A 70,803-nucleotide genomic window follows, 5' to 3' on the forward strand; every position below is an offset into this window, starting at 1 on the left:
GCGGAAGAACAACTCATATTCGCCTTGTCATAGGGCGCCGAGCACAACCTGATGACCTATGAGGCGTACGATATCAACGGCTACACATTCTACACCGAGGACAAGGATATGAAGAGCGATGGTTATCAGAACTCCAGGGTAACGATGGAATCCTACACCGGTAAGGACAAGGACAGATACTACGGAAGGATCGAGGAGATCTGGGAGCTGAGCTATGCTGGAGAGAAGGTGCCGATGTTCCGTGTCAGATGGGCCAAGAGCGTCCTAAAAGAAGACCGATATTTCACCACCATGGTTATACCCGAAGCCAAATCCAAGACTGCGGGCGCAAACGTCACCGTGAAAAATGAGCCATGGGTACTGGCTTCCCAAGTGGACCAATGCTTCTTCATTACCGACCCGCCAAAGCCCAGTCGTGTTGTCGTGAGGAGAGGCAAAAGGAAGATCATCGGAATGGATGGAGTAGCCAATGAGCAAGACTTCGACAAGTACGGCGACCCAAAGATCGAACATGACAACAAGTAGCAGCACACACCACAAGAAGAAGCAGGACCACCCTACCTAAAGGACGTCTGTTCCACAGAAGAACTCCATTTGCGAAAAAGAAGGGCAAGAAGATTGTGAACAGATAGCTAGCTAAGATCAATTGTATTTAATCGTAGTCTTCATTTCTCGATTGTATTTCATGGGCACTTTTTGATATCATGAATATTTTTAAATTTCATGGACACTTTTTGAAATCAAGAGGACACTTAAATTTCATGGGCACTTTTTAAATTATTATTGTTTTTATAAAAAAAGATTACTGTTATGATTTAAACAAGTTTGAACATATTTAAACACAAATAAATATAAAAACAGCATTTAAAATGCATAAAAAAATATTAGGGAGCCTGGGAATCGAACCCAGGACGTCCTAGCGTGTGTGCTGCGTGCTGACCAGTCAGGCTAGTGGGTGGGTTCTGCTATAGATAGGGCTAGGTTGTAGATAGGGCTAGTGGGTTAGATTGAAACAAAATTCTAATGGCGCACCGTTGGGTGGTGCGCCATTAGAATAGTCGTACTTCTGGCGCACGAGTGGGTGGTGCGCCATTAGAAAGCTTCACCCCACACTAAATCCCCAATCTCTCTAATCTCTCCCCTGCCTCATTGATCTCACCCGCTGCCCCCCCGTGTTCGCTGTCCCCCTCGCCGCCCCCCTCGCCTCCTTCGCCGTCTCCGAGCCCAGCGCCGCCTCCCTCGCCGTCCCCGAGCCGAGCGTCGCCTCCCTCGACGTCCTCCCGCCCAAGCGCCCCCTCCCCCCGCGGCCCCGCCTGCGCCCTCGACGTGCTCGCCGTCCAACACCGCGTGGCCTGCCCAGGAGGACCGCCGCCGTCTTCCTCTTCGACTACGAGGACCCGGACGAGCTCGGACGCCCAGGAGGACCGCCACCGCTCGACGCGCTCGACCGTGCGGCCTGCCCAGGAGGAGCGCCACCGCTCGACGCCGAATTCGCACCGCCTCGACTAGCTCCGGCTGCCCCGAGTCGCCCTCGACCTCCCAAGTGAGCACCCAAGCCGCTTCCTCCTCTTCCCCCTCTTTATTTCCTTCTGATGTGTTCTAGGGTTGGGGGTTGGAGAAATTTGGATAAGGAAAGGGGGTTGGAGAATTAAGTAGCTAGGGTTTTCCAAATGTTCAAATCTCTGAGCTTGCATTTAGATGCATTTTAGAGGATACTTGGTCCATATTCATTTGGTCCATATTCATTTGCAGTGAACATACATTTTCACTGTTCTTATAATATTTGCTTGATGTCAGATTATGCTATGAGGATATTAGTCTAAGCCCAGACTTGGATGCATTGTTTTATCCTGCGGTGGTTAAACCGGTTCTGAAAATTATCTAGTTTGACCTGTACTTGTCCAGCTATCATAATCTATTCTTTGACCATGGCAGTAGCTGGCATTTTGTTATGATAATTTCAGTATATATATCTTACTATCCTTTGCTGATCTCATTGTATTTTCAATGCACAGGCAACTCCCCGACGAAGTCTCCTCCAGGTAATATATGTCTCATGCTTTCTAAAGAGTACTAGTATATTGACTAAACTATCCACTTGCTATGCTTAGCTACTCTGTTGTCTGAATCATGACACTTTGCCAGCTGAAACTTGCCTATCACACTGTCGCTGTATTGCTCAACTAAAAACACAAATATTTGTATTTTTTTGTCATAATGCAACTAAGCATACTAGTTTTTTGTAGTGAGACAGTAAGAAGGAAACTTCCCAGATTATGTAGAAAGAAAATACTTGGTTTGACAGCAAGTACCATGACATGAATCAAAAAACATATACGGTGGGAAAAATAAAATGGCAGAAACCTGGGAGGTTCTGGTTTGCTGTATCTCCACCAGTTTGGGTTGGTGAATGTGGATGATTTTTTTATCCTGTGAACTCATTATACTGCTACAAGAATTTGGTATCATCATGGTGTAATTTTGTTAACATTCTGGTTTTGTTAGATAGTGGCTACACTAATCTAGAGTGATACAATTTTCCTTCCCATTTGGTATCATCATGTTCATTGTATACAGTTATAACATCATGTGGGTTTTTTAAGTCTATTTACAGCTCATGTGGGTTTTAACATCATGTGGGTTGGTGAATGTGGATGATTTTTTTATCCTGTGAACTTGAATGTTGCAATGCTGTTTTCTTCAGAGGCTACTGTCAAAAACTTGAGCTACTATCTTGCAAAGATGATGATCATCTTGCTAGTTTGCTGGGTTTTGTCTCCGACCATCGTGTCGTGATGAATTTGCAGGTACCCCGAGAGGCCCTTGAGTTTGCCGGAATGTTGATTAACTTCCGTTCCGGCAAATTCGGGTACTCCATATGTCCTATTTTCAACAAAGGTCATGCTGAAATTTTAGCATGACTTTGCTAAAAATAGGACATATGGGGTACTTGCGACTAATGCATGGACCGGGGTATCTTAGTACTTAGTTAAGTAGGATCAAATGCCCCACCATTCTTGCTGCATTAAACCATAGGTGGCAATAGAGCCAAGTGATTAGTGCCAAGTGATTAGGCCCAACCTAGGGTGCCTCGGCTTAGGCTTTTAGGGTGCCTCGGCATTGACAAACCCTAAATGATGAAAGCTTAGGCTTTTAGGGTGCCTCGGTGTTGACAAACCCTAAATGATGAGACCATGATCTTGTTCCTTGACAATAACCAACTTTTTGACCAAACTTTTTTCCTATTTAGAGCGAAACATGGCCCACAACGATGAGGCTGGTGGTTCGGGCGGCAAGCAATTCTGGGAGCTGTCCCAGGAGTTGGAGGAACAACCTCACCGCTATGAGGATGCCGTGGAAGACACTGATCCTGATTACACAACCCCTAGTGGCGTCGGGGATGACACCACTGATGGTGCCACCGAGGATGCCACCACTGATGATGGCGGCGCACACACAGATGGCAGCCAACCGAAGAAGCAAAGGAAGGACCGGCGCCCGAATGCGCTCCGCACCCTCAAGGAGGAATTCACTCAAGTGGACTCCGACGGGAATCCAACGGAGCCCAAACATATAGTCAAGGGGTACTCGGTTCAGCTCGGGTGCATTCTCCGGAGCACCGTCTCGATCAACACCGAGAACCTTAGGCATAAGGACCGAGGGAATTTGCGCAGCCTCCTCTTCACGAAGCTGCACGAACGATACAAGTTCCCCGCCGAATTTGAAAACACACGCCTCTCAAGGAATAAAGTGAACAGTGTCGCCCTCACGAAGATGAGCACGGCCCTGTCTACTTGGAGAAGCGCAGTGAAGAGAATGATTGATAAAGGTGATAGTTATGAGAAGATCAAGGCGAAATATCCTTTGATGAGCGAAGATGACTACAAGGAGTTCAAGATAAAGTGCGAGAGCAGTGCAACCACCGAATCAAGTCAGTGGGGGAAAGAAATGCGGGAGTTGAACTTAGGGGAACACAAACTCGGTCCCGGCGGTTACAGAGTGGCGGAGCCTATATGGGACAAGGAGGACGCGGAGCGTGCCGAGCAAGGCCTACCGCCCCGCTTCGAGAAATACAGCGGTAACAAGCAGACCAGGAACTATGTCAGGGCTCGGTACAAGGAGGACCCGATAACAAAGGAGCTTACCACGGATCCGAAGACCAGGGCACTTGAGCTTGTTCTGGTAAGGAATACACCCCCGCGTAATTAGCTCCATATGATTGCACTCTAACTAATCCCCAATATTTCTAAATGGTTCACGTTCCTTTCGCAGGAAACTGAAAGCAGTAGCGCGGGGTCGTCTCAGAGCTCCCCTTTCGACAGCCCTTTAAATAGGGCGTTGAACATAATGAAAAGCAAGGATAAGCTCACTAAGCCGACGTCAGATGGTCGTGTGGCCGGCAAAGGCTTGTCCACGAAATGGGGGTCATACTATACCGCTAGTGTGCGGAAGGAGAAAAAGGCCAGCTCGGAAAGCCAGACGCGCGAGGTTGAAGCACTCAAGGCACAAGTGGCGCGAATTCCGGAGCTTGTCCAAGAGCAAGTGGAACAACAACTGGGAACGAAGCTCAACGCCATGGTGCCTACGTTGATTCATGGGCCGACGACGTGGATTGCAGGCGGCAAACAGGGGCCTCCCCCGGTTCACAGCTTCACGTCCAGCAACTCGCACAACGCGCAGGCGGCGCCATTGGTGTCTCCGGCGGCGGCGCCATTGGTGTCTCCGGCGGAGGCGGTATTCGTGTCTCCGGCGCCGGCACGGGCATTGGAGCTTAATGCACCCGGGTGTACGCCGGCCGGCACCTCACCAGCAAGCGCCCCCTCCGTCAGTTGCACGCCCGCCGTTGGCGGTGCCTCGACATTAGCCGAGCTCGATGGCATCACGGTAACTAAGCCTCTCGGCCAATGACTTCATCTCCTTGCCTTTGACTGGGCATCCCTGACGCCCTGTACATGTTTTCGCAGGGCACCGCCGACGTTCCTTGCACTCTTCTGCACTTCGTGGGCGCCGAGTTGGTCGATGTCGCCAAGGGCAGAATCGTTCAACCGGGCAACCGCATGTTCCACGGTAATCCGATGCCACCCACAGTGTATAGGGTTGAAGTGGTTCGGGTGCTGCCAGGCTGCGATGAGCTGTTACCTCCGGTTCGACCCGCTGGGGCCGACGAAGAAGATGAGATGACCCTCAGCGCCTGCGTAAACTGGCCGCTGCTTTGGCCGAAGAGCCAGATTCGTTTGGGGGTGGGGGACACCACCCCACAGACAAGACCGCCAGTCGTGCCGGCGCCAAGCCATGGCAAGAACGCCGCAACGCTACCGGACCTGCCGGACATCCCTATGTCGGACATCCCTATGGCACAGGATCCGGACGACGACGATAACGACGACGGTACATTTACCAAAGTCGATAAGTACTTTGCCGAACATGGGTACGCTGACGAGTTCTGCGGGCCTCTTTCTCAAGAACCCAACCAAGACGACCGCAATCTAGCTGGTACGGCGGAGAAATCCAATTGCAATAGGCCTCGTCTGCCGTTATGTTCTCAGGAGACGCCTCCAGCTCCCGCCTTCACCGAGCCTCAGATAGCTGAGGTGCGAAATATTATCAGCCCCAACACGCTCAAGAAAGCGGTCTGTGAGCAGAACTCGGTCCCGTTACAGGAGATCAAGAAGAAGGGACGGAAATGAAAGACTAACAAGGGCGCCGGTGCGAGCCAGCCGGCACCGAGTTCGAACCGTGCTCAGGACGGGCCACCTTCACCAAAGGATATCTCGAGGAGGGTGCATGTGGTGGGTAGGGCGATGCTACCGCCAAATATGTTGAATGCTGCAACCGGTGCTATTCGGAGTCTGCACGACAGTGTTCTTTCTTTGGAGAAGCGGCGTCTGAGAGAGAATGATGTGGCATGCCCAGTTTTTGTGGCCAAGGTGCCAGAGGGCAAGGGCTTTGCGGATGGCGACATCGGGGTTACGATCGTCCTGCGGTTTCATGACATCTTTGCTATGTTTAACCTTCATCCGCTGCACTACACCTTCGTTCGGCTGTTTTCGCTGAGTATGGAGATGCGGATCATTAGAGACAAGACCCCGGACATCGTGATAGTCGACCCCTTCTACATGCGTGCCAAGCACTTGAACAATGTTGGGGACCACCAAGTTGCGAGTTCACACCTCGAAGGCATCATTCTGGCAAACCCAGATAAGGATAACTTCCTTGTGGCTTACTTTCCCGAGTAAGTCATCCCTTAACCGCCCCGTAACATATGATTTCTTAGATTTTGATCGTTCTTTTTTTATAACATTCCGTGTTCTGTGCAGTGACACACATTGCACACTCATCCTCTTAAGCCTGAAATATTCCATGGCCACGTATTTCGACCCGAACCGTAACTCCAAGATAGACTACACAAATGTCAAGAAAGTTCTTGATGATGTTCTCCCCGGCTACGCCAAATCTGGAGGCACCTTCACCAGGACAGTTCGTAAGTACGGCAAGCACATGTTCTCACACAATACGAAGTTCTGCTGTGTCAAGCAGCCGCCTGGCGGTCAGAAGGATGCCTACTATGCCCTCCATCACATGCGGGTGATCGTAAGGGACCATCATTAACTTCTGCTACTAGATAATCTCAAAGATTGGGCCGCGAGCTTGTCGGCAGTCCAGGACGCGGACCTCAGACAATAATTCTTTCGCATCCAATCGGAGTTTGCGGACATCATCCATCAAGATGTCCTTCATACCTTGGGGCAGTTCTTCGTCAGATATCAACCGTCCAACAGTGAGATAGATGAAATGCTACAAATGCAGGGTGACAACGACCGCGATTTCATGACCATCACGACAGACGGCGGCTTCATCCACGCTCCTGTCCGATGAGTCGAGTCGAAAGTAGTGATGTGTAGTTCTGAAACATTGATTAGCTCATGTTGTAATTAAACTTTAATGAATTCGTATGTCTCTTTGGTTTGGACAGTCGTTCAACTTAGATGTAATAGATGCTATTTATTAGTAGGACCATGAATCATGCTATTAATGTCTTGCTTTTCTCTTTCGATCCTTTTGTTGCATACTTACATATTGCTTATGTATTGTCTGTTGTTTGGCTTGTGCATAGAGATGCCGTCGTATGTCGTGTACAAGGGTAAGGTTCCCGGAGTCTACGACGACTGGGAGGAGTGTCGGAGACAGGTTCACCGTTTCAGCGGTAACAGTTACAAAGGGTACACCACTAGGGCGGAGGCCGAATCTAGATATGCCCGCTATCTAGCGGGAGAGAGGAGGGAGCGTTGGAGGAACCGGATGAGGACCAGTTTGATCGTGATGATGCTCATCGTGATGACCACAACTCTCTTTTATGTGATGGTAGTTTAGATGATCGATATCGACTTGTAATGTGAAGACAAACTCGATACTCGCGGTCTTGAGACTTGTAATGTTTTATCTTTGTTCGGTCTTTTGAATTCGGAGACTAATATGATGAATTGTATTCGGAGACTAATCTTCTATTGTGTTCGATGAATCTGATGTTGCTATGTGCTGCTGTCTATATTTTGTCCAATAATATATTTTGTAACCTGTGCAAAAATCAGAAAAGCAAAAAAAAACCAAATATTCATACTAATGGCGCATCAAGGCAGAGTGCGCTATTAGTATGCCAAAGGATACTAATGGCGCATCGTGGCAGAGTGCGCCATTAGTGTGACAAAGCACATGGTTACATATGGCCCCCGGGAGGCATACGAATGGCGCATGGTGTTACATACTAATGGCACACTGGCAGGTGCGCCATTAGTATACCAGATACTAATGGCGCACCATTGGTGCACCATTAGTAAAAAATTCTAATGGCGTGCTAGTAATAGCCCACCGGTAGTGTGCCATTAGTAGGCAAAACCGGTGCGCCATTAGTAGGCCTTTTCCTAGTAGTGTCTCCGCGCGGGCTTCCACTACCGCGTCTTCCCCGGCTCCCCGTCGTCCCCTTCCTAGGCCTCGCCGTCGTCCACCGCCCTGGTGCTCTCGGCGCGGCGTGGTCAACGTGGTCAAGGAACGACTTCCATCGTACGTGGACTGTATGCGGAGAGGCTGACAGCTGGGTCCACGGCCGCAACAAGGAAGTGCCTCCTTATTACGCGGAAAATAATTATTCCTCCACCTCACAGCGGGGACCCACCGGACGGGCCATCGTATTTCGCGAAAAAAACATTTCCCCCTGACTACCGGGACCCACCAGCTACACCTTCGCACACAAGGAAGTGCGTCCGGGCAAAAAAAATGATTCGCCCCCTGACTGCTGGGACCCACCAGCTACATCTTCGCACGCAAGGAAGTGCGTCCGGGCAAAAAAACGATTCGCCCCCCTGACTGCTGGGACCCACCAGCTACATCTTTGCACGCAAGGAAGTGCGTCCGAGCAAAAAAAAACGATTCGTCCCCTGACTGTTGGGACCCACCAGCTACATCTTCGCAGGCAAGGAAGTGCCAGACAGTCGGGACCCACCTGGTTGAAGCGTACGTAGCGTTGTCATTCTGGTCGCGAACGTGTACGTACATACTGGTCGATGTAGAGGCGCGCACGTGTCGTAGTAGAGGCGTGCACGTAGTATGTACACGTACGTACAGCGGCGAGGGTGCAAGAAAGAAAATATGGCCACGTACGTACATACGGGTAGGGTCTCGAACGCCTACTCGCGCATACGTACATGGCTGGGTCGGAACGGAGAAGCAACATCATCGTCGTGTTCATGGGGAGCCAATCGGCTGGGTCGGAACTTAATGCGTGGTCGTGTTCATCGGGAGGGCTTGGACAGAACAGGCGATGGAAACGAGGCCTGGCGTACTGCACAACGGAGGAAACGACCTTGTGTTCGACCGGCCACGTTCGAAACGGGATCCTGTTGATCGGGAGGGGCCTGGCGTAGCGCAAAACGGAGGAAACGGACCTCCTACGGTCGAAACGGGGCTCCTGTTGATCGGGGAGGGTGTGACGTACTGCAAAACGGAGGAAACGGACCTCCTACAGTCAAAACGGGGGTCCTGTTGATCGGGAGGGGTGTGGCGTACCGCAAAACGGAGGAAACGGACCTCCTACGGTCGAAATGGGGGTCCTGTTGATCGGAAGGGGTGTGGCGTACCGCAAAACGGAGGAAACAGACTTGTGTTGGAGCGCTACGGTCGAAACGAGGGTCCTGTTCATCGGGAGGGGTGTGACGCACCGCAAAACGGGACTCCACGGGATACTGTTCATCTCCACCGTCGACCTCCTCTAGCCTCCACGGGCTACCGTCGACCTCCTCCAGCCACCATGGGCTCCTGTTCATCCAGCCTCCACCGCGCGCTACTCCATCGGCTACTGTTCAACCACCCCTCCACGGGCACCCCTCCACCGTCTACTGTTCATCCAGCCCTCCACACCATGGGGTCCTGTTCAACAACCCCTCCACGGCCACCCCTCCACCATCTACTGTTCATCCAGAGGCAACGCCACCGCTCACTGTTCATTCAAACCCCTCCGCAACGCTCACTGTTCATCCCAAAGGCAGCATCGATCGGCTTCAGTTAGCAGCAGTAGCGAAGGAATCGCTCGATCGGGTTCAGTTAACAGTCATCGATCGATCGCTCGGATTCAGTAACGCGTAGCCTGCAGTGCAATCGCTCGGGTTCAGTTAGAGCCCAACGCCTCGCTCGGGTTCAGTTAGAGCCAACGTCTCGCACACACGCGCGTATGTGTACGAGAGAAACGCGCATCGCTCGGCCTCCGACCTTCCACCGTAACCGGCAACTCCCCGAAATTTTTCTCCCCCTCGCTTCTACCACGGTTTTTTCCGTCATGGACAGCCCAAAGAATGTCATGCCGCTGCGTCTCCGACCCGTCCAGGACGAAAAACCCATTTTCTGTCATGATTTTTTGTCATAGAAGTAGGAGCCCACCACATCTATGATGATACCGGGTTTTGTCACAATTATCGTCATAGAAGTGTCATATGTATGACAGAAAAAAATTCGTTCGGCCCAAAATGTCACGGATGTGTCTTTTTTTTGTAGTGCCACGCTTTTATTGTTGTTGTCTTCGTCGAGATCTCTGGCAACCTCCACCCCAGGCTCTCATCGGCTGTGGTGGCGGAGCTCCGCTGCCTGATAGACGGTCTCAACTGTTTGGTGCTACGTCCCATGTCATGGAAGCCGCTCCTTTCAGCATCGGTCATGCTAGATGCAGCTCGCCGCACTCCTGGTGGACAACTTCGCCCCCACCATCTGGAGAGCCTTCGTCCCAAGCAGGTGCAAGATCTTCCTCTCGCTGTCACTGACAACATCTCCCCTATGCATCCTTGCTGCATCACCGCCCCATCATCGACTTCTGGGTGCACGCGTTCTACGGTGACGACAAGGACACCGTACACCTGTTATTCAGCTGCGCCAGCGCCATCTGGCGTGTAATCCTCCCCAGCGGCGCACCAAGGTACACCTCGGTTGAAGCTTGTGCAGCAGTCCTTCAGTTGCCGGGATGCCGCCTCACCCACGTCTACGCTCAACTATCGTGATCGCCGCCCTCTGGGATATCTGGAAAAGCCGGAACGCCGAGGTTTTCAAAAGCGATCACCGCCCCCTCGCCTTGTCGTCTACTCCCTCCGTTTAGATGACTCAATTTTATACTAACTATATTTTGAAGCGGAGGGAGTACAACATTGTTGCAGATGTGCTGCTCTGGCACTAGGGTTGTTCGAGGACCATCTGTAAATTGATCCTAGAGGCTTGGGTGCAAGAAAAAGAAGTTGTAGTAAGATTTTTGGACCACATGCTTACTGTAACAAACCGCGGTTCAATGAAAATGTTCCTGCATATTTTTTTTCAGGTTCATTATGCAACGATAGATGAAATATAACAGCAATAGTACAGTCGATGGTCTAATTACATAGCAAATATTCTCTATGCATGACGAAGCGGAAAGTCGTCAATACTCTCAATAGGGTGATGAACGTGGCCGGAAGTACTGGAAGAGTTTACCCACGTTCGGGCCTCCACAAAGGAGCAATACCCAACGCCTTGCTCTGTGTTCGTATTCATGGTAGTATACTTCATGTGAGGGAGTATACTGGGGGAGACGTATTTGCTATCAAGAGTTCTACGGAAGTAGATGATCGATGAGAGCCCCTTAGCCCCACCTTATATAGGCGATGGGGGCTAGGGTTTACATGAGGCAGATCCAATTTGACCGCCATCATATTGAATGGAGGCTAAGATGGTCTCTTGGGTGCTTATTTGATCCTTCAGGCTCCTTCCTGTCACCAAATCCTTGGTGGGCCTTCTGGGCCCCGTGGCAAGCCTGCTGCCGGGTTCCCCTTTGAGAAGCTACCCGGTACTAGGAATATTTGCAAGTTATTTTATGGATGCATTGTGTTATTTTCTATAACTATTTTAAGTGTTATGGACTTTAAAGAATCAAGAGCAGATGTTTAGAGGACGGGGATGAGCTCCCATATACACACAGGACTGCATATACATGTCCGTAGACAAATAGTGTGTACATTTGGAGGCTCAGTATTGGAGATGCCCTTGGTCCCATTTGACCCTATATAGTGTTAGAGATGCCTTGGTCCCATTTGACCCTATATCTAACATGGGTCCAACAATTACACTTGATGACATCGCCTGTCCCCAAATGGCTTTGGTTAACAAGGCTTCATGTCCGACCAGACGGAATCGGAGCAAGTTTGGATCTAGATGACATGCTTACTACACTAGAAGAACTTGAATGACAATTTTCAAAAGTTCAACAAACCATACATTTCTTAAGCATTCGTCATTTCTAGTAGAAATTCTGCCCGGATTAGTTTAGGGACGTCTAGTGCATTTCATAAAAGAAAACTAAAATAGAAGTCAACGAGCAACTCAGTAAGCTAGCGTGAGGGTATATCTTAGGCGAGCCCATATATAATTCAGTAAGCTTATCTTAACTCGATCCGTTCTTTCTCGTACTTACTACTCAGAACAAAACTCTTCAGCCTGGGAGTTGTTGCTGAATTTGTCAGGGTCAACCGAGCTGTTGCACAGCGATGAAACGAAGTAAAACAACCTACACCTGCTGCTGAAAATCAGTCAGAGTCGTCATCAACCCAATCACATATATCCGGGTGGCCCCAATAATACACTGTTGGCGGGGGCAGTCTCCACCTACAATAGATAACCAATCTCAGCATAAATCAGCCACGCATTATATCATGTAAAAAAAATGGAAGTACCGTAAATCATCGACACAAACGAGGACGTGTTTGAGTCCCGAACTGCATACAAGCGCGACTCTCAGATTGACAGCATACCTGTTGTTCAATAACGTATGACATTCGCCGGGGGGACGCTCGGCTACTATCAACTCTGCAGCAACCGTTGCCCCGTCATTGGGTCTCTGGATGAGTGCCTGTTCAGAAACGCACAGATCCATTGATGTTAACTTGGGTGAAGCAACTAAAACACCCGAGGCAGGCGGGTACCTGAACTAACCTTGAGGATGACCGGTCTGCGCTCATGCATCACAACCTCCATTTTGTCCAGGAGCATCGAAGTAAGCTGAGGATGGATAAAAACCATAAGCTCCACAAAGTTAAGGGGAACCAATTCAGGGATGAAAACTGATTTGCCGTATACGAAAAGTACACTGCAAGGTTGAATGGACATCAAGTCAGGTAGAATAGTGGATGTGTGCAACTTCTTGGAACTGCCAAGTTATCTCTACTCTCTACTCCTATAAAAGAGCCAGTCGGTGATGACAGATCGTGCGGCTGCGGATCCGGCTGATAAAAGCTCAAACCAGTCGGCTGACGCCTAGCGTCGGCCGAAAAGAAAAGAGGAAGGGGAGAGGGATGGAGGAAGGGAAGGATTTAGGTAAAGAGGAGCAGGGAAGCAGGGAGAGGGAAGCACTGGATACAATATCACTCACTTGAGCAGCCAAACCTCACAGGACCAAATGTGAATTTCAGAAAGTTTAGGAGCCAAAAGTCAATATTTTTCTATGCTGAATGATTTTCTTTTACTTGTGTAACCTAAATAGGTCAAAATAATATTCTCCCGAAAGACATATGGACATAGAACCCATGAATAGTATAGACAAAGAGTTGCTGGCATTTGGCTCTTCCATCAAAATTACTAGTGTAGTTCATCAGTTTCTTCAGCTCAATGCAGCGAGGGCCTTAAGTTTTGATAAGGAGATTGCCTACTGTACTAGGTTGCATTCCTCTCCAGATGGATGGTACTATAACACTTGTATGCAGACTGCAATGATACCTTCTTGCTAAGACATACTCTACATAGCATCAGCAAGCAGTTTGAAGCCTAACACTAATAACATCGTAATGTTATGAAATATGTCAAGGAAAATCTACTACGACATTGATCTATCCAAACTAAATATTTCAATATAGACCAATATCTTTAAAACGGTACGTATTTGTCACTGGAGTAGTACTTATGAACACACAATTTAAGATCCATCATCCTAAATTTTAACTAGGTGCAAAGCAATTATAATCAAAAAAAAATTATCAAACCCGATTGTATTTATTTGAAAACAGTTTCTAAAATCCTCAAAATCTATTACACAATTTCTGTAGACCTGCCTCCAAAAGTTATGACAACCCAACCCACAAAATTAAAATCAGGACTAAAGAAAAAGAGAGTAGGACTGGCAGTGACAAGAACGGAAGTGCATTACTTTATGGCAGTTTCGATATTGTACACATCCATAGTAGCATAAACATTTCCCCTCCAAAAAACAATACCTGTGCTGTAGAGTGCAAAACAACTCCATCAAGTTGATTAAGGATATCACCAACCTCGACGCCCCCACAATTTGCAGATGTTGCTTCAGGAATCTATGAAATATATGTGATTAACAGATTAAGTCAATGCAAACCAAGGACAGAGAAAGAGCAAGCAGAACACAACCACCTGAAATCCTCAGATCATTTACTGAACAGTCGCATCTCATGCTAGCTATCTTATTAGGTGTCCCAATAAAAGTAATTGCAGTTGATTAAAAGGAAAAGAGTTTTAAAAAAGTGGCCTGCGTGTGGGACCATGGGTTGGAGAGTTGGAGGGTGGATAAGTACCATGTCCACAAATACTCCAGAAGGTGGCTTAGGGAAGTTATGGCATATTTCCTCCAGTCTGGCTGATTCCATCAAGTGAAGGGAACGACCCCTTATTCCAAGCCAAGGTTGCTTGATTTCCCTGCAGTCACCACAAAATTTGGTTGCATGCATTAATATTCGGCAATAACAAGTAAACACCTCACATATAATACTATGAATTATGCTAGAAAGTCAAGAAAACTGATAAATTGAACACAATAGCTTACCCATATGCTTTGAAGTGTCTAAGGCATCTCCCAACAATCTGAACTGGCAAGAAGGGGGTGGTTCTCTCGTCTATGAAATTCATCCCAAGAATCCTTTTCTCTAAATCCACCAGAAGGCCCCCAATGAAAAAATTCTGATATAAATAATTGAATACGAACAAGTATTCATTAAGTGAGATCAATAAGAAAGACACCCGTAGAAATATGAGAGGACTTGTGGAGCTTTACTTTCTATCAACACAAGCAGAAGCAGAGCTCAGTAAGACTAGTGTTGAGTTTTATCCTTTTAAATAAACTTTTACCTGCTCAATTTGGCAAGTGCTGAGCATGAGTTCATCGCAATCTAACTCGCAAACTGCACGGAGCGTTTCCCCGCATTTCATCTGCAGCCTCCCAGTCTCAAATTTCCTGGCAACAGCAACCACCGGACCAGGCGTCAAGAAATAAGTGTCCGGGAGGTCGTCGAGTATGACCGCGGGGAGATTGGCTCGCGCAATGGAAACAATGGCGACATTATACAGCAAGTCGTACATGAGCAACCGCCCCTTGACAACCTTCTTGTTATTCAGGAGCACCTCGATCTGCGACCCTCACCAATCAATCAACACATTATGAGGAAACAGAGCAACTGATGGAGCTAGGCAGGTAATGCAATGGTGCTGGCTGCTGACCTTGACGGCGTGAGGTTCGTGCACCTCGGTGTCGCTTTCGGGCTTCCTGATGAGAGCTGCAGAGGTTATGATCCAGGTGGAAGAGGCCTCATGAGCGACCACCGTGCCCGTGCAGGCGAAGGTGTTCGGAGCATCCCCATCTGCCCAGTTGGAAAGGCCAAGAGACAAATTGCTGTGTGAGAGGCAATACAATACTCCATGGAGGCAATAATCTGCAAAGGCAACAAGAAATTACCTACCAGTGGAGGCGGCGATGGACACGACGGAACTGGACACGCTGAGCGCAGCGTCCCTCGCCCTCAAGCCCTCCGCGCTGAAATCGTCGTCGTCGTCCGACTTGTTCTCGTCGGAGGAGGAGGAGGAGGGGGGGGATGGAGGGCAAGCGGGCTCCGGCGCCGGCTCCGAGTCAGTGGCATGGCCGAACAGGAAGGACACCGCGCGGGCATCGAAGCCCCCTCCGGACGTACCTTTGGCTTCTTTGTCTAGGTCTTGGTGCTCCCCTTCCTCCCGATTTCTCTTCTTCGGCGGCATCTCCTCTCCTCTCCTCTCCCTTGTCGGCGGCGCGGCGGCGCGGCGGCGCGCTGGAGAGAGCGGGTCGTGGTCGGAGCTTGGAGGAGAAAGCGGCCCCTTTAATGGCCGCCATGTTAACAGAAGACATCATTTGGCTCCTTCTGACGGAAACGGAACCCCATGGTAACACGGCCCGTCGAATCTCCGCCGTCCAGATCACGCGCCATAGAATCCCAACCATCGAAACCTTTCCCCTCACTCTTGCACGCTGCTCCGACCTGCCCAACCCCCAATCCAACCCGGCGCGTCTCTTCGCTAGCGTCCGCCGCCGTGCCGCATCATCTCAGCCGCGCGCCGCCATCGCCGCCCCGGCATTGATTTTTCAGGTATGGGCTCTTAATCCCCGCCTCCCCCGCCCACAAAAATCACCAACTTTTCGCACATCTCTGGTGGACGCAGCCCCTCATAGCCGGCAGATGGAAGAGGTATCAACCAGCGAAACCACCTCTGGCGTCGATGAGCTATGTGCAACAGATTTCTACAATCTTCGCGGCGTCGATGACGACACCAAGGCAAGTAAGAAACGACAGCTGAGGATGAGGGAGGAACGGATCCAGAACAGGCGCTTAAAGAAGCAACGTAAGAAAAGGGAGGCCGAAGAAACCGTGGAGAGGGCCCTCAAGATAAGAGAGGAACTGCGTCAACACAGGCTCGATTTCGAGGCGTCGGTAAAGGGCAGAGAGGAGTACTACTACTACACCCCTCGGTGGAGGAAGGCAGTCCCTGTTGGTGGGCAATTCACCCTCTTCCCTCCTACAGTTATTCTTGTCTTCCTTCTTTTAAATATATACACAAGCTGTTCTTCACTTTATAATAACTTGGTTGCCATACCAACTTATTGCAGATAAGGTCGAAAAACCATTACCAGGTTAATTATTTGCTTCTCTTGCCATTTTTGATTCCTATATATGAAGAAGGAACAAGTTTGGTTTATCCGTTAGTGCTTCGCATTTAGTGAAGGGTGTTGCAATTTGATTTTTAAGATTTTGAATGGATTCCGTATGATTCGATGGATGAGTTCGGGAGAGTATCTGAGCTCAAGCATACAAGTTGGAGAGTCGAGGAACTCACATTACAACTTGCTAAGTCTATTGTTGGACTTCAGTCATATTCAGGTGAATAACTTTATTTCAGCATGTTATTATTTATGTTAAGTAGTAGTATTCGTTTTGCTATGCCACAACAAGTTCTATTTCTGTTCCCTGCAGGAAACAAGCATCTCTTCTCTTGCTCCGGAACTATTGTCGAGTTTCTGATGGGTATTGGTTATGTGGTAACATCTGCAAGTTTAGTTAAATGGCCGCACCAAGATAAGCAGGCTGATCAACTTAAGGTTGCCGCATTCTTTTGCTTTCTTCATTATCATATTATTATTATCTAAACAGTCAACTTACTTTGCTATCTGATAATTTTTATAGATCGATGTACATTTACCAAGTGGAGAAGTACTCGAGGGTTCAGTCTCAAATGTCGATTTTTCTTACAACGTATGTGTGGTTGAAGTTCCTTCAACTTTGCAGCTGCCAACGAGAAGTTTCAGTGCGGACACTAGAATTTTCAATTTTTATGAGCGCCATCCAAAAGATGTTGTAGCTGTAGGCCGTCTTTGTAAGCCTTGGAGCTTGAACGCTGCTTTGGGGAAACTGGTTCCAAAAAGAAGCCAGTTTGATTGTGAGGAGCTTCTTGTTTCATCTTGCAGGATTTCAAAGGTAACCCAAACGACTGAAGTCATTATGCAAATTGATACCTGAAGCAACAATTATATAGTTTACTAAAAAAACATATATTGCAGATTTGCTGTGCTTGGTTCCTTATTTGAGCACCATTCGTAGAACTGTAGCAACCTTGATCTTAGGTTTTTGTTGCATCTCCATCACTGACATTGGAAGGACATTGTAGTATCCCATGCATTAATTATGGCAACATCCCATATGAACTTGTTCAGAAAAACTGAGTATAAACCAAGTTTTCCTATTAATCATAACCAATTAATTATCTGGGTAAATTATGTATACTGCACCATTTCTTGCCAAACTATCAAGGGGACCTAGTTTAAGTAATTTCAACAAACCACCTCTATTCCATTTTATTGTTTCAGAAAACCACTCTTTAAAAACTGACAGTTGTGGCCCATCTCTCAGTGACACAAGGAAAGAAATTGGGTGCTAGTTTTCTGGAACTATGTTTTTCATGGATGGGAGACACCTGCCACTGTCATGTGCTAAACTGGGTAAAGGTCTGGAGACCAGGGGTAGAGCACTCATCCTCATCTAGGGCTGTCAGGGCTCAATCCCTGAGAGGCTCAGAGGTTTTGTTGAGTCTTTTGATTAATTATGGCTTGATTACTTCATGTTCCTTTTATATGGAATTTCTTGACTTGATAGCTAAGAAACTACTCCCTCTGTTCGGAATTACTTGTCACAAAAATGGATGTATCTACAACTAAAATACATGTAGATACATCCATTTCTTCGACGAGTAATTCCGAACGGAGGGAGTAATCTCCAACTTAAACAAAATATCTCTAATTGAAAGGAAACTAATCTCATCTCTTATCTATAATTTATTAACTATTTAGTTCTGTATCGTTAACTTTCTAAATACAATCCTTATCTCTTTATTTGATTGGATGAGATTAGGATCTATTGTGCTACATCTCCACCCGCTACAGTATGCTGTATGCGTGAACACTGAACACTACTCTTCCCATAACTTGGGCTAGGGGCTGGTTCGCTGATGACTGCCACAGTGGTTCTCTGAAAGTGTGTTGTCGTTTTGTGAAACTGCTCATTAAGAGTGGTTCATTATAGTTTGGCAAAAAAGGTGTAATTTAAAGAAACTTACTTAATTGTTTTGATACTACAGTGAAACTGCTCATTAGAATTTGGTTAGCTCGCGCCTCCTTAGGTATTAGTGTGATAGTCCCATAGTTCAGCTTCAAGTTACCGTGCCTTTCCACCTTTAGAGAGAACAGTTTGTACCAGTATTTCTTGTATGAAATTCCAGAAATTTCTTGCAAAAGAAAATGGTGCATCATACCTATAGCAGTATATAGTTACCTGATTCGCTATTCAGATTCGCTATGTCCGGCGAATCAGATTCGATGGGGGTACACATCTCCGATTTGCAAATCGGAGAAGGGGTTTGTGAATCCGATGATTCCGATTCGCTGACTCTAGTATGTGTATTTTTCTCTTTAAGGAGATGAGCACACTAGGTGGGCCACATATTTTATTATACATCTGATTCATACCTAACAAAAGAACAGCTACCAGGCCCACTAGAGGGTTCACGTCCAGACTTCCTAGTGTGATCGGTGCTACACAGGCACACATCTTTGGCTGCATTTGGCATTGCAGTGGATTATGGTAATCCAGCTTATCCAACCAGCTTTTGCCTATTTTGGTGTTTGTTTAGCCAACTTATCTCTAATTCCATGACTATTTTCCCACATCCGATTATAAAATAAGCACAGCACAGTCTAGCAACCGCAAATTGAGCCTTCTTCTACCCCGACGCTGCAGGCACACAACTTTCCTCAGTTCTTCTGCTAGCTCGCCATCTCCTTAATACACATCTGCCTTCCATGGTGCTCGTGCTCTGGTGGGTGGAGGAGAGAAGCCTGATCCAGGCATCTATCGACGCTGCACAGGAGCTGCTGCGACAGGCCAGCAACCATGTCTCCGCCGATGTGGTCACTCGGATAGCCCTGTCAACTCAGGAAAGCTGCAGCGGCGTCTAGCCTGTAATAGCTGCCGCAGTGATTCCATTTTTGGGTTCACTTGAGATTGACGGATTGTGAGCGAACGTCCACCGACCTGTACCGATTTCTAAGTTCTAACACTGTTCTAGATCTATCAGTTGATCTATATCTGGGTTCGAAGCCCATTCCAGCTAATCCAGTATCCATGGTTTTATCTGTTCGAATTCAATGGCAATGCAATTTTCCTCCGTAAAACAAGTCTGGGAGTCATTATCAGTTGCCACATTTGCCGATGAGTTTTGGAGAACTATGATAAGATGTACTGTATTCTACACGATAGCGGCTTCTCCCTACAATACCCTGGGGCATTGTGTGCGCCCGCACCCTGTCATATAAGGGAATGACTCGGGGTAGACAAACCAAGTACCCTGCAAGTATCTGTGGTCTAAACCAATCAAGGAGATATTCCCCATAATTCAAGGAGATATTTTCCTTCAGGAGGTGCTCTCCACGAGTACCACTCAGAGAAGAAGTCGAAGCCTTGACTGCAAGACTTATCGTTGTCTCCATCATGGAAGATATTCCACATATATAGAAGACCTCAGAGACCCCAACATAGGGACCGGGGATGGTTAAACTCACAAGAGAAGCAACTCAACACCACAAGGCCTAGCTTGTAGGTCCAATCTAGTTCTTATAATCCGTAACCTCACATCAATGTACACATGTCAGAATGTAGGGCTATTACCCATCATGGGGGCCTGAACCTGGGTACATCATTGTCTCCATCATCTCCGAAGTCTATGACAGTGTGCCCTCATTGCCTGACTCAACACCTAAATTGTATGTATACCAGGATCGGCGGAATTAATCACCAACAACATTCTTCGTTCAGAGATTGTTAGACAAACCTTTGAAAGGACAGCCTGCAGTCTGTGTTTACCACTATCTATGGTTAGCGTACCCGCTACCGCTGCTTGCCTGCAAGGAACGTTTGTTAATCCAAGATGTATGAGCATTTGCACTGAAGAACTTATCAAAAATTTATTTGGTTACAGTTTCTTATATCACCAACTCTGTTTTGAATGACAATATTTATTTAAGTGTCCATGTTGAAGTTTGTCAGCTGTGCCACGGATATAAATCTGCCAGAATGTTATATGTTAGGAAATTTCTTCATAATTGGTCATGTACGTTTGCTACAGTGATAATTATATTTCTTGCAGAGAGGTGTTGGGGGTCCTCTGATGGATTTTGATGGAAATATCATCGGCATGAACTTCTATGACAAGAAAGAGACCCCTTTCCTTCCAGGTTTCATTGTGTTGAAGTGTTTACAGCACTTCAATGATTTCAAGTATGTCTTTTTGTTACTTATGTTTTGTTAAAAGGAAATATCAAGTAGGCTTGCATTTTATAGCTCATAGTTAGAATCACAATAGTGGTTGTCAAAATATGTTATGCATGATATTGAAGTGACTAGGCTATTTTTAGATTTCTACTTTGAAGTTTAGTGTTTCGTTTTTCTTAGTATTTTTCTTTGTGGGGATTCCGTCGATGGTTCAAACATTACCAACAGTTGTGTGTTAACTATATAGTTAGATTGAGCTACCAACAGAGCATAAAGCAGCAATAGAACTTTGTTTCTTTATGACAAATGTTTTTCTACATAGCTAACTGTATGAGCTCCTTTACCGCTCTAGAGTTAAAGGAATTCTTTTGCCCTCTAATGGTCAGTCTGGGCAAGTTAATTATCTGAAAAGATGAATGCACAGTTTAAACACCCTTCTTGTTATATACTTTCTTTGATTCAACAATGTCAATATTCTCATTTTAATGTGTGGTATGTTGGAAGCTCTTCTTTCTTCGCTAGTACTTAATTTTCCCACCTTCCCATTACTCTTTTTTTTAACATTACCTTCTCATTACTCTAATTAAGCTACACCTTCATTGATAGATTGTAGGCAAGTTAGTAAGAAGTGTGGTCTATTATTGCTGCACTTTATATCATAGTTTATTAAAATAAACAATGTCATGACGCAGGAAGGTCATACGACCGTTGCATGGACTGCGAGTTAAAACTCTTAACGAAGATGAACAGCTTGCTGCACTTGAAAAGATACATCAAGTGTTCCCTGAGGTCCGTGGTGTGATCGTGGAGAAGGTATGCATTTTCTCTGCCGCACTTACTTCTTGCATTGATCCACGAAATTGGGAGTTTCATATTTTTCTTATCTTACGAGTTGTGTTGCAGGTCGAAGTACCTTCAGCTGAACATTCTGAGATAAAGGTCGGGGACATCATCACTCATGTTAATGATGTACCTTTCTCCAGTGCTGCAGAGGTTTGTATCCTTGTAACATTAAGTTTATTATTATGGGCATGAAGAAATTGCTGAAGAAGGCGTTGGTTGATGGGAAATAGGATGTGGGAATGGGAAAACGACTTCACTTCCTTGCTTGGTTCACAGGATATGAAAAGTATAGGTTGGGATTGGAGAAGATTCCATTTTTCCTACTGTTGTAATCCCAGAGGAGGGAATTGTCGGTATGTGATCTAGATCGAGAATTAACTTTCATCTTTCTCAACCCGTGGATGGCCCTTCTTCCACGACAGTATTACTAAATTACTTGCCTTGATGCCCATGCATGGGTCAATCCTCATCATGGCATGTGTCATCGTGTCACTGGTTGCCGCACCCTTGGAGGCTTGGACTATTCACCTGCTCTGGCCACATCTGTCACCCAGGTGCTCGTCATCTTCCTTGTTGCTTGATAGCACCAGCCGATCTCGCCTTCCATCTCTGTGCCCTCTCCCTAGCAGCACCCTATCACGTTGCCAAGGTCATCGCGTATGGTTGAGTTGAGCCTCCCCCTTTGTTGCCTCCCTGGTATCGTCTTGACCACCCCTCATGTTATCGAACACAGCTGGTGCATTCCAAGTTCCATTGTCCATCACCCATCAGATGCTGCTGCTCTAGTGCATGTTAGGGGTTACACTACTGAATCTTCAGCTCCTTTTGGTGCCCGGCTGCTACTCCATTTGAGGTTATGGGAACACTACTTGTGATAGTTGCTGGAGGTTCCTGCTGCTTGATCTGTATCCTGTGATACTCAATTTTGATCTAGGACTCGCCGCTAGGATGTGCGAGACTCAGGGGGCAAGACCCAAGACACACACGCGGCCAACTTGTAATGGACAAACAAACCTCATATTGCTGTTGGATAATTAGGGTTTACAAAAGAAGCGTGATCGGCCTTCCCTCTACCCTTGGGCTCCTATTTGTAGGGAAGGTGTCTAAAGGGGTGTGCTTTGGCCGTTTGCCTTCCTCCATGACTGCGGAGCACATGCTGCAGGATGTCGATCATATGCGGGGGTGTCAGTCCTGCAGCGGGAACATCAGCCACGAGTGGCATGCATCTGAAAGAAAGGGGGAGACGGGTAGGTTCCTTGTTGGTGAAGTGCGTGGATTTGGGCTAATGCTGGGACCCTTCTCCGGACCCAAATACGAAGATACGTAGCATTAGAAAAGCAGATATGTGATCACTGGTGGCATTATATTAGTAGGTTCCATCTGGTTAACACCAGGAACTGTTGTTATTTTGCACAATGTTGTTTAACAACATATATGTTTTCTGTTTGTTAGTTGGGTGGCATACTGCTGGATACGTGCGCTCAGCACATGCTGGAGACACAGAAATTGGACCCAACAAAAGACGGAAACCAGATGGAAGCAGTGATAAGCCTCAAGGTTTAGTGTAAATATTAGTGCATAAAGTGTTTGCTATTATTCCCACTGACGTTCTGATTGTAGCTTATTGTGTCCTATTTGTATATCCCATCCAGTTTGATGTGAAAACAGTGAGAGGTCGCAGATCTGAAGCCACAACCAGAACAATCGACGTCGGCAGGTTTAATCCTACTAGTGGATTCAACAGGTACTCTAATTTGGTAGTGTAGGAACTAAGAAACAGTGTAGTTCGTTAGCATCTGTGTGTTGATATATCGTTTGCTCGCAGGTGGCCACTTGGGAGACGTTATCTTATTCGACGGGTTGAGGACGGAACCCTTTTCACCGAAAAGCGGTGTGGCTAACAGGGAATCAACTTCGTTTTGCCCCTTATGGGTAGAACTGATTTGTATATTATGCTAGTACTAATATAATTAGGGTTAGTGTTCGGTCAGGTTAGCGTCTGCTTGGTTTGATAGTACTTTAAGATATAGGAGTAGACAGAAGGAATAGTATAATCCAGTATTATTCTACTTAAGATATAGGAGTAGTATAATCCAATATTTATTTCTTCCGGGGAAATATTTTTGGGAAATTCTAAGCAGCAAGTAGCAACGTGTGCATGCATGTCTTCCTGTGGTATGCGGCTGCTGTCCAATGGGATTTTGCCTATATAGGAAGAGCACTTGCATGTAGGAATCTTACACATCATGTAGATATCATCACATCACATTAATTGCTAAATCAGAATTTTAAAAATGATTTATCTTGCAAACCGTCTGATTAGCAATCCGTCTTTACCTATGTGTTTGCCTCAGCGTGGGCTATGAAAGAAGATGTTTGCCTCAGCGGAGGCTATGAAACAAGATCCCATATTGACATGCTTTTGTGAAAAAAGTTGTCGCAATCAGTTGACAGGTTATGTCATCACAATTGCCATTTTAAGTTGGAACTTTGGTCATACAGATTGTGTGTAGTCACCGGACAATAATTGTGTATGTTTTTAAATATTATAGTGTTATTTTAAGCTGGACTGTGAGTATTCAAGTGTTAACAATAAGTAGGGATGTCAATATTATCCATGGATCAACTTCGTTTTGCCCCTTATGGGTAGAACTGATATGTATATTATGCTAGTACTAATATAATTAGGATTAGTGTTCAGTCAGGTTAGCGTCTGCTTGGTCTGATAGTACTTTAAGATATAGGAGTAGACAGAAGGAATAGTATAATCCTGTATTATTCTACTTAAGATATAGGAGTAGTATAATCCAGTATTTATTTCTTCTGGGGGAATATTTTTGGGAAATTCTAAGCAGCAAGTACTCCCTCCGTTCCCAAATATAAGTCTTTCTAGGGATTTCATAAAGTGACTACATACGAAGCAAAATGAATGAATCTACACTCTAAAATATGTTTACATACAACCGTATGTTATATTTCATTTGAAATATCTAAAAGGACTTGTATTAATTTAAGAACGGAGGGAGTAGCAACGTGTGCATGCATGTCTTCCTGTGGTATGCGGCTGCTGTCCAATGGGATTTTGCCTATAAAGGAAAAAGCACATGCATGAAGGAGTCTTACACATCATGTAGATATCATCACATCACATTAATTGCTAAATCCGAATTTTAAAAATAACGATTTATCTCGCAAACCGTCTGATTAGCAATGTGTCTTTACCTATGTGTTTGCCTCAGTGTGGGCTACGAAAGAAGATGTTTGCCTCACCGGAGGCTATGAAACAAATCCCATATTGACATGTTTTTGTGAAAAAAGTTGTCGCAATCAGTTGACAGGTTATGTCATCACACTTGCCATTTTAAGTTGGAACTTTGGTCATACAGATTGTGTGTAGTTACCGGACAATAATTGTGTATGTTTTGAAATATTGTAGTGTTATTTTAAGCTGGAGAGTGAGTATTCAAGTGTTAACAATAAGTAGGGATAGTCAATATTATCCATGGATCCGAGTATCCATGGATATCCAGCCCATTGAGCAAGGGTTTGGAGGTGGATTGTCACGGGTGGATACCCCTGAACTCTTGGGCTGAGCATGGATTCAAAACTTGCTCCAGGGATACCCAATGGATACCTAGCAAACAAGAGGACACACATGGCAGTGACACTTCTGTCATATAACATGTTTTCATCTCATATCGACCATTAAGTATTGAGCATATTCATGTGTGTCATTTATAGTTGTGATGTATGCAAAATTGTTAATTTGTAGTAGGTATTTTTATATTAACATGAGTACATATTATCATGGTTGTTGTTTTTGCTGTTACATGGATAAAGAGATATTCAGTAGGTATGTGTATGGATGGTGTTTGTTACCCATGGATACTTTCATGGATGAGCTCGTGGATATGGGTATGGATCTGGTTTAGCTCTACCCATCCAAACCCACCCCCATTGCCATCCCTAGATAGCCAATGGATACCTAATAAGAAGAGGTGTTAATTAATCCACACAAGTACCGTGAAACAAGTCCGCCGGTATGCTCAATGAGATCCTCCTTTAGGTTGGGTCTTCAATCTTTCAGTACCTCAAGAATTGCTTGAAAGCAATCTTCATCATCCCTTGTGAGTTTATGCTGATGACTCCACTAGCCTATGAATGATCCAGTTTTGGCTCGGCTTTTGGCTATGAGTTGGTTAATGTCTGTAGTGGCAGCACTATGATGAATATTATTCGGCTTTCTCTCGAGGGTGTGTGTGTGTGATAATAAACAATATGCATTTGAAAGAGATGATCTTTGATCCATAGTATTCAACTGAAGCCACAATGAACCCCCCATTTGCGTGTACTCCCTCCATTCCATAATGTAGCATGTCCACGCTTTTCAAGATTTAACTTTGACCATAAATTTAACCAACATGAGCGACTGCGGCAGGAGCATGACATATACCTTTGAATTCGTATTCGAAAGAAGTTTACAAAGGTATAATTTTTAGCAAAATGTTTTATGTATTATTGGTCTAATTTATGGTCAAAGTTGAACCTCGAAAAGCGTGGGCGCACTATATTATGAAATGAAGAGAGTATAATTTATTTGGCATAATCTTGTTACCAAAAATAAAAGTTCCGACAGACAATGATTGAAAGTGGTACTTGAGAAGCATGATTAGGCAGTACTAGTGGGTGTTAAGGTGATACTTGAGTATTATGCTTTTTTCTACCAAAACTCTTTGTTTATGTTTATGTTTTGAAAGGATTCAAAATGCAAAATTCCTTTCTCAAGAGAGAATATCTTTTTGTTTGCTTTGCGCCTTGTGTATCAAACTTTACTTTGTGAATTAGAACTAGTGCTATGAAACTATTTGCAGCTAGGCAGCGAGTTTAAGTGCGACCATTCAAATGCAAGTATTTTCTTAACTAAGATCGCAAGATTTGTGAGAACAAATATATTACACCTTCACGAGCCGGTAAACCCTTTTACTCATTTGTCAATCTCCCTTTAGTTCTTCATATTTCTTGATTGCTCGAGGACGAGCAATACCTAAGCTTGCGGGAGTTGATGTTTCAATATTTTGACACTTATACAAGGGTATTTTGATAGGGTTTGCGAAAGGTTTTCGCCGGTTCTTGCATTTTCTAACATTAATAGTGCTATCGATTTGATGCTTCGCTCGATCCAGATTATTTGAAGGAACCACTAGTGCTATCATTATTAGAGATAAAAAAGAGAAGTTTATCGCCACAAGTAATGTACAATTGGATATGGTTCAAGATGTTGTTTCAGCTGAAGCTTTGGCTCTCAAGCATGGCTTACTCTTAGCAAAATCCATGGGTTGTGATAAAGTTGTTGTGAACTCTTAAAATATGAAATTAATAGTATAAATTATTAAGAATGAGAGGCCGCCTACTGCAGCATTCTTCCATGATTGTTTGAGCAAGAATTTGTTAGGGTTAAGTATGAGCATGCCATTCGGGAAACAAATTTTGTAGCTCATGAACTAGGCCAGTTGGCTAAGTTCCAGCGATCTTCCACAATTGTGAACGTTGTAACATTAATATCTACTCTCTCTATTAAAAAATATTGATCTAAAAGTCTTACATTTCTTTACAAAGGGAGACATGAATAAAGAGGTTATTTTGAGGTTACAGAAAAGAGGAGCATGAGCTCGCTGGGGCCATTTCGCCGCCCCACACAAGTATGCATTACATATATCACAACATGCCAAAAACAAGCACTTTGTCTTTACATCTCACGACCCCATCTTAGTAATTTTCATACACGCATTAAAACAATCAAACATACAGGTGGGTAACATGCCGTTTATTCGCCAAATATGGATCAGAAAACAAAAACGTTCACATAGGGTTCCCTAAGAATGCCAAACTCCTCTTGACTAGCCCTACAAGATTGCTCAACTTGATTATTCATCAGAGCCTTGTGTATCTAGATAAGTCAGTGGTCAAGGGGGCTTCTGAAACAAAGGTGATGTCACGTCCATGAGAGAAATTTACCAAGTAATGATATTACAAAAGTGGAACAACCTAACCACCACAGAGAGATCATGCAGCCTTGCACATAGAATGCATCTAAAAAGTGGTTGCAGGAACTTTTACACCAACACAGAGTACAAATTTAAAAATGCAGACATCTAAATGTCACAGGGATCTACATGAAATTACATGAGATCAGAAACGACACCAAATTTAACAGATCGCAACGATGCCAGATTTAACAGATCAAAAAAGAAACTCAGCAGAAGATAAAACTAAGACAGTAGTGGATACTGCTTGAAACATCATCATCATCATCAACAAAGAGGAAAGGAAACAAGAAGTAAGATCCTCACCATATATATAGCCAGGTCGACGACACTTCCGAACAAGGGGCATCATATCAGCATCACGTACGTCATCTGGATATAGCCACTTCGTCTTGGATACCGGCCATCTAACACTGAAAGAATTGACTTCACACAAAATATTGACATAAAAACAACAAGTTTGTGTCGCAAAAATAACCTGTTTTCCTTGCTCTTGTTTTGATTGCTCATGTTTTGTTTGCTTGTGTCGATAACTTCAGCACTGATAGTTGCACAGAACTGAAAACCACTGCTTGGCCTTAGGACAGATACCTATTTTCAATGCAATGGCACAATATGGAGAATAAGTAAAGCATAAATGTTGACACACAACAAATGCAGAATACAACTTCTGCAACTAACCGTAAAATGCATTCCTTCACCATGTCGTAAAGCACTCTCTGCCTTGTCCAAAATCAGCTCATGGAACTGGTAGGAAACTAGGAATAAATAAAATCCATATGAGTAGCAGATATTGCAAGAACATGTATGTTGTGTACCTACTCCCTCCGTCCCGTAATACAAGAGTGTTTTTGACACTACACTGGTCATCATGCTTAAACTTAAGAACACTGACGGAATCTCGATAAGTTTTGTAAATATACCATGAATAATTCAAAATCAAATCATATTGTTTAATTATTTCTTGAGCACTTTTGGCAATAAAACATGATTAGTATATGCATTAAAATAAGTAGAAAATCCAAGTGGTCAACTAAAATTAAATAACTCTACCAACATGATTAGTATATGTAATGTGCACTGAGCATGCAACACACTGCAGGTGTTAATTTGTCAAGTTCTGGTCTCCGGTCGCAATTAGAAACTAGCTTGCCTGATGAAAACAATTTATGATTCGATTGTTCCCCAAATTACTGCAGAGTTCACATTGGAGAATTGATGTGTTCTTACCAAGTATTATTCCCACAGAATGGAAAATGCAGAAGGTGATTGCTCAAAAGCACAGCCTAGTAAACTATGGCAGCTACGGAAATAATAAATGTCTGCCTGATCATTTTTTATATAACTAATTCTAACTTTCTTGTAAGAATGGGGTTCTCTTAGGTGGTGGTGAGAGAATAGGGTTGTCACCCTGTTGGCTAGGATAGCATGGAGCTATCTGGGCCACCCCGGCTCGAGTCACGGAGTGGCCTGTGGTGCTTAGAGTTTATTCTATAAAAATATGCCTTCAAGGGCCGCTAGTCCTGGATGGTCTCATTTTTTTTAGTTGGGGGTGAGTCTCAGACGATATGGAAGGTCCTGGCTGGATTGATTTCATCTTCTCCCAGAGCCCATGCTCCTCCTACTACCAATGCTGATATTCAACCTTCCATGGATGCCAATGGTGCTTCCCGAGCTGTTGTTCCTACTACATTGGCTTGTGCCAAATCAGGTGAAACATTCATTTTTCAGGCTCATTGCAGGCATCACTTTCTAGACATCGTGTCCAGGGCACCAACCAAACTAACCTATAGTGTCAGACTCACAGGAAACCAAACCAAATAAATGGAAGTCTGATTTCACAGCACAATTTAGAAACAAAGAAAAAATAGAAATAGCACAAAAGAACAGAACCTCGTGTGCATTGGACAGCGAAAAGTCATCAAGCTTGGAAATTACATCGCCAGCTTTGATTCCAGAATCTGCTGCCGGGGATCCACCCACAACCTATGAAGCAAACAAGGATCTGTCAAAAAAACAATCAAGCAAATCACGGCAATAAGTGATCATCACAAAGTAAGTATCCAAATTTATGTTCACATCCAATCTCAAAAGATTAGTTTTGTCAAAATAGCTGCTAATGTCCCTTTTCCTTGTTCTCACTCTCACTCAAGAAAATTGATACTCCCTCCGTCCCATAATATAAGACCGTATTACATAATGGGGAGGAGGGAGTATAATATACCATAACGTACAACAAAGCATAGAATCTAGGCTAGATACCTGTAGCGACCCGACCCGAAAATGGCCAAGTCTCTGTGTATCTGTACCATCACAAGATCATGCTGGCACACACAGTACATTGATGAAAATATCAAAGTGCAATCACACATGATTTGTTATATCGAATCTCATATCGAGTATTTATTACATCAAAATAAATTCGGCCGAAGGCCAACTCATGAGATAAACTAATGCGGAAGCGTAGATGAAAAGCGAGTCCATCCGACTCCAAAGGGCAATCACCGAGCGTGGATCGTAGCCTCACTCCTGGTCGGAATAATCCTCATACGGCTGCAACGTCTCATGTTGCGGAGGATTATTCTGACCAGGAGTGAGGCTACAATCCATGCTCGGTGATTGCCCTTAGGAGTCGGATGGACTCATTTTTCATCTACGCTTCCGCATTAGTTTATCTCATGAGTTGGCCTTCGACCAAATTTATTCTGATGTAATAAATACTCGATATGAGATTCGATATATTAAATCAGGTGTGATTGCACTTTGATATTTCCGTCAATGTACTGTGTGTGCCAGGATGATCTTGGGATGGTACAGATACACAGAGACTTGACCGTTTTCGGGTCGGGTCACTACAATACCTGATTGCTATTGTTCAAATAATGAAACGAAGTTGAAAACAAACCTCACAGATATTAAACACTATGCAAGGGAATTTACACCATTCCATTTAAAGCAACAGAAAAATTATGTCTGCTTCTCTAACACCTCTCTAAACTTCACGATTCAGGCACCCAGCCTGAACCGAACTACCTCGTCAACAAATATGGATGGTCTCCTATTCATGATGTGGGCACGCCGGGTAATGTTGTTACTCCAATTTGGTATGATATTTTCAAAGGCTTAAGACTTCTTTCGCTCAATCACCATGGCCAATCTTGGGGATGGTGCCATCGCCTCCTTTTGGGCTGACCTTTGGCTTCCGAATGCCACTACCACTTTGGCTCAACAATTCAAGGCTCTTTTCTCCCACTTCAATAGGCAGGCAGCCTTTGTTGCCTGGATTCTTGCTTCTCCGGAGCTAAACCTCAATCTTGCTCCAAGATTATCTCATGCGCGGCTGAATGCGAACTAGCTAACTTGCGCGCCATTATGACTTTGGTAAACTTGAATCTGCAGGTCCCGAACAAAAGAATTTGCAGGCAAGACGGCAAGGTTCTAACAACTAAAATGACCTACAAGGAGATCTGGTCCACCAGACCAACTGATTAGCTGCCTACTGCTAACTGGAAGAATTATGCTCCGACATTCTATTGCCACCTCCAACGCCTGCCCCTTTGTGGAGGAAGTGAGAATATTGACCATCTACCGTTTTGTTGTCCTCCCCTCCTGCCACTCCGGAGTGAACTCAATAACTCACATGATGGCAGGCCCACCAATCTTCTCTATGTATGGCAAGGTTCTCTATCCAACAAAGTTTGTTCTACTGTGGTCATTGCTCTTCTATGGAACATTTGAAAACGTCACAACACTGGAGCTTTTCGAGATGACTTATTGCTCTGACCCAACCGTTGTAAAAATGTTCTGAAGTAAATTCTACTCCAGGACTGGGAATACATGTTGTTCCACCTAGCTGCAAGATTAGTCTAGTTTTAATTTCCTTTTCTCTAGCCCTGTATCTCTCTGCTACAACTTGTAATTGTTTCATGCTTGGGTAATATAAGGTTTAGGCCGGCGTAAGCCCGCGTCGACTCGTCAAAAAAAAGAGGGGGGGGGGGGGCTGGTACGCCTTTTTCCCAACAACAACAAAGCCTTTAGTCCCAAACAAGTTGGGGTAGGCTAGAGGTGAAACCCATAAAATCTCGCAACCAACTCATGGCTCGGGCACATGGATAGCAAGCTTCCACGCACCCCTGTCCATAGCTAGCTCTTTGGTGATACTCCAATCCTTCAGGTCTCTCTTAACGGACTCCTCCCATGTCAAATTCGGTCTACCCCGCCCTCTCTTGACATTCTCCGCACGCTTTAGCCATCCGCTATGCACTGGAGCTTCTGGAGGCCTGCGCTGAATATGCCCAAACCATCTCAGACGATGTTGGACAAGCTTCTCTTCAATTGGTGCTACCCCAACTCTATCTCGTATATCACTGGTACGCCTTTTTCCCATTTCTTTCAAATCTGTGCTCTTATATGTTATAAGTGATATTGATGTGGATTTATTTGTGGCATTTTAGTTAAGACAAGAGGACCACCAAAGTTCTGCTAGATTTGAGAAACGAAGGTAGCAAGTTCATGGAGAATGCTGGGTCTATTGTTGCATTGAATGAGCTGGAGATATAATTCAAAGCTCTAGAAAAATCAAACGTCATAGATATGATAAGTTTTGGTTTAAACCTTCCTACTACAGGCCTTAATTACTACACTAGTGTGATATATGAAGTTGTGCTCAAGGGGGGCACAATTTGGATTTTCTATTCATACTTCCGTGTAAGTGTTTCAATTAGTCATATATCATGTCAGGGAACAAATAGAATGAGTTGTTACCAATGTTCATTTTGATAATTTCCTTTGATTTGGTTTGTTGTTTATGTATGGGGAAAAATCATACTGTAGATGGAGAGGAAATTATGTTTTCTTGGTAATGAAATGGGGAGTACATATTTCTTAAGATGTCCATTTCAACTTCTTACGCCTGAAACATGTTATTTATTTTGTAATTGATACCACGTGCATTGCAGGTGCACTATTACTAGTACACATATAAACAGCACAGCAACACAATGAAAGAAAGTACTAAACATGAGGTGGATAGTCACCTTCTGTACGTAAATGTCATGTGCATGGGGGAAGCTGTCATGTACTTCTTCACGGACACACAGTTTTTCAGCTTGAAGTGATCCAATCCTCAGACCATGCCATGGCTGCAGAACTCTCCTACACATATCACATCATTGATCATTCAATATATTTACTAACAATAGATCAGCTAGAAATATAGATGACATAAAACTACATAGAACTAAATACGTGAGACAAGTAACATCAGCTACACAGAACCCAGGATAGCGAAAGCAAGTTTGGTGACACCCGGGGAACAGTGAACAACATATATTAAGGGGACTGGAACTGCTTACTCGCAGCTAGTGGCTACGACAAATAGCTGGTTTCTGGTGGCTCAGATGAATAGGATGTGACCCTCCTACCAGTGGTTAATACTCGAACGAGCCAACCGTGCAGCCATCGTGGCTGTCACTGATCAGCTGGGTAGTGGCAGCATAATTTTAGCATCTCCCAAGTATCCATCCAATAAACTTATCAATTTAAGAACCATTAAATGTTAGCTACGACCTACGATATCCTAATTTCAATCTCAAGTCCTGAACTAATATCTTCACAATAAAGAAATGATAAGAGAGTGGTAGGAAATTGTTTAGTATCTTGGCAACATGGGACTGAACTAAATATATTCCAAGTAAATACAGGTAAGAACTTTAAAACATACCCAAATTCATTGAAGTGCTTTAAGCATTTCTGGAGGATAGTGATTGGTAAGAAAGGAGCTCCATCCTTATAATAAAAGCTCATGCCTATGAATTTTCCATCAGCAGCAACAATGGGGCCCCCAATTCCAGCCTAGCACAGAATATACTGGCTGTGAACATGCTTTGTTTAGAATAATATATTTCATATTTAGGTACACTATATAATATTGTTCAATATGAACTATTTTGAAGATATTATGTATGAATATCTTACTAATGCGAACAAAAAGTCCTGCTCTAGTCATATTACCAGTTTCTTTTTATTAATCTTTCTACGGAGCGATAAAAGATTAGGGGAAATACCTTTGTGGTCTTACAAGTAGATGCCATGAGTTGCTGGCAATTGAATTTGCAAGTTTTGTACAGCAGTGTCCCACCTGTAGCCATTAGTTCTCCAGATTCAAAAACTCGTCCAATAGCTACCAGTTTACTTTGGGAGAATTTGACATTAGCTGTCACCTCATTATGAAAGCATGCTGCACGAAGTTCTGGAAAAGCCTTGGTGTTCACAACAGCAATATTATAATAAAAATTATATTTCCACAGTTTTCCTACAACAAGCTTGCCATTGGGCAGGCGCACCTTAATCTGCATGCAAGTACAAACTGTATCATTTTCATCTCATGGGCAAATAATCATAACAAAGCAATATGATGGAAAATTGACTAGTAGCACTAACCTCCAGTTTATCAAGTATCTTACTTTCATCTTCAGGGGATCTAATCAAGCTAGCAGAGGTTAGAATGCTCATGCTGGATGTTGTGTGCTGTATGATTGTGCCTGTGCATGTAAACTGTCTAGTTTTACCTACACAGGATTAAAAGTTTTAGTTACTGTAACCTTAAAAACTTGGAATCCCTATAACAAAACGATTGCATTGTTACCCTTAAAAGCAGCAAGTGAAACAATGGACTGGCATAGGCTCAAAGCAAGCAACTTAATGCTGGTTTGCTCTTCACTGTAGCCATCTAAATTTCCAAAGCAGAGCTCAAATGTATTCACCAAGCGCATGCCCCCTAATCGAAGAAACATAACATACCATGAGGGCTATAATAAATATCTTGAAACACATAAAAATAACGGGAGGGGAGAATCAGAAAAATGGAAAATAATAACTTGCCAGCAATCTTAGATGGCATAGGATAACCACAGGGAAGTAGGCTCTTGCGTAATATGCGTGATAGGTCTGGTGCAATAGGTGAAAATGTGTATCAATTAGCATTCAAAGCCAATATGCAAGATAAAACTGGCGCATGCCAAAACAAAAGGAATAGCTTTTGGTCAGACAAGTTTCAACCAAACAAAGAAAAAATCACATGAGTAACATGTTTCTGTCGAACAAGACTTTTAACATTGAACGAACCTAGGAAGCAATGTTTCATTTCATTAGTACTTTTTTATGTTGCATATGTTTAAACATGATGTTGTCGTTTAACAGTAGAAATAATTCCAAAGATGTCCGGTCCAATACTAGGATCGAACGCATCCAATCCCTAGGTGTCCTCAAAATAAACTAACCATCCCTCGGAGGCGGAGAATCTGCAGGTAATGAACAATTAATAGCATTAATAATATATTTTAGCTAGCTCCATTATAATTCACAATTCAACAGAGACCAGGAATGGTTGCGCTTGGCTCACCTTCTCGGTTGGAGTTGGACTGTAAAGAAGCCTTTCTCTTCTTGCTTGTGCTTGCTCCTCCTCCCGTGCTTGTACATTCTTGATTCTTTCTAGGCATCTCCTGGACCTATAATGACAGAAAGAATGCGCTAATTATTGACATAGTTATAAATAAAAGCTCAAGTGAAAGTTGACCTATATCTATTGAAGATCCTGACAGCACGGTATGCTTTCAGGACAAAAATTCTATGCAAATATAGGATGTATTATGGTGTGAATCAGTAAAATATCGACGTTTAAGTTTCTCGTCACGAAATCTCAGGTGAGAAACTCAGTAAAGCGAAGGTACTCTCCACCGGAAGTGTGACCGGCCCGCATCGGACCACGCATATGCATGCAAGAAGACGAAGAGGGGATGAGGCAGTGAACCAGTTTCTGCAAAAGACTCGCCAGAGACGTGGAAGGGAAACCAGGGATGGCCGCCGGCGCAGATCAGCGAAGCCGTTCGTGCTTGAGTGGAGGGCAGAGGCGCGGCGACAGGGTGGGACGGGGAGCTGCGCCCCTCGCCGGGTAGTGCTCTCCGCCGCCGATTGGAGGGAGGATTGGGGACGGGGCGTGGCTACAGTGGCCATCGCCAATAGACTTAATTGCCGCCTGGGCTCGTTCCCCACTACCTACCTTGGGACGCCCATCAGTGACTCGCGCCTCTTGGCCGCCGATCTTCGCCCCTCTGTGACCAAGCTCCAGACTAGATGCGAGCCCTGGCAGGGGAGGTGGCTCTCCAAGGCGGCCCGGACTATTCTTATCAACTCCTCCCTCTCCGGCCTCCTCTTATTTCTTATGAGTTTCTACAGCCTCCACGAATCTCTCCATAAGGAGATCACCAAAATCCAATCCCGCTTCTATTGGGCTGGCGAGCATGGCAAGCAGAAGTATCACTTGGTCAGCTGGCCTGACATCTGCAAGCCTCGGGAGCAGGGTGGATTGGGGATCATGTGCTCTAAGCGGATGAATATTGCCCTTCTATCCCGGTGGCTGTGGCGCATCTCGCAGGGTCAGGGTGGCCTATGACTGGACATTATCCGGAATAAATACCTGCGTGGCCAACCCCTTGCCTTCTGCCAGAAGTCGGGAGGTTCACAGTTCTGGCAGTCCCTCGTCCAGCTCCTCCCTGTGCTCCGCATTGGTACCTCTATCTCGGTAGGGTCCGGCCTCTCGACGCTCTTCTGGTTTGACCGATGGGCCGGCGACTCCTCCTTTGCGGCTCGCTTCCCCATCCTCTTCTCTATCTCTGTCGACCCCATGATTTCTGTTGATAGGGCCCTTATTGACTTAGGGCGCCTCGCTTTCCGTCGGCCATTTGGGCCTGCGGAATCCGCCGCCTGGCGTGAGCTGCTTAATTGCGTCGCTCTGCATGAGCCGCTGGTGGATGGAGCCCAAGACCGTGTGCGTTGGCACTTGGAGTCGTCGGGCCAGTTCTCTACCAAATCGCTCTACATGGCCATTGCCCCCTCCTCCGCTCCCCCCCCCCCTCTTGATGGTATGGTCCGTCCGTCTCCCACTGAAGATCCGCATCTTCATGTGGCAGTGGATCCGTGGACGGATCCCATCCGGTGTGGAGGTCCGCAAGCGTAATGGCCCAGGCACTGGTATCTGCCCCCTCTGTGCTGTCCCCGAGGACTCCAACCACATCTTCTTCGCGTGCGCCTCCGCCCGGTTCCTCTGGAGCTGCTTCCGCGAGATTGTCGGGGGGGGGGGGGGGTTGGACCCACACCAACTTCCCCGACTTATTTGCTGAACTCCAAACGTCCCCCTCGTCCTCCCGCCACATTAGGTGGCTGGAGGTTGGGGTCCTTGCCTGGACTCTTTGGACTGTTCGTAATAAGCTTGTGATCGAGTGTACCCCTCTCCGTCGTGCTACTGACGCTCTCTACAAATTCTCGGGTTTCCTGCAGCTTTGGCGGCCGCTTAGCCGTCCCCTGGAGCGCGACGCCATCTCTGCCTTCATCGCCGATCTCCGCTCGATGGCCGTCCGCCTTTCGCCACCACCGCCGCCGCCGCCGCCGGAGCCTGACTAAATCCCCGGCGCGGGTCTCGCTTTGTTTTTTCTCTTTCTTTGGGCTTGTTGAGCTGTGCCCTCAGCAGAACCTTATGACTTTGTTGTGGTACTTGGGTGTGGGTGTGTGGACTTGGTGTGGTTGTATGTCCTTTGGCGGTCTGCTTTATCTATAAAGCGGGGCGAAAGCCTTTTTCGGTATAGGGCTACGAAGAGGTGGACGCCCCTACGTCTCGCTTTAAGCGAGACTGGGGGGATGCGCTCGCGTCCGGGCGAGCCTTAGACGGGCCGGCCCAGCCGCGCGGGAGCCACAGCCTGTTTTTTTTTTCTGTTTTCTGTTCTCATTTTTTGTTACTTTTGTATTTTTCTCTATACTTTAAAATATTCTAAATATATATATATATATATATATATATATATATATGTATATGTATATGTATATATTACAAAAAAAACTCATCAAAAACACATTTGAAAAGATGTTGAATAAGTATTAAAAATATTGAACGAAAAATGTTGAACAAGTATTAAAAAAGGTTGAATAAGTATTAAAAATGTTGAACAAATATCTGAAAATGAAGAATATGTATTAAAAAAATGTTGAACGAGTATATGAAAAAAATTAACAAGTATTTAAAAATGTTGAACAAAAATTTGAAAAATGTTGAATAAGTATTAAAAATGTTGAACACGTATTTGAAAATTGTTGAAATAGGTATTAAAAAATGTTGAATGCATATATGAAAAATGTTGAATAAGTAGTAAAAATGTTGAATAAGCAAGGTTGAAAAAAGCGGTGAGCGTAAGCGAGGCGGTTGGCCTTCGTCTAGTGCCTAGGCGGTGCCTAAGCGCCCTAGGCGCGGCCTAGGCGGTAATATAGTTTTTAGTCGTAGTGTATTTTTTATTATTATATGGGTGTTGATATTAGTTCAGAGCATATAAATAAGTTAATTGCCGTCTACTGCCATTGAAATATAACCAATTTGGCATATTAGTGCAGTATGTGGAATGATTTCTTGCTTGCGTAGGCAATTCCTTGCTTGCCCTGCCTAGACCTCCATTTATGCCCTAGGCGAGGCGTTTGGCCATTGCCTAGCGCCTAGGCGTGCCTAAGCGCCTCCTAGGCACTGCCTTTTCCAACAGAGTGAATAAGTATTTGAAAAAATGTTGAATAACTATTAAAATATTGAAATAGCATTCGGACAATGTTGAAAGTGTATACAAAAAATGATGATCACTTTTGATAAAAAATGTTTTTGACATATACAAAAATGTAGAGTGAAAATGAAAATAAACATAAGAAAACACAAAAGAAAAACAAAAAACGAAGAAGAAAAAAGAAAACAAAACAAAAAATTGGAGAAGAAAAGAAAACAAAAAATAATGAAACAAATCTGAGAAGAAAGAAAAAAGAATGAAAAAACAGAGAAGAAAAAATAAATGAAACAAGAAAACGAGAAAAGTAAAAGAAAAATGGAGAAGACCGGCTCAGTCGCCTCTAGTAGATCGTGATCCCACTACTAACCAGTAACATGAAGTGGGTGGAGTGGTTAGCTGCGCTGGTGAGAACCCTCGATCCCAGGGGCGCCCTGTTTATTCCCGACTTTTTGAATTTGCACGAGCTAAATGGGCCAGCCCGACACTGTTCACGTTGACGTGAGAGATCCTTGTGTACTCGCTTAATGCAATAAATAGCCGTTGCGTGAAGAGGACGACAATCCTTTTTGAACGGCAAATTTTAGCAGATCCAGGCCCCCGCCAGAAAAATTCCGCCGATAATACGGATTTTGCCTGTTTGGCGGCCCGAACAGGCACCGCATATTGGGATGGCCCATAAGAAATATGGGGGGGGGGGGGGGGCGTCGAGCTCATGCTATGAAAAGGACCGCAATTCTTTTCGCACGACAAGGTCACACACGGGCGTTAGTAATACACAATGGGCACTGAAAAGGACAACGATTTGATGTAGAGGACATGGATGTGCAACATTGGCGGTGGATTTCTGGCTAGGCCGTGTCTCTGGTTGGGAGACATCGGTGGCCATGATCCCGTCTGCAGGCGACAACGTAAGCCTGCTGTGTCTTGGTATGGTGGTTCTCCGCTCGGGCGCATAGGCGAAGGCGTGATCCTACACTGCTAGGTGATTGCTGAGACAGGGCAGATTTGACTCGAGTCCAATAGATTTGGACGTGCGCGGTCAACAGTGCTACGACGCGGGAGAGGAAATTTCGTTTGCGCCAAACCATTTTCCAGATGCAGTGCGCTCGCTGGCTCGGTTTATAGCACACTCCATAAACTATGGCGATCAAGGGTGGAATGTCGACTTTACTAGAGTGACCTTTTCATCCAAAATCGCCTCAATGATGGTTACTTATACCGATCAGACAGATATTGCTAGAGTTGCTTTTATAAATTGACTAGCTCAAGCCAATTACACATTCGTTCAACATTTACAGTGAAACACAATCAAGAAAAATAGATGCATCATTTGCCAGCCGTTGAATACATTTACATTTACATTGCCTGGCATGGGAGCATGCTACGCAAAGAATACTCTTCTAAGTGTAAAACGGCCATGTACATGAATCAATTAAATTCTACTACTACGCAAACGAAAACAAAAGGTTAAATTCTACGAAATCAGCATCCTAAATCTGCAAGCCTTGTCCTCTTCCCTCTCGACCTCGTGTCAAGCTTTATAGAGCACTTCTGTGAGATGTGGGGCAGTGCAGATACCTGGATTGCCTGCAAGAAGATCACTGTTCTGAGCCCTGACTTCAGACACAAGCTTGCACATGTTAGTTAGAAACTATCAGTCAACAAATACCTTGCGTATAGTTGCAGACTCGATCCCTTCCCGGAGCACTATGTCGGTGTAGTTGGTTGCTATTCTGCAATCGAGCGTAAACTGCAATTGAAAAACACCACGAAATTTAGACAAACTGAACTTCCGAAGATTTGAACTTCTGAAGAGTGAGAGCATACTTCATCAGTAAAACAAAAGAACTTCTGAAGATGGAAGGAGTATGGAGTGTGAACGTACGTGAAACTTTGGCAGAGGGAAGTTCATGATGTGCGTGGTGGCGTCGATGCTCCCGGCGATCCTGATCTCGACGAGCTTCCTCTGCGCCGACAGCTCGCTGACGACGAGCCGGCTGACGTTGGACTCCTCGAACACGGCGTTCATGAGCACCGTCACGTTGCTGCTCCGCGTCGGCTGGTAGAACACCGGCACGTCCATGGCGCCGACCGACTCGTTCGCGTAGGCCACGCCGAGGTCCGCCGCGCTGTACCTTATCCCGATCCTGTTCGGGTTCTGCGCCGCGAACAGCAGCGACGCCACCGAGCACGACGACGACGACGTCCCGTTGTCGCCGCTGCGGTTGGACGACGACGGCCGGAGGCTGAACGACCTGTCCATCTGGACGGACTGCAGGTAGAAGGTCGGCTTCTTGAGCCTCGTGACGAAGACGACGAGCAGCACGGCCGCGACGAGGACGAGGAGGATCAGCGCGAGCAGCAGGTAGAGGCAGAGGCATTTGGCAGAGTGAGGAGGTAGGCAGTGGCCATGGCAGCCCTCCTTGCAGCCGCAGCCTCCTCTCCTCCTCCTGCTGCTGCTGGTCACGACAGGATCCATGGACATATTGTGTGCGATGATCGAAACAGTTCGCCAGCGTGAGGAGGCATGGAGCAGAGTGAGATGAATATATATGTTATTGTTTTGCACGAAGCGAGAGGGAAAAGCCGGCGGGCTTCTCCTTGGTCGCAAGCCTCGTGCAATACTTGGGCTTGCCTTTATTCCTTTCTTGAAAAGTTTGCGTGAATTTGAGCTTCTTCATGGAGAAGATGGAGATCACTTGGAGAGGTGACTGGTATCTTGTCTCTCGGGGCCGGATACTACTCTTGATCCATAAGTTTAGCTTGGCAGCGAGTATAATCTACAACTAGGCCTCCTAGACATCTGTTTGGCAGCGAGTATTGTTGTACTGTCGGTTTTTTGATAAATTAAGATCTGGTTTTTAACCAGATCTTTTTGTCCGGTTCTCGGTTTTAACCGAACAGAACCCAAGTAGACTAAAAGCACAACAACTAACAAAGTTTTGAAAAACAATTGCCAGCACTTCCATGTTTTTCATCACTTTTCACAAGTAATAGTAGCAACATAGTGATAGTATCATCGCATCAATTTATCTTTTTACAAACAATAACAACAAAATAATACTAGAATCATCATATCATCATGGGGATTAGGTCCTTTTTAGTTTTTCCAGGTTTCACATTAATTCAGGTACCGGAGGGTGTGAGCCGAATTTCCTGAACTAAATTTGCTTCTCCCAAAATGATGAGTTTGAAAGCATTTTTTTTTGTTTCAACCTTTCGGTCCGGAACTTTGATTCTTCATAAATATACCTGCACCTATGTACTCCCTCTCTTTCTAAATATAAGCCCTTTTAGAGATTTCAACGCAGACTTAACGAAGGGAGTACAACACATGTGGATTATTGAGGCTTGAAACAGTTATGGTAGAGGTAATAAAGAAAGATCTATTTGTAAGATCATGGCGTGGTAAAAATATGAAAAAAAAAGGTTGCAAATGAAAGGAATGCTTTTAAACTTATATGTGACTCGGTTAAACGCCGTTTATTTCAGAATAAGTCGTCGAGGCTCTCTTGACACTAGGTGAATTTCTCAACTAATACTCTTGACCAACTATGTAGCACTACGGACTGACTTGTGGCATTGTGTTGTTGGACATATGCCATAGATGTAATCATTTATGATGATATTTCCCAATGTATTTATGGATTAAGATAATCCTTAGACATTATCAATGAGTATCAACAAGTATGCTATTTGTTTGTGAGACTATACATTGTATGATAATTCTACTAAATGGTCCCTAGTTGAAAAGGTTGTGTGGAATCACAACCGACTAGACTAGCATATAACACTGTGAATGATTCGGTCTCACTGGCCATGTAGGATTGGATGCTAGCCGGATAATACAGACTTGGAAAGATCTAGACGCGAATTGGATCCGGATTCAGATAAAGTCCGAGTCAGACAGACCCAACATGTGACGCAGCAAGATGTGGTCATCTATTGGTCTCTATTAAGACAAGCGTTATGTGTCCTAGACCTAAGGTCGGCGCATAGCCACGGAATGGTGAATGACCTGCTTTGGGCTGACCAAACGCTACTCTGTAACTGAGTAGTTATAAAGGTTGGTTTCGGGCTTGTCTAGATCCATGCCATGAGACATGGTCGAGCAAGATGTGATTTGGCCTCCAATATGGAGCGATATACTTTGGGCTCCTCATGTGATCCGACCTGGATAAGCATGGCCATGTGATGAGGATTATGAGAAAATCTAATTTTGAGATCGGCATCGCTGGAACAAGAAAGGGGCTGGGGTAGCACAAGGATGACCGACTCGCCTTGAGACCCGCAACATACATCGTGAGGCAAAAGGAACGAAAGCTGATACGTTGTACAGGCTCGCCGAAGCGACTTCATCGAACACTTGGAGTCGAGACGCTTTGCTAGAAGCCGCTACCAACTGGTCAAGTTGAATGTGATCCGACTCGCAATCAAGTGGACGACAACCTAAGGAGTCGCACGCTAAAGGAAAAAGGAGCCTATGAGGTTGGGTCCGACTTCATTGGTCCCTAGCAATAGACTTTGGGCATCTAGAGTCCCACTGGGCCTCAAATGTTGAGCCCGCAATGTGATGTCTATATAAGTTTAGTACACAGTGCTAGAAAATGGTTTTGGATCAAGGGCTGGTCCGGGTAGAACCATAAGAGTTGTATCTGTCCACTTCTCCATGCCCGGCCTATGCGATCGGACCTAGCAATCTGCCGCTTGGCATTCCTCCCGTGCATGCAAATACCATTAGAGGCAGTGTGCTTGCACAAGTACGGGAGCCTATTCGACGGAGTCAGTGATCGGCTGTACATGGGAGAACGTCGATGAGGAGGACATGACTCCGGGGATGCTCTGATCTGATTCTTCTTCCAATGTGCGAGACTGCACATCTAGTGGTAATCTCATGATCTATTGCGTAAGCATGCTCCGAGGTGATCTACATGGTAGGATTAAGTTTTACCCAATAGTGTTTGATATCTAAACTATTGATGAAAATGCATCTTCGGTCTTCAATGGGTTTTGGTGACTAATGACAAGACGATCAAGAGTATTTTGTTTTATGAAGTTTATTTCTGGAATATAATCCTCACTAGTGAGTGGAAACATCATTTGTGACTCCTACTTTTGTGCTAACAAGTGGTTGGCCCTTCTAGCTCATAGCTTGTATGTTATAGACTGTTGGTGAATCTGAGATTCAAATTGAGGTTAAGTACAACTATACTATTCAGAGTGGTACATGCAAATTAACTTGAGATGAACTTTATCTCAAGATCCAAAAAAAAATTGGCAAGTTTTCTAAAACTTCCACTCTAATTTCTCAGCTTTCAGTTTTCCCGATACTTATTGTGTTTTTACTTGGTACTATTGATCATGTAACGATCGAGTATTTCTCCCGAGCTAACTCAGATTTCTAGGTCTACTTTGGGAATGCCGAGAGTTCTTCTCTAGCACCACCGAGTAGTGTTTTCTTTAAGACCATCTTGTTGGAAATATGCCCTAGAGGCAATAATAAAATGGTTATTATCATATTTCCCATTCATGATAAATGTTTATTATTCATGCTAGGATTATATTGACCGGATACTTAAATACATGTGTGAATACATAAACTACACTGTGTCCCTAGTAAGCCTCTACTAGACTAGCTCGTTGATCAAAGATGGTTATGGTTTCCTAACCATAGACATGAGTTGTCATTTGATAACGGGATCACATCATTAGGAGAATGATATGATGGACTAGACTCAACCGTAAGCTTAGCATCATATCGTTTAAGTTATTTGATATAGCTTTCTTCATGTCAAGTGTCAGTTCCTTAGACCATCAGATCGTGCAACTCCCTGACACCGGAGGAATACTTAGTGTGTATTGAAACGTCACTTCTTAGCTGGTTGATCATAAAGGTGCTCTACAGGTATCTCTGAAGGTGTCTATTGGGTTTCCACGGATCGAGACTGGAATTTGTCGCTCTGCGTGATGGAGAGATATATCTGGGCCCTCTCGGTAATACAACATCGTCAAGAGCTTGCAAGCAATGTGCCTAATGAGTTAGTCACGGGATCTTGTATTACAGAACGAGTAAAGAGACTTGCCGGTAACAAGATTGAACTAGGTACGGAGATACCGACGATTGAATCTCGGGCAAGTAACATATCGCTTGACAAAGGGAATTGCATGTGGGATTGATTGAATCCTTGACATCGTGGTTCAAACGATAAAGATCTTCGTGAAATATGTAGGAACCAATATGGGCATCCAGGTACCGCTATTGGTTATTGACCGGAGAGGTGTCTCGGTCATGTCTACATGATTCTCGAACCCATAGGGTCCGCACGCTTAACGTCGGTGACGCTAGAGTTGTATTGGGATATGTATACGTTGGTGACCGAATGTTGTTCGGAGTCCCGGATGAGATCCTGGATGTCACGAGGAGCTCCGAAATGGTCGGGGGGGGGGGGGTAAAGATTTATACATAGGAAGTCCTGTTTTGGTCGCCGGAAAGGTTTCGACCATTATCGATATTGTACTGGGAGTGCCGAAAGGGGTTCGGGGGTCCACCGGGGGGTCCACCTGCCTCGGGAGGGGGGGCACATGGGCTGTAGGGGGTGCGCCTTGGACTTTATGGGCCAAGGGCACCAGCCCTAAGGGTCCCATGCTCCATGAAAGAGGATAAAGGAAGAGTCCTAAGGAGGGAAGGCACACCCCGAGGTGCCTTGGGAAGGGAGGATTCCTCCCTAGGCCTGGCCGCACCACCTCCCTTGGAGGAGGGGCCAAGGCTGCGCCCCAACCCTCCCCTTGCCACCTATAAATAGTGTGGGAGAGTTAGGGATTGGACACAGCAAATACCATGCCCCGGTGGCAGCCCTACCTCTCCCAAAACTTCGTTTTCTCCCCAAATTGGTTTAGATAGCGTTTGGCGAAGCCCTACCGGGATTACACCACCACCATCTCCACCACACCGTCGTGCTGGTTGAGATCCCATCTACTTCTCCTCTCTTGCTTACTAGATCAAGAAGGAGGAGACGTCATCGAGCCACACGTGTGCTGAACGCGGAGGTGCCGTCCGTTCGATGGTAGATCGGACTGGATCGTGACTGGATTGCGAAGAGTACGATTACATCAGCCGCATTATATACGATTCTGCTTTAGGTCTACAAGGGTATGTAGACACACTCTCCTCTCCTTGCTATGCATCTCCTAGATTAGATCTTGGGTGTTTCGTAGATTTTATTTGATTTTCATGCAACGTTTCCAATCACATCTCTGTTAGCTCTGGTACCTTGGAGCGGAACATTTGGCACTTCCGAGCACCTCTTGGTGCTTCATCTCAATGTCTAATCATAGGTATGGTATGATACGTCTCCAACATATCTATAATTTTTGATTGTTCCATGTCATTATATTATCATTCTTGGATGTTTATAATCATTTTATTGTCATTTTATATCATTTTTGGTACTAACCTACTGACATAGTTCCCAGTGCCAGTTGTTTTTTTCTGCATGTTTTTTACATCGCAAGAAATCAATATCAAACGGAGTCCAAACGTAGCAAAACTCATGGAGGAATTTTTTGGGCCAGAAGACATCCAGTGGGCCAAGGAAGCACGAGGGGGGTGCCTTGAGGGGAGCAGCACCCAGCAGGGCACGCCAGGAGGCCCAGGCACGCCCTGGTGGGTTGTTCCCACTTCTGGTGCCCCTGAACGGCCTCTTTGCTCTATAAATACTCCAATATTCCAGAAACCCTAGGGGAGTCGACGAAAATCAATTCTAGCCGCCGCAGAGTCTAGAACCACCAGATCCAATCTAGACACCATCACGGAGGAGTTCACCACTTCCATTGGTGCCTCTCCGATGATGCGTGAGTAGTTCTTTGTAGACCTACGGGTCCGTAGTTAGTAGCTAGATGGCTTCCTCTCTCTCTCTCTCTTGATTATCAATACAATGGTCTCTTGGAGATCCATATGATGTAAGTCTTTTGCGGTGTGTTTGTTGGGATCTGATGAACTTTGAGTTTATGATCAGATCTATGTTTTTATCCATGAAAGTTATTTGAGTCTTCTTTGGTGTCTTATATGCATGATTTCTTATAGCCTCGTATTTCTTCTCTGATATTTTGGTTTTGTTTGGCCAACTTGATCTGTTTATCTTGCAATGGGAAGAGGTGCTTTATAGTGGGTTCGATCTTACGGTGCTTGATCCCAGTGACAGAAGGGGAACCGACATGTATGTATCATTGCTACTAAGGATAACAAGATGGGATCTATATCTTCATAATATATAAACGGATCTCGTCTACATTATGTCATCGTTCTTATTGCATTACTCTATTTTTTCATGAACTTAATACACTAGATGCATGCTGGATAGCGGTCGATGTTTGGAGTAATAGTAGTAGATGCAGGCAGGAGTCGGTCTACTAATCTTGGACGTGATGCCTATATAATGATCATTGCCTGGATATCGTCATGATTATTTGAAGTTCTATCAGTTGCCCAATAGTAATTGTTTTCCTACCGTTTGCTATTTTTCTCAAGAGAAGCCACTGGTGAAACCTACGGCCCCCGGGTCTATTTTCATCATATTTTCCTTTGCGATCTATTTTCCTTTGCGATCTATTTTCCTTTGCATTTATTTTCAGATCTATTAAACCTAAAATACAAAAATACCTTGCTGCAATTTATTTGTTCCGCGATCTATTTATCCTATCTACCACTTTTACCTCATGTTATTTGCCTATCTTGAGGCACCGTATCCGAAAGGGATTGACAACCCCTTTAACACGTTGGGTTGCGAGTATTTGTTATTTGTGTGCAGGTGTTGTTTACATGGTGTGAGGAGGTTCTCCTACTGGTTTGATAACCTTGGTCTCATCGCAGAGGGAAATAACTACCGTCACTATACTGCATCATCCCTTCCTCTTTGGGGAAATACCGACATAGTTCTAGCAGACATCAAAAGGAACTTCTGGCGCCATTACCGGGGAGGATCTTCAACATCAACCAGGTTCCTAATCACAAATCTCATCTCCTCGCAATTTACATTATTTTCCATTTGCCTCTCATTTTCCTCTCCCCCACTTCAGAAAAAATTTCCGTTTTATTCGGCCTCTTTTTCGTTCGCCGTTTTCTCGTCAGATCTGTTTTTGTGTGCGTTCTTGTTTGTGTAGTCATGATGCCTCAAAGAAATGATGTTCCTTATCCAAATATTTTGCTTGAAATTGAGAAAAGTACTAAGGAATATATGACTACACAATTTGAGCATAATAAATATTTTACTGAAGAACTTAAGGAACACTTCGTTGTGTTAGAAGCTATGAAGAAACAACTCGATGATATTAGTAGAGTAGTTTGCAATCTTCAATCTAAGTATGCTTTTGTTGAAAGTTTGTTGGGAAAAATATCCGATGCACAAGCCACTTTAGTGAATCAAATGGCCGCTAAACCAATCTCGTTAGAAGATAAAAGTGATGAAGATCTTAAAATGATTGGTGTTTCTTCTATTGATTCTTTGTTTAGTAAAATTAAGATTGATGAAAAAGGGACTTTAGTTAGAAGGCGTCCCTATGATTCGGAGGGTGAAAATCTTGTTGAGAAAATTGATAAAAGTGGGTTTGAAGAGGTCAAGACTTTAACTAGTGATGTGCCCACTATTTTGGATTAGAAAGAATTTAATTATATGATAGTTGATCTTTGGTTGATTGTATTTCTTTGTTGCAATCCATGATAAATTCACCCCATGCTTATGAACAAAATAAAGCTTTTACTAAACATATTGTTGATGCCATGATGAAAGCTTTTGAAGAAAAGTTGGAATTAGAAGATTCAATTCCTAGAAAATTTCATGATGAGTGGGAACCTACTATCAAAATCAAGATTAAAAATTATGAGTTTTGCTTTGTGTGACTTGGGTGCTAGTGTTTCTACAATTCCGAAATCATTAGGTGATGTTCTTGGTCTCACCAATATTGAAGAATGCTCTTTAAATTCACACTTGGTGGATTCTACTATTAAAAAGTGTAACACCCTGGGGTTAAGTTAATCATTTTGCTAAACAAGTGTTTGATCATCATTGTCTCCTCTCTTTTTCAAATTTCAGTTGAATTAAATTTCAAATTATGAGTGAAATTCAAAATGCTCAAACATGAAACTAAAAATGTTCATCTTGTGCCAAATAATGCATAATTAATATTGATGGTGAACCAAGATTTTTGCAAAATGTCTAAATGGCCTAAAATAGCTATAACAGAAAGTTGTTAAAAGAAAAAGCAAAAGTTAAAAAAAAGAGCACATGCCACTGTGCACACAGTGCCTGGCCCGAGCCTCGCCGGCCTCGCCGGGTGAGGATAAGGGCGACGCCTCGGGCGCCTCTCCCACTCACTTCACCACTTGCCTCGCTCCGTCTCTCCCTCTCCCCACCAGTTTCCTTCTCGCCTCCCCCGTTGTTCCCCGTTCACCTCCGAGCGCAGTCGCCACCGCCCTCCATCGTTGCCGCGGCCACCGGCAGCCCCACGCCCGCTGACCCTGACGGTGAGCTCCGCCGGGGTTGACTCCTTCAACTGGCACCCTCCGCTGGAACCGGGAAGCACCGCAGCCGCTGTTCATCCTCGTCCCCATCTCCGGCCACCGCGACGCCACCGTTGTCGATTAGGCCTTCCCCTGCGCTCCTAACCTGTCGAGGGCTTTTCTTAGCCGCTCGTTGAGCACCTCCCTCTCCTTCCACTAATCCCCGGTCTTTTCCCATGCTCGTAGGCCATCGTTGCCGCCGTGGCCGAACTCGTCGCCGCTGCTGAGCCTCTCCGTCTCGGCCACCACCGGCCGAGCTCGCTTTTGATCACGGCTTCATGCCCATAACGCTGCCAGGAGGCCTCCCAGCCGTCCGTGCCTCCTCCCGTGCCTCCTAGCACGATCCCCGTCCGTGCCCGAAGCTGCCGTCGCTGCCTTTGCTCGTCGCCGACGCCGCTGCCGGCCACCTCCGCCCGTTCCGACGCTGCGGATCGACGCGTGGAGGAGTACCCATTCAAACACAACGAAAATCACGCAAAATGATGCCCTACCGCAGTTTTCCGCTGCTTGTCGTGGTTCGGCTGCCGCGCACGAGCTCGCCGGAGCCACTCCGGCGGCTCCGCTGAGCTGGCGTCGTGTGGGGTCCCCACTGGGCCACCACCTAGATCACTGACCCGTGGGCCCCAGGGGCCCGGCCGGCCTGTTGACCGGTCAGCTTTGCTGACTGGACCAGCCCAGCTGCTGACAAATGGGCCCACCTCCACAAAATAGCTAAAGGATTTTAAAATTAATTAATTAGCTTAACTAGACACTGATAGGTGGCCCAGTAGTTTTACTAACTAAATTTAGATTAGTTTGAACTCTGTTTAACCCACTGCCTATGACAGGTGGGTCCCACGTGTCAGTTTTGACCAGTCAACCGGACTGTTGACTGCTGACGTCACACATACGTCATGGTGACGTCATATTCCTTTTCTGTTAATTTGAGTAATTCCAGAAAATACTTTAATCTTTAAAAATTCATAGAAATTAACCGTAACTCGGATGGAAATGTTTTCTACATGAAAGTTGCTCAGAAAAACATGACGAATCCGAATACGCGGTCCGTTTACCTGTCAGATGCCTCCAACTATCTGAACATGGAACATTCCCCCTCCGATCATCTGTCTGACATAGGTCCGGAACCGGGAAAGCATTCCCGGTTGAATTCCCCCTTCACCTATATCGTGTAGCCATACGTTAGATCACACCTGGCACAGCATATTGCCATGTTATGCTTTGTAATGCTATGCTTGCTTTATATTTATTGTTTCTTCCCCCTCTTCTCTTTGGTAGACCCCGAGGCCGATGATGCCCCGGTGATCGACTACGTCGACGACGCCCCTTCTTCCCTTTCAGTGGAGCTTCCAGGCAAGCCCCCCCCCCTTTGATCATCCCGATATCGCCCATTCCATTCTCTCATGCTTGCATTAGATTTTTCTATTGTTATTGCTTGCTCCTATTCTGATGCATAGCCTGCTTATTGTTACCTTACCTGCTTATCCTAAGCTGCTTAGTATAGGTTTGTTAGTGATCCATCAGTGACCCCCACCTTGTCCTTGTTGCCCCTACTTCATCATCGAAGACCCGATCAACGGGATCGAAGACCAGGCCCCGACACCGCACATCACTTTCCCCTTAGTTGCTCGACACTGCTGGGCTACTATCGAGTGCCGAGGGTGAGACCTCTACAACACTTCTGATGTGTGACGCCCGGATATTTAAGCTACAGTGAACCTCTGCTAATGATGCCACGTCACCTTGATTACTATTGCTAATCTCGTGTTAGTTCAAAACCGGTTCGAATTCAAATTCAAAATCAGGCAAACAATAAAGGTTTTCAAATATTAAAACTAAATGTTTGGGTGGAGCAAATAATGCATAGGTAATTATGATGGAGAGACCACACTTCTATAAAATGTTAAATAATCTAAAATGAATAAATAGTAGCTAAAACAATTAATAAGTGCCTTTTGAATTTTATAAAATACTAAACTATTTTGTTTAGGGGTAAAACTTTTTGTGACGGTAGTTGGAATTGTAACTCTATTTTAGGTGCGGGTTTTACCTTTTGTAAAACTATAAAATATTAAAGAAATAAAAGAAAACAGAAAGCAAAGAAAAGAATAAAAACAAAAAACAAAACTAGAAAAAAGAGAGTAAAGGACCCCCCCATTGGGCCAACGGGCCCAACTCGCCAGCCAGGCCCCCTCGCGCCCCTGGCCTATATGGCCTGCCCCCTGGCCAACCCTAGCTGCACCATCCCGCACTCCTCGATCCCCATCTCTCCCCCTCGCTTTCCCACATCCGCCGCCACCTGCGTGCTCGCACATATCGCGCCTGGGAGAGGAGCTCCCCGCGCCCGTCCCCTTCGCGAGTGCCTCCTACCACCATGAACGCAAGCCGCTCCGGCGATGCTTCGCTACCCTGCCACCCACCGGCTCCCTTCCTCCTCTTCCTCTATGCCTCCCTGTCGCCCCTGCCCGACTGCCTTGTCAACGGCGGCCCGCGCCGCGTCGGCCATCGGAGCAACCAGCCAGCACCACCAGCTCCTCCCGCGTGACGACCACGTCGTTCTCCATCGTCTGCGTCCGCTCGTCGCCCCGCTCACCATAGTCGCCTCGCCATCGCCGGACCTCCCCGTCTCCTTCTCCGAGCCGTCTTCATCAAGCCTCGCCGGCATACATCTACAACATGGGGTGAGGACCCCGTTCTTCCCCTTCCCTCTTCGGTCGCCGGCGACGACCGCATCCAGCACCGAACCTGCCGTGGGCCGCGCCCGCAGCCAGCGCCCTCACGCGCACACGCCCGTGCGTGGCCTCACTGCTGCTGCTGCCGCGCTATGCCAGCCGCTCGCCTCGCCTATGCCCGCCCATCACCCATTTCCCTTTCGCCCGTTCAGGCTGTGCCCGTCGCCCATGCCTGCTAAGGCCCCAGGGGCCTATGACAAGTGGGCCCTTGCCCTAGAACGTTTAAAAAAATGTTAAAATTAATTAGTTAATTAATTAATTAGTGAATTAATTAAGTTAATTAATTCTGTTTAACTAGACTAATTAAAATTAGTTAACATAATCTAGTAATTAAACTAATTAACCATGTTTAGTTAATCTATGACTATGACGAGCGTGACCCACCTGCCAGGGTTGACCTAGTCAACCTTTGGTCTTGCTGACATCATGCAGATGTCATGCTGACATCATATTTATATTTTGTAGTTAAATTAGTTCTGTTAATTCTAAAAATGAATTAAAACTTTGATAATTAATATAAAATAAACCGTAACTCAGATGGAAATACTTTGTACATGAAAGTTGCTTAGAACGACGAGGCGAATCCGGATATGTAGCCCGTTCGTCTGCCACAAATCCCTAGCATAGCAAACACGCAACTTCCCCCCTCTGATTCATCTGTCCAAAGACGCGAAACACCGGGAATACTTTCCCGGATGTTTCCCCCCTTCGTCGGTATCACCTACTACCGCATTAGGGCACACCTAGCACCGCGTATTGCCATGTTACGCTTTGTGATGCTTTGATTGCTCTATTATTTATTGTGTTCTCCCTCTGTTACTTCCTTCCGGTAGACCCCGAGACTGCTGGCGACCCTCAGTTCGACTACGTCACCGACGACCCCTCCTTCTTGCCAGAGCAACCAGGCAAGCCCCCCCCCCCCCGTTGATCACAAGATATCTCCTATTCTTCTCTATACTGCTTGCATTAGAGTAGTGTAGCATGTTACTGTTCGGTTACTCCTATTCTGTTGCATAGCCTGTCATTGCTGCTACATTCATTGATACCCTACCCGCAATCCTAAATGCCTACTATAGGATGCTAGTTTATCGTCATTGGCCCTACATTCTTGTCAGTCTGCCTTGCTATACTATCAGGCCGTGATCACTCGGGAGGTGATCACGGGTATATACTATACATATATACATACTATACAGATGGTGACTAAAGTCGGGTTGGCTCGTTGAGTACCCGCAAGTGATTCCGATGTGGGGGCTGAAAGGACAGGTGGCTCCATCCCGGTAGAGGTGGGCATGGGTTCCCGATGGCCCCCGACTGTTACTATGTGGCGGAGCGACAGGGCAGGTTGAGACCACCTAGGTGAGAGGTGGGCCTGGCCCTGGTCGGCGTCCGCGGTTACTTTAAAATAACACACTTAACGAGATCTTGGTATTTGATCTGAGTCTGGCCACTAGCCTATGCGCACTAACCAACTACGCAGGAAAGATATAGGCACTCGACATCGTGGTATCAGCCGAAGCCTTCGTGACGTCAGCGACTGAGCGGCGCGCGCCGGGTTGGACTGCGTAACGCAACTTCCTTTGTAATGGAGGTTGCTAGGTCTGCTCACCGGCCGCGTACGCAACATGCAGGTGTGCAATGGGCGATGGGCCCAGACCCCTGTGTGCATAGGATTTAGACCGGCATGCTGACCTCTCTGTTGTGCCTAGGTGGGGCTGCGACGTGTTGATCTTCCGAGGCCGGGCATGACCCAGGAATGTGTGTCCGGCCAAATGGGATCAAGCGTGTTGGGTTATGTGGTGCACCCCTGCAGGGAAGTTTATCTATTCGAATAGCCGTGTCCCTCGGTAAAAGGACGACCCGAAGTTGTACCTTGACCTTATGACAACTAGAACCGGATACTTAATAAAACACATCCAGACAAGTTCCACAGACAACCCGGTGATCGCTTTTCCACAGGGCGACGAGGGGAGGATCGCCGGATAGGATTATGCTATGCGATGCTACTTGGAGGACTTCAATCTACTCTCTTATATATGCTGCAAGACGGAGGCGGCCAGAAGTGTAGTCTTCGATAGGACTAGCTATCCCCCTCTTATTCTGGCATTCTACAGTTCAGTCCACCGATATTGCCTCTTTACACATATACCCATGCATATGTAGTGTAGATCCTTGCTTGCGAGTACTTTGGATGAGTACTCACAGTTGCTTTGCTCCCTCTTTCCCCCCGTTTTCCTCTTCTTCTCGGATGCCGCAACCAGACGATGGAGCCCAGGAGCCAGACGCCACCGCCGATGACTACTACTACACTAGAGGTGCCTATTACTACGTGCAGGCTGCTGACGACGACCAGGAGTAGTTAGGAGGATCCTAGGCAGGAGGCCTACGCCTCTTTTGATCTGTATCCCAGTTTGTGCTAGCCATCTTATGGCAACTTGTTTAACGTATGTCTGTACTCAGATATTGTTGCTTCCGCTGACTCATCTATGATCGAGCACTTGTATTCGAGCCCTCGAGGCCCCTGGCTTGTATTATGATGCTTGTATGACTTATTTTATTTGTAGAGTTGTGTTGTGATATCTTCCCGTGAGACCTTGATCTTGGTCGTACATGTTTGCGTGTATGATTAGTGTACGATTGAATCGGGGGCGTCACAAGTTGGTATCAGAGCCGACTGCCTGTAGGAATCCCCCTTCCAAACTCTTTGGCCGAAGTTGAGTCTAGTCAGTGAAAACTGTTTTACTAACATGGCAGTGTGGCTTACGGGTCCATGTCGCCATTGGGTGGTATTAGGATCTTTTATTCCTTGTCTATACTCTGGGACTCTGATCTCTCTTCTATTTGGGTTAAATGATTTTACAAAAAAAAACTAACTTTAGGTTCTCAAAAGTAGTTTCTCCCGGAGAGCCCCTCACTCCAGATGATCGCTTGCTGCACCAGAAGATTCTGAAGATACTCTCCAAGGTTTTCCCGAGACCCTTGTGCCTACCGACTTACAATCCCCTACCACTGATATACCTTTATGGATAACTACCTACAATTGTCGTTCATACCTTCATTCTCAGTTGCTCTTGTTATTACAAGATGCCCTAAATTGCTCTCCGTTGTTCCGAAAATCCTTTAAGCTTACTGCCTTGCAGTTCTTTACCACATGAATACCCCTATTGAAAATTCCTTGCACTTATTGAGTATTCGTTCATCCCCAGTTGTTCGTATGCTTCATAAGATACTCTGAAATACTATCCGACCTTCTGAGCATCCTCTTCAAACTATTGCTCTGCAAATACTTGCATGCTTACATTATGGATGCTCCCATATCACTAGCAATATTCACTAGTATCTTTTGACACTGTCATTTTGATCCTATTGATTCAACATGTGTGTGAAAGCACACAATCATCAATCAACCCTTCTAAATTATCTTTGGGCTCAAACGTCATTTTGAACATGAGCTGGTTCTCGACCAAACTATTTGTCGTCAATTGTGCCTCTGGTCTGTCCAACTTATCTATCCTTGATCAGAGCGTCTGCTTCTGATCCTTTGTGTTGGAAATCATAATTCCTTTGTTATCTAAGCATCGAATTATTCAGATGTTCTATAATATGATGCCCGTGCATTCTTTCTTCCTCTGATTGAGTATCGATACTCACATCAGCTCCATTGTGGATCACCCGATTCATTGTTGGATTCCATCGACATCGTCCTTTACATTCAATAACCTTGTGAGCCTTTCCACGGGTATATAATGCCTTTGATAAATTGTATCCTTTGCTGTGTCAACCATGCTCTACTTTTGAGCTTGTGTTATTTACTCCTGAAGTTCGTGGTATATGTTCTAAGAAGCCCCGATGGCTTGAACCTATGCCTTCCTTAATATGTGAACTCGAAAGTTTTCACGAGTCATACTCTTCTGGTATTTTGCCAGATAAAATTTCAACATTACAACTTCATCGAACGCGAGAAGTAAATGAAAGGTTATGCATTGGAGAAGTGGGAGTCGACCTTGAACTTTGTGTTCATGCCCATGGACACGATGTAGATCTTCTCATCAAAGCTTCTTTTAAAATTAGTCATTCCCTTGGTATAAGTTCATCTTATATCTGGGATCTGGCCTTTTTCAGTCGTGGTTCCGACCATGTTCTCCTTAAATCCCATTTCATGTGCAAGTTTAAGCCCTTGTCTTCTACAGAGCAATACCCCAGTCCAACCTCTACTTTGATCCGTCGTCGAGTATTACCCCTGGTATCTCGAGATTATCATGAAACATCATCACTTCTTATGAGTTCTTCATCAAGTACTACATTCTCACCGATTCCAATTTTTCCTGGGTTCTGAGTGGTTAGTCACCCGAGTACACCGATAACTGAATCGTGTCCGTTCTACGATTCAACCATTCTTAGCAATCTTCCTTGCTTACAAGTTTTTACTCGATCACACCATTCCTAGCCTGCTTGGCTATATCCTTATCGTGCTGATTTTAACTGTGCTACCTGGTCCTTATTCCCGGAGCACAACTTTTGACGGTGGGCTAAGGTTACATCGAATTCCTCGTCTTATTGTTCCACCTCGGACAACATGCTTGGTTCCAAGTTGGTGATGTATCCTTGGACCCAATTATCTTCTGCTACATCAGTCCTTTTGCTTGATGCAGTCGTTGTTTGATTGCTTCTTCATGGAGCCTCTCGACAAAATTTGTCGTGATCATCATCAACATTTTGACTCCTTCTAGGATAACAAGCGTATTCATGATGTTAAGTGTCATCCTCGTCCCTTGGTAATTTGAGTTACCATCGACAACATCCTTACCTTCCTTTCGTCACAAACTTGTTCATGTTATGGATGCAACTTGCTATCCATCTTGTATCATGTTCTACCTTCGAGTATTACCCCCTAGTATCTCGAAGATGTCTTGCCATTGCACCACATCTTACAAACTTTGTTGAAGTAATGTCTTTCCTTGTCGTAATCACTCTACAGGTTCTGGGTTGTTGTCAACCGAGGACATCGCACTACAAATCAAATACCCCTAGTATTTTTACTAGGAAATTTTGAACTCAATCTGGTCATTCTTAGACTATCGGTTGCATCCTGGTCTTGCTATCTTTGACTGTGCTACCTCATCCTTCTCTGGTGCACGAATTCTTCAGTGTGTGAGCACGACTTACGTCGAGCTTTCAACATCATGTTGCTTGTCTTGAAAGGCAACTTTGGTTCCGAGCTTGCATCTTATATATTGATCCTATAACTTGCCACTTCGTCATTTCCTTGCTTGTTGCCGTTGATGTTTGATTGCATCCTCTTGAAACCTCCCGGCAAATGTGTCGAATCACTTTCAACACTTTGACTTCTTCCAAGATGTCAACTGTGTTCATGATGATAAATACCCCTTGCCCTTGATGATTTTATTATCATCGAGAACACCCTTGACTTCCTTTCATCGTGAACTTGTCCACATTATGAATACAACTTGCTCTCCAGCTAGTGTTGTGTTCTGCCTTGAAGTATTAATGTCTTTTATGGCAAGGATGTTGTGAGGATTGCTCCACCTCTTAAGAATTCTTGGTACAGTGATACTTCTCACCATCACCACTCTTTCTTGGTCCTCGTGTTGATTCCAACCGGGGTACCAACAAGTGAACGTCGTTGTTTGGATTCTGCCCTTCTAGCAACCCTATCACTTTGAAGTTAATGGTCGGCCGTTCATTCTTAGACTATTGATTATTGAATCATCATTCTAACGTTGATCGTGCAACCCAGCCCATATTTCGGGTGCACCTTTCAACCAATGTTTAATTATGTATGTTTCCTCGAGCATACATCATTATATCATTTGATCTGACAAGTGTTACCTCCTTATTCACATCATTGTGGAAATCCATCTTTTGTTAATCTCGATGAATAGTCGCTGAGTCCATTAGCCACCTCCTCATCCCCTCCTTGGTTTAATGGTGAACTCTTGTTTCGAAAATCGCTTCCATTGATCATTTCCCGAGAATCTTACAATGTCGTCTCATCAATTTGTGTTGCACCTTTTCTTCTGAGACATCCCGACTCTGAGGTATCCTGACACCAATAAGATCTAATCTCGGTCAGATATGATGGTGGGAACATGTTTCCAAAAGTAATAACCTTGGTCTTTATATGACCCGGTAAGGTGATATCGTGCCTAGCACACTTGGCCGGAGGAACAATTGTTATAGTTTCCTTTTTAGCAAGGTTAACCATTCTCCCATGAGGAAATTGTAAGACTTATTCTATAAGTTGTTCCTGCTGGATACTTTGTGTATCCAAAGTCTAATCTTTGCTTGAAGACCATGTCAGTGCTATCTCGAAGCATGTCTATGGTACTTCGATTTTCAATAAGAACATTTGAAGCACCATGCTAAATGTTTCTTGTTGAAATTACCCAAACACCATTGTATGGGTAATGTCATGAAATTTCTCTCCTCTTATCTAAAGGGTTTTCTACTTTATATTCTGTCTTGGATATCATCCTCTGTTTGACTTTGGGAAGGATATACCCCTGATATATGTGTTTAAACACATTTTCCTTTCCGTTGTTTTGTTCAAACTTTCTTATAATCTACTTAACTGAGCAGTGGTAATTCCCAGCTTAAGTAAGCACCTCTTGGTACAACTCTGCCAGTAAGACCCTATTACTATAACTGATGACATTTCGGTAGCCACCGATGGACAAGAACTTTGCCTAATAGTCCGCCTCGTTCAACGAGCGGGAAAATGGTTCTCTTCGGCCCTCGCCCTTGGTATCGACATTGTTGCGAACATAACTGATAGGCTACCCTCTGACATGTCTTGCTATCATGACCGTGCAAGATATCAATGCTTTTCCTACTTTTAACCACATGGTGGGCCCATAACCCACAGTTCCACAGGATCGAAACCTAACTCTCCTATACACCCCCGGTTTCCAAAGTTATTCCTCACGCTTGACTTCTTATGTAACTCACGGGCCACCTGCCAAGTGATCTATTCGGGTATTGTAATGCCCCGGATTCGATGTGCCAGGTGTCTGCCAGTTATTTGTCATTGTTGCCATGTCATTTGCTTGCGTGTTGCATTTTATCATGTCATCATGTGCATTTCATTTTGCATACGTGTTCGTCTCATGCATCCGAGCATTTTCCCCGTTGTCGGTTTTGCAATCCGGCACTCCTATGTCCTCTGGCGTCCCCCTTTTGTCTCTTGTTGTGAGTGGGTGTTAAACTTTCTGGGAATGGCCCGAGGTTTGCCAAGCAGCCTTGGTATAGCACCGGTAGACCACCTGTCAAGTTTCGTGCCATTTGGAGGTCGTTTGATACTCCAATGGTTAACCGGGTAACCGTAAAAGCCTCCTTCTCTTTGCAGCCCAACACCTCTCCAAAGTGGCCCAAAACTCATCTAACTCCCCTCCATGCTCTCGGTCGTTCGATCACGATCGTGTGGGCGAAAACTGCTCCTCATTTGGACTCTCCTAGGTCCCTCTATCTATAAATAGGTGCCTCCCCCTCCAAATTCTCGGATGAAATAGACCCCTAACCCTAGATCCACCCTCATCTGCGCCGCCGGACAAAAATCCCACCGACGGACATGTCCGCCGCCACCGTCCATCCTCTCCCGCGCCACCACGTGGCTGCGCCGCTGCCCCCGCGCCACCGGCCCACCGGGCCCGCCTCTGGCCCCCGCAGCCTGTTCTGCCCGCCGCCGGGCCGCGCCTCGCGCCGCCGCGCGCCTCGCCTCGCCCCGCGCCGGACCACGTCGGCGCCTCCGCCGCCGCCTCGCCGGCACGTCGCCTCCGCCGACCCCGCGCCTCGCCCCCGTCGCCGAGCGCCTCCCGCGGCCGTCCGCCGCCGCCGTGCCCCGAGCGCGCCGCCGCCAGGCCCGGCCGCCTTGCCGGCCACCCGGCCGCGCCGGTGCATCACCGCCTCGCTCCGTCGCCGGCTCCCTCGCCCCGCCGCCGTTCCGCCTCCCCACCGGCCGGATTCGGCCCGATCCGGTCTGGGCCCACCTCCTCTTCGCCTCCCCGGCCACCTCCGGCGCCAACTCCGGTGATCCTCGGGCTCCGCGCCCCGGATCTGGATCTGAGATAACCAAAGGTTGACCCAATTTTTCCCTAAGTCCTTGAGATTTTGACATTATCATGCCATGTTCATCGCATCATAACTCTGTGTATACTGCTCCGTTTCGTGCGTGTAATATGTCAAATTGTTCGTTGGGAGATGCTCTCCATTTAATGCCATTGCACCATGTTCATTTGAGTCCATCTTGATGCCCTAATCATTGTTGCAAGTGTGCTACATGATGTTAATTTGCTGAAACTGTTATAACATGCTCATTTGTCATTTTTGCCATGTTTGATGTGTGCGTCCTATGAGGTTGATGTCTACATGTGTTTTGATCTATGATATGCCATCTTTCCAGAGGTGCAATCCATGTATTTTTGTGAGTTGTGTAATGAGTGCATCAAGCTTGTTAAGTGGGGTACTTGCTGTTGCTGTTTTGCTAGGTTGAATCTGTTATTTCGTAATGCTATGTAAACCTGCTGCTACAAGTCATTCTATGCATAATCTGGAGATTTTCAATAAGGATGATTTGTTATACATATCATGCTCTATTCATCCATGCCCCTGGTTGCATTTATAGCCTACTATAGCTTGTCGTTATCTTGGCCTCAAAACTGCTAAATAATGTTGCTGTCAGCCTGTTAACATTAAGTTCTATGTTGCCATGTTTGTTGTTAGTGATCCATGCACCCTATGAACTTGCTCTTGCCATTCTTAGCTTTATAAACATGCCTTCTTACTGTTGGTTGCCTTGCCATGCCATGTATTGCTCTGTGGTGACTGGTTCAAGCTCACCAACATGCCTACTTATTGTTGTTCCTGCCATGTATGAATCTGTCATATAACTTGCCATGTTTACATGGGTGCCATCATATTTTCTTTGCCCTTTTGGCTCTTGGTCAGTAAGGTACTTTTGTTATATGCAATTAGTAGATTCATGCCATGCCTTTGTTTTCTATGATTAGTTCCTATAACATGTTGTTTGATAGCTCTAAACATTGCAACATGATGTTATTTCTGTAAAGTCTGAAACTGTTATTATTTGCAATATTGCCATGTCCTTTTGAGCATGTTCTAGTGATTTCTGGAGATAGCTCAATGTTCATGTTTTGTTATGCTTTACCTGTACATCATGTTCATGCCTTTTGTTTTCATATTGTGGTACTGTAGCATGTTGTTTCGATGCTTGCTAGATGCCTAGTTACTGTTTTGGACAGATTGTTGCTATATCATGTTTGGAGTGTGTGTTGAACCGTTGCTCCGTTTTGAGTGTGCTCTATATGAAACTTGCTTGATTTTGCATGTAGTTCCATATTATCATGTTGCATCCTTGTTTTGAGGTGTTTGCTTGATGTTTGGATGCATTTAGCATCAATGCCATGTTTAACTTGTTTTGCTCATATCTTCTAGGCCGTAACTCCGAATTAAATGAACTTTATATGTAACTTGACTAGAATTTCGTGTAAATCCTCTTGGTGCTATTTAACTTGCTGTTTATCAACTTCAACTTAATGTTTGTTCAGATCTGGACCAATTTCGAAATTTGCATATGAGGACTTACCGGAATTGTTATATGTTGTTCCTGGCCTCATTTAAACTTGCTTTGATGTGTTGGTCTTGTTTGCATCATCTCTTGCCATGAGTAGCCTCATGTAGCTTTGTCATGCATCATGCTTGTTGAGCATCATGCCTTGTTTATGTGTGGTTTGTTTACTATGTTGTGTGCTTCTTCTCGATAGTTCCCATTTCGTTGCGATCGTGAGGATTCATTCGTCTACGCTTGGTTCAGCTTCATCCGTTCGTCTTCTTCATGGACTTGTTCTTCTTCCTAGCGGGATTTCAGGCAAGAGGACCGCTACCCTGGATCTCACTACTATCATTGCTATGCTAGTTGCTTCGTTCTATGGTTATGCTGCGCTACCTATCATTTGCTCCTCAAGCCTCCCAATTTGCCATGTCAGCCTCTAACCTTTTTTCACCCTTCCTAGCAAACCGTTGTTTGGCTATGTTACCGCTTTGCTCAGCCCCTCTTATAACATTGTTAGTTGCAGGTGAAGTTGAAGATTGCTCCATGGTGGACAGGATTATGTTGGCATATCACAATATCTCTTATTTAATTAATGCATCTATATACTTGGTAAAGGGTGGAAGACTCGGCCTTATGCCTGGTGTTTTGTTCCACTCTTGCCGCCCTAGTTTCCGTCATACCGGTGTTATGTTCCCGGATTTTGCGTTGCGCGGTTGGGTGATTTATGGGACCCCCTTGATAGTTTGCTTTGAATAAAACTCCTCCAGCAAGACCCAACCTTGGTTTTACCATTTGCCTCACCACCACCTACTTTTCCCTTGGGAGTCGCTCTCTCGAGGGTCATCTTTATTTTAGTCCCCCCCCAGTGCTTTTCTAAGCGTTGGTCCGAACCGAGTAGACTACGAGGCCCCCTCGGAGAAACTCGAGGTTTGGTTTTACTCGTAGGATGTCTCATCCGGTGTTGCCCTGAGAACAAGATATGTGCAGCTCCTATCGGGATTGTCAGCGCATCGGGCAGCTTTGCTGGTCTTGTTTTACCATTGTCGAAATTTCTTGTAAACCGGGATTCCGAGACTGATTGGGTCTTCCTGGGAGAAGGTATATCCTTTGTTGATCGCGAGAGCTTATCATGGGCTAAGTTGGGACACCCCTGCAGGGTATTATCTTTCGAAAGCCATGCCCGTGGTTATGTGGTAGATGGGAATTTGTTAATGTCCGGTTGTAGATAACTTGACACCAGATCCGAGTTAAAACGCATCAACCGTGTGTGTAGCCGTGATGGTCTCTTTTTGGCAGAGTCCTGGAAGTGAACACGGTTTGTGGGTTATGTTTGACGTAAGTAGGAGTTCAGGATCACCTCTTGATCATTAATAGTTGACGACCGTTCCTTTTGCTCCTCTTCTCGCTCTCATTTGCGTATGTTAGCCACCATATATGCTTAGTCGCTGCTGCAACCTCACCACTTTACCCCTTCCTTTCCTATTAAGCTTTGCTAGTCTTGATACCCATGGTAATGGGATTGCTGAGTCCTCGTGGCTCACAGATTACTACAACAACAGTTGCAGGTACAGGTTATGCGATGATCATGACGCAAGATCGATGTTTGCTTGTTTTGGAGTTCTTCTTCTGCTACTTCTTTGATCAGGGAATAGGTTCCAGGTCGGCAGCCTGGGCTAGCAGGGTGGATATTGTTTGGGTTTCTGTTTGTGTTTCATCCGTAGTTCGGATGTTGATCTTATGTATGATGAATTGATGTTGTATTCGTGTGGCATTGTATGCCTCTTGTATGTATCCCCATCTATTTATGTAATGTTGATGTAATGATATCCACCTTGCAAAAGCGTTTCAATATGCGGGTCTATCCTTGGTGGGACCTTCGAGTTCCTTTTGGATAGAGTCGCATATTGGGCATGACAAGTTGGTATCAGAGCCTCGACCGACCCTAGGAGCCCCCTTGGTTGATCATGTAGTTTGGCCGTTGTTGAGTGTAGAAGAAAACTGTTTTTCGGAGTCTAGTTATATCGGAGAGTAGGAATTCTTTTTACTCCCCAGCCCCTTCGTCGCTCTGGTGAGGAATCTTGGTGTAGGTGTTTTGAATTACTCCTCTTCCCATTCAAATTTTTCTTTAGGATCACGCAGTTGGTTTTCGATCGTTGTTCCTCAGCGCTTTGCATCCAGTGCACTTCTCGTCAAGTTGACTCGAGCCTCTTCATCTTTGTGTTCAATCCTCAGTTGTTTTCTTTTCCCACCCGCCCACCCTTTTCTGCTTGGAACCGGAGTCCGTAATCGACTATCCATCCTACTCGTGCGAAGCATTTGCATTCTTTCAACCAGTGTTTTCCTCCTGAAGTAATTCAGTGGTTTTCCCCTTCCAAGTTGCCTTTGTTTTCCCGCCCTCCCACCCTCTTCTTCCCGGAGTCTGAGTCTCTTTCGAGCATCAATTGCATTCGTGCGGAGCCTCTTCAGTTTTTCGTCAATTGTTTCAATCGGTGAATTCTCGTCTCGTTTGACATTCTTCATCTCTTTTCCGGTGGATTCAATTCAAGTTTTTCGGGTGATCATATTCTTTTCCATGGATCAAGTGTTCTCCTTGCTCGTGTGCCTCTCGCCAGTTTATCCTTCCGGAGTGTTCAAGACATCTCAGGAGATTCGTCTGTATTCCAATTAATTCGAGGTTGTCACCTCATTCAAATATTTCAATTGTTCCGGTGTATCATCTATCTCTTCAACAATCCTTTCCAACCGTATTTTTCTCTTCAATGGGCCCTAACCCACAGGTCTTTTCCCAGGATCTTACCTAGCTCTTCTAATTCCCCCGGAGCTATTCTCAATTCTTTTCAAGTGTGACGTAAGAATGGATTTCATCAGTCACATGTGTTGGAAATATGCCCTAGAGGCAATAATAAAAGTATTATTATATTTCATTGTTCATGATAATTGTCTTTTATTCATGCTATAACTGTATTATCCGGAAATCGTAATACACGTGTGAATACATAGACCACAATAAGTCCCTAGTGAGCCTCTAGTTGACTAGCTCGTTGTGATCAACAGATAGTCATGGTTTCCTGGCTATGGACATTGGATGTCGTTGATAACGGGATCACATCATTAGGAGAATGATGTGATGGACAAGACCTAATCCTAAGCATAGCACAAAGATCGTGTAGTTCATTTGCTAGAGCTTTGCCAATGTCAAGTATCTCTTCCTTCGACCATGAGATCGTGTAACTCCTGGATACCGTAGGAATGCTTTGGGTGTATCAAACGTCACAACGTAACTGGGTGACTATAAAGGTGCACTACAGGTATCTCCGAAAGTGTCTATTGGGTTGACACGGATCGAGACTGGGATTTGTCACTCCGTATGACGGAGAGGTATCTCTGGGCCCACTCGGTAATGCATCATCATAATGAGCTCAAGGTGACCAAGGTGTTGGCCACGGGATCATGCATTACGGTACGAGTAAAGTGACTTGCCGGTAACGAGACTGAACAAGGTATTGGGATACCGACGATCAAGTCTCGGGCAAGTAACGTACTGATTGACAAAGGGAATTGTATACAGGGTTTGATCGAATCCTCGACATCGTGGTTCAACCGATGAAATCATCGAGGAGCATGTGGGAGCCAACATGGGTATCCAGACCCCGCTGTTGGTTATTGCCCGAGAGTCGTCTCGGTCATGTCTGCGTGTCTCCCGAACCCGTAGGGTCTACACACTTAAGGTTCGGTGACGCTAGGGTTATCAGGAAGACAAGTATGTGATTACCGAATGTTGTTCGGAGTCCCGGATGAGATCCCGGACGTCACTAGGAGTTTCAGAATGGTTCGGAGGTAACGACTTATATAAGGAAAGTGGTTAAACGGACACCGGAAAGTTTCGGTGGCATACCGGTATTGTACCGGGGCCACCGGAAGGGTTCCGGGGGTCCACTAGGTGGGGCCACCCCTCCCGGGGGGGCCACATGGGTTGTGTGGGAGAAGGAGCCAGCCCCTAGTTGGCTGGGCGCGCCTCCCCACCCAGGCCCATGCGGCTAGGGCAAGGGGAGGGGAAACCCTAAAGGGGGCGCCCCCTAGCTTGGGGGGCAAGCCACCCTTTTCCCTCTCCCTTTGGCCCCCGCCCCCCCTAGGGTTTTCCCTAGAGGGCCGGCCCCCTTGCCCCTCTCCTCCTATAAATAGAGGGGTGAGGGGAGGGCTGCAGAACACAAGCCAAGGCGCAGCCCCTCCCTTCCCCAACACCTCTCCTCCTCCGTACGTGCACAGCGAAGCCCTGTCGGAGTACTGCTGCACCAACTACACCACGCCGTCGTGCTGCTGTTGGAGCAATCTTCCTCAACCTCTCCTTCCCCCTTGCTGGATCAAGAAGGAGGAGACGTCTCCCGTCCCGTACGTGTGTTGAACGCGGAGGTGCAGTCCGTTTAGCACTAGGACATCGGTGATCCGAATCACGTTTGAGTACGACTCCATCATCACCATCCCCTTGGCAAGCTTCCGCTCGTGATCTACAAGTGGTATGTAGATGCAAACTCTCTCCCTTGACTCGTTGCTTGGATGAACTCATAGATGGATCTTGGTGAAACCGTAGGAAAATTTTTAATTTTCTGCAACGTTCCCCAACAACATGCCTTTCCAAGATCTCGTTCAAATTCTTTTCATTGTTGGCTCAACCTCTTCGCTTTTCATCTTTCCAGAGTATCTCAACAATTTTGGTGGTGTTTCCCGTCGTCATTTGAAGACCGAAGAAGAGTTTTTCCTCTAATTTTTGTGTGTTATCTCGAAGATTCGCGGTTCTAGCTTCATATTATCCTCTCGATTTATTCCATTTGTCAGATGTTCTTTACTTACCCATCCGGAGTATGTTAGGAGTTGATTTCTGTTTCTTTTCACCGGAGGCCATCGTTCTAGAAGAATTCCTCGTCCTCACATTTTAGCTACCGTTATCCAATTATCCCGGTGCTTCGTTCAAGTGTTCTTTAATCAGCTCATGATCTCTTTGTTCTTTTGCATTGAAATCCCCTCTAGCTTATTGGTTCTTCTAATTCTTCCCAGTGATTCTTTCTCTTTCATCAGTCATTTTTGAATTCTTATGGTGGTTCGTTCAAGATTCTTTTTCTTTGATTATCATTTTAATCCTTTCGTTCTTTCCAATCTTACCGGTGGTTCATGAAGACTCTCTCAAGTTTTGTGCTATACCCCCTTAATCCTTTTCAAGAAGAATAAGTAGTATGCAAAATCCTTTGCTTGTCATCAATTTAATTTGATGAAGGATAAGCACACAATAAATCTTATTCTTATTTCATCCAAGTCATTAATCCTTTTCTTCGGAGTTTGTTCTTAATGAATAAATTCTAGGACCAAGTGTTTTCATCTTTTCTTTTTCGGAGTTCACATTTCCTCGACCTTTTCGTCGGAAACTCCATCTAAATCACCACAAGCTTTAATCTTATTCTTTCATCCTTCATTCTATCTCATCATCCTGTTGTCACCGGAGTTCTTCATGGTGGTTCTTCATGATTTAATTCATTCTTCAAGTGTTCATCAAGATTTTGTTGGTGGAGCTCAAGTATCTTTCATTATTGCTTTTCGAAGTGCAATTAATTCTCTGAATTCTTTTGAAGTGGAGTTTTGCATTTCTTCGTTCTTCTAAGCTATCCGATCATTTCCGTTTGTGGCCGATTAATACCTTATGATCTTGAGACGTTACCTATAAGACCACAACAAGCTTATTCTTTCGTTGTTGTCAACAACTCCGTTCAACCCTTTCCTTCCAAGTTCTTGTCATTCCAGTCTTTCAATCCTTTCGGATGCATTGCATTGTTCATCTCGTCAAGTGTCATCCCATCTTGTGAAGTTCATGTTCTATTCCTTCCATTTTCAGCCAGAGTGCTGCCTAAATCCTTTCAGTCTTATTCGTTTCTCATCTCGTTCTAACCGAGTGGTTTCTTAGTCTATCTGATTCCGTGAGCTTTCGATCCTCGTCATTCTCGTCGTTCCTCTCTTCTTCTCGAGTGCTCTCGATTCTTTGCTTCTTCTCTTGAGTTCTTGTTTCACCTCATCCCTTTTCTCTTCCGTCTCGGTCCTAAGATCTCGGGACGAGATCTCTTGTTAGTGGAGGAGTGTTGTAACGCCCCGGATTCGATGCGCCAGGTGTCTGCCAGTTATTCATCGTTGTTTCCATGTCATTTTCTTGCGTGTTGCATTTTATCATGTCATCTGCATTTCATTTTGCATACGTGTTCGTCTCATGCATCTGAGCATTTTCCCCGTTGTCCGTTTTGCAATCTGGCACTCCTATGTCCTCCGGCGTCCCCCTTTTGTCTCTTGTTGTGAGTGGGTGTTAAACTTTCTCGGAATGGCCCGAGGTTTGCCAAGCGGCCTTGGTATAGCACCGGTAGACCGCCTGTCAAGTTTCGTGCCATTTGGAGGTCGTTTGATACTCCAACGGTTAACCGAGTAACCGTAAAAGCCTCCTTCTCTTTGCAGCCCAACACCTCTCCAAAGTGGCCCAAAACTCATCTAACTCCCCTCCATGCTCTCGGTCGTTCGATCACGATCGTGTGGGCGAAAACCGCTCCTCATTTGGACTCTCCTAGCTCCCTCTATCTATAAATAGGTGCCTCTCCCTCTCGGATGAGATAGACCCCTAACCCTAGATCCACCCTCCTCTGCGCCGCCGGACAAAAATCCCACCGACGGACATGTCCGCCGCCACCGTCTGCCCTCTCCCGCGCCGCCACGTGGCTGCACCGCCGCCCCCGTGCCGCCGGCCCACCGGGCCCGCGTCCCGTTCCTCCCACAGCCGGGCCACGCCTCGCGCCGCCGCGTGCCTCGCCTCACCCCGTGCCGGACCACGTCGGTGCCTCCGCCGCTGCCTCGCCGGCGTGCTCCGCCGCCGCCTCGCCGACCCCGCGCCTCGCCCCCGTCGCCGAGCGCCTCCCGCGGCCATCCGCCGCCGCCGTGCCCCGAGCGCGCCGCCGACAGGCCCGGCCGCCTCGTCGGCCACCCGGCCGCGCCGGTGCGTCGCCGCCTCACTCCGTCGCCGGCTCCCTCGCCTCGCCGCCGTTCCGCCTCCCCACCGGCCGGATCCGGTCCGGGCCCGCCTCCCCTTCGCCTCCCCGGCCACCTCCGGCGCCAACTCCGGTGATGCTCGGGCTCCGCGCCCCGGATCTGGATCTGAGATAACCGAAGGTTGACCCCGTTTTTCCCTAAGTCCCTGAGATTTTGACATTATCATGCCATGTTCATCGCATTCTAACTCTATGCATACTATTCCGTTTCATGCGTGTAATATGTCAAATTGTTTGTTGGGAGATGCTATCCATTTAATGCCATTGCATCATGTTCATTTGAGTCCATTTTGATGCCCTAATCATCGTTGCAAGAGTGCTACATGATGTTTATATGCTAAAACTGTTATAACATGCTCATTTGTCATTTTTGCCATGTTTGATGTGTGCATCCTATGAGGTTGATGTCTACATGTGTTTTGATCTATGATATGCCATCTTTCCAGAGGTGCAATCCATGTATTTTTGTGAGTTATGTAGTGAATGCATCAAGCTTGTTAAGTGGGGTACTTGTTGTTCCTGTTTTGCTAGGCTGAATCTGTTATTTCGTGATGCTATGTAAACCTACTGCTACAAGTCATTCTATGTATAATCTGGAGATGTTCACTAAGGATGATTTGTTATACATATCATTCTCTATTCATCCATGCCCCTGGTTGCATTTATAGCCTACTGTAGCTTGTCGTTATCTTGCCCTCAAACTGCTAAATAATGTTGCTGTCAGCCTGTTAACATTAAGTTCAATGTTGCCATATTTGTTGTTAGTGATCCATGCACCCTATGAACTTGCTCTTGCCATTCTTAGCTTTATAAACATGCCTTCTTACTGTTGGTTGCTTTGCCATGCCATGTGTTGCTCTGTGGTGAGTGGTTCAAGCTCACCAACATGCCTACTTATTGTTGTTCCTGCCATGTATGAATCTGTCATATAACTTGCCATGTTTACATGGGTGCCATCATATTTTCTTTGCCTTTTTGGCTCTTGGTTAGTAAGGGACTTTTATTATATGCAATTAGTATATTCATGCCATGCCTTTGTTTGCAATGATTAGTTCCTGTAACATGTTGTTTGATAGCTCTAAACATTACAACATGATGTTATTTCTGTAAAGTCTGAAACTGTTATTATTTGCAATCTTGCCATGTCCTTCTGAGCATGTTCTAGTAATTTCTGGAGATAGCTCAGTGTTCATGTTTTGTTATGCTTTACCTGTAAATCATGTTCATGCCTTTTGTTTTCATATTGTGGTACTGTAGCATGTTGTTTCGATGCTTGCTAGATGCCTAGTTGCTGTTTTGGACAGATTGTTGCTATATCATGTTTGGAGTGTATGTGTTAAACTGTTGCTCCGTTTTGAGTGTGCTCTATATGAAACTTGCTTGATTTTGCATCTAGTTCCATATTATCATGTTGCATCCTTGTTTTGAGGTGTTTGCTTGATGTTTGGATGCATTTAGCATCAATGCCATGTTTAACTTGTTTTGCTCATATATTCTAGGCCGTAGCTCCGAATTAAATGAACTTTATATGTAACTTGACTAGAATTTTGTGTAGATCCTCTTGGTGCTATTTAAATTGCTGTTTATCAACTTCAACTTAATGTTTGTTCAGATCTGGACCAATTTCGAAATTTGCATATGAGGACTTACCGGAATTGTTATATGTTGTTCCCGGCCTCATTTAAACTTGCTTTGATGTGTTGGTCTTGTTTGCATCATCTCTTGCCATGAGTAGCCTCATGTAGCTTTGTCATGCATCATGCTTGTTGAGTATCATGCCTTGTTTATGTGTGGTGTGTTTACTATGTTGTGTGCTTCTTCTCGATAGTTCCTGTTTCGTTGCGATCGTGAGGATTCGTTCGTCTACGCTTGGTTCGGCTTCATCCGTTCGTCTTCTTCATGGACTTGTTCTTCTTCCTAGCGGGATTTCAGGCAAGATGACCGCTACCCTGGATATCACTACTATCATTGCTATGCTAGTTGCTTCATTCTAACGCTATGCTACGCTACCTATCATTTGCTCTTCAAACCTCCCAATTTGCCATGTCAGCCTCTAACCTTTTTTCACCCTTCCTAGCAAACCGTTGTTTGGCTATGTTACCGCTTTGCTCAGCCCCTCTTATAGCGTTGTTAGTTGCAGGTGAAGTTGAAGATTGCTCCATGGTGGACAGGATTATGTTGGGATATCACAATATCTCTTATTTAATTAATGCATCTATATACTTGGTAAAGGGTGGAAGACTCGGCCTTATGCCTGGTGTTTTGTTCCACTCTTGCCGCCCTAGTTTCCGTCATACCGGTGTTATGTTCCCGGATTTTGCGTTGCGCGGTTGGGTGATTTATGGGACCCCCTTGATATTTCGCTTTGAATAAAACTCCTCCAGCAAGGCCCAACCTTGGTTTTACCATTTGCCTCACCACCACCTACTTTTCCCTTGGGAGTCGCTCTCTCGAGGGTCATCTTTATTTTAGTCCCCCCGGGCCAGTGCTTGTCTAAGCGTTGGTCCGAACCAAGTAGACTGCGGGGCCCCCTCGGGGAAACTCGAGGTTTGGTTTTACTCGTAGGATGTCTCATCCGGTGTTGCCCTGAGAACAAGATATGTGCAGCTCCTATCGGGATTGTCAGCGCATCGGGCAACTTTGCTGGTCTTGTTTTACCATTGTCGAAATGTCTTGTAAACCGGGATTCCGAGACTGATTGGGTCTTCCTGGGAGAAGGTATATCCTTTGTTGATC

The 70,803-nt window shown here is 45.4% G+C and overlaps 4 protein-coding genes across 8 annotated transcripts; 1 reads left to right on the plus strand and 3 right to left on the minus strand.

Annotated features, from left to right (window-relative positions):
* Positions 1 to 11,756: 11,756 nt before the first annotated feature.
* Positions 11,757 to 15,678, minus strand: LOC123112009 (putative protease Do-like 14). The gene is made up of 9 exons (XM_044532905.1): positions 15,258 to 15,678; positions 15,019 to 15,158; positions 14,650 to 14,928; positions 14,348 to 14,481; positions 14,100 to 14,220; positions 13,770 to 13,862; positions 12,496 to 12,561; positions 12,315 to 12,412; positions 11,757 to 12,168 (listed from the first exon to the last, which is right to left on the minus strand). The coding sequence occupies exons 1-9, from the start codon at positions 15,547 to 15,549 to the stop codon at positions 12,090 to 12,092; spliced, it is 1,302 nt and encodes a 433-aa protein (XP_044388840.1). The 5' UTR covers positions 15,550 to 15,678; the 3' UTR covers positions 11,757 to 12,089.
* An 86-nt stretch (positions 15,679 to 15,764) lies between these two features.
* LOC123112008 (putative protease Do-like 14) lies at positions 15,765 to 24,631 on the plus strand. Its single transcript, XM_044532904.1, has 12 exons — positions 15,765 to 15,914; positions 15,988 to 16,317; positions 16,433 to 16,456; positions 16,572 to 16,703; positions 16,797 to 16,921; positions 17,007 to 17,297; positions 20,518 to 20,648; positions 21,335 to 21,455; positions 21,546 to 21,635; positions 22,938 to 23,042; positions 23,138 to 23,229; positions 23,311 to 24,631. Exons 2-12 carry the CDS (start codon positions 16,005 to 16,007, stop codon positions 23,384 to 23,386), a joined length of 1,500 nt encoding a protein of 499 aa, XP_044388839.1. The 5' UTR covers positions 15,765 to 15,914; positions 15,988 to 16,004; the 3' UTR covers positions 23,387 to 24,631.
* A 2,518-nt stretch (positions 24,632 to 27,149) lies between these two features.
* Positions 27,150 to 35,935, minus strand: LOC123112010 (serine protease HTRA3). Of its 5 annotated transcripts, none has more exons than XM_044532908.1 (14): positions 35,589 to 35,935; positions 34,932 to 35,037; positions 34,810 to 34,830; positions 34,412 to 34,477; positions 34,176 to 34,307; positions 33,971 to 34,098; positions 33,595 to 33,879; positions 33,252 to 33,382; positions 32,566 to 32,683; positions 29,423 to 29,515; positions 28,211 to 28,276; positions 28,008 to 28,120; positions 27,836 to 27,942; positions 27,150 to 27,388 (listed from the first exon to the last, which is right to left on the minus strand). In XM_044532908.1, the coding sequence occupies exons 2-14, from the start codon at positions 35,026 to 35,028 to the stop codon at positions 27,345 to 27,347; spliced, it is 1,401 nt and encodes a 466-aa protein (XP_044388843.1). In that variant the 5' UTR covers positions 35,029 to 35,037; positions 35,589 to 35,935; the 3' UTR covers positions 27,150 to 27,344. The 5 variants fall into 5 exon arrangements, with proteins under 5 accessions (XP_044388843.1, XP_044388845.1, XP_044388842.1 ...); XM_044532910.1 differs by having other exon boundaries at positions 27,836 to 27,936; positions 35,589 to 35,934; XM_044532907.1 differs by having other exon boundaries at positions 27,150 to 27,460; positions 35,340 to 35,934.
* Positions 35,936 to 39,761: 3,826 nt separating this feature from the next.
* On the minus strand, positions 39,762 to 40,603 carry LOC123114797 (uncharacterized). The gene is made up of 2 exons (XM_044536204.1): positions 40,010 to 40,603; positions 39,762 to 39,874 (listed from the first exon to the last, which is right to left on the minus strand). The coding sequence occupies exons 1-2, from the start codon at positions 40,601 to 40,603 to the stop codon at positions 39,779 to 39,781; spliced, it is 690 nt and encodes a 229-aa protein (XP_044392139.1). The 3' UTR covers positions 39,762 to 39,778.
* Between the last annotated feature and the right edge of the window lie 30,200 nt (positions 40,604 to 70,803).

Source organism: Triticum aestivum, chromosome 5B, assembly GCF_018294505.1.
Source record: "Triticum aestivum cultivar Chinese Spring chromosome 5B, IWGSC CS RefSeq v2.1, whole genome shotgun sequence".
In the NCBI taxonomy this organism is placed as follows: domain Eukaryota; kingdom Viridiplantae; phylum Streptophyta; class Magnoliopsida; order Poales; family Poaceae; genus Triticum; species Triticum aestivum.

Coding starts and splice junctions, on each gene's coding strand:
- LOC123112009 (XM_044532905.1), bottom strand. CDS start 15,549: ATGCCGCCGAAGAAGAGAAATCGGGAGGAAGGGGAGCACCAAGACCTA. Junction 14,482..14,649: donor GCACTTGCCAAATTGAGCAG/GTAAAAGTTTAT, acceptor TATTTATATCAG/AATTTTTTCATTGGGGGCCT. Junction 12,169..12,314: donor CATACGTTATTGAACAACAG/GTATGCTGTCAA, acceptor TATCTATTGTAG/GTGGAGACTGCCCCCGCCAA.
- LOC123112008 (XM_044532904.1), top strand. CDS start 16,005: ATGGAAGAGGTATCAACCAGCGAAACCACCTCTGGCGTCGATGAGCTA. Junction 16,318..16,432: donor GAGGAAGGCAGTCCCTGTTG/GTGGGCAATTCA, acceptor AACTTATTGCAG/ATAAGGTCGAAAAACCATTA. Junction 23,230..23,310: donor CCTACTAGTGGATTCAACAG/GTACTCTAATTT, acceptor GTTTGCTCGCAG/GTGGCCACTTGGGAGACGTT.
- LOC123112010 (XM_044532908.1), bottom strand. CDS start 35,028: ATGCCTAGAAAGAATCAAGAATGTACAAGCACGGGAGGAGGAGCAAGC. Junction 34,478..34,809: donor TTCTCCGCCTCCGAGGGATG/GTTAGTTTATTT, acceptor CTATTGCACCAG/ACCTATCACGCATATTACGC. Junction 34,308..34,411: donor TATGCCATCTAAGATTGCTG/GCAAGTTATTAT, acceptor TTCTTCGATTAG/GGGGCATGCGCTTGGTGAAT.
- LOC123114797 (XM_044536204.1), bottom strand. CDS start 40,603: ATGGATCCTGTCGTGACCAGCAGCAGCAGGAGGAGGAGAGGAGGCTGC. Junction 39,875..40,009: donor TCCCTCTGCCAAAGTTTCAC/GTACGTTCACAC, acceptor TTTCAATTGCAG/TTTACGCTCGATTGCAGAAT.